A 72,089-nucleotide genomic window follows, 5' to 3' on the forward strand; every position below is an offset into this window, starting at 1 on the left:
TTAGGCCATATCTGCATCGGGTGACAAAGTTGGCCCTAAGGGCTTGGTTTCTTTCTGTCATACACAATAATTCAGCACAAAAACCTCAGGAAAATACAAGTACATGTTAAACTTATACCACTGTTCACTAAATCAGTTCCCATGCCAATACATCATGGTCCACTATTCCTTCATCATTTTTTTAAAATCAAACATCTCAAGTACCTCAAGTGATCTACCCAACACTTTAGGTGGTCAGGAAGGAGATGGGCAGAATTGCTAAGCTCAGCACTTCATGGGAGGCCACATTGCAGGAAGATCTACATCCACCATGCCTGGGAAAATGTTTCCACTGGCTGGGGAGACAAGGATTATGGGTGAAATTCTCAGAATAAGGAGCAGGATAGCTGGGACTGAGATGATGAGAAATTTCTTCTCCCAGAGAGTGATGAATCTTTGGAATTATCCACCTTGGAGTTTTGTGGAGACTAAAGCCATTGTATTAATACAAAGCAGAATTTCAGAGATTGGTGAAAATGAAAGGATATGGGTTATTGACAGAATATGGCATTGGGATGGGTCTTCTATGCATCAGACTGAATGCCAGAGTATGATTGAAGGGTTCCTCATATCTGTTCATGATTCCTCTAATGCCTACAGTCTATTTCGTTGCCATTCAGCAAGAGGAATAATAGGTATAAATAAGCTCTTAATGAAGATCATTTGGAGTGCATATAGGTTGTTGAGGATGCAAGTAAGTCTTGTACATTGTACTCTGTATGACTATAGAGGATCAGCCATTTATTGCACTAACCAACAACAAGCAGACCTGAACAATGAATGAGGATATTGATATAGGGCAGGAAACTGATATTAAGCAGAAAGGTCAGCCATGATCTGATGTCTGGAGGAGCAGATGCAATGGGCTGAATGGCTTACTCCTGCTTTTTTGCTTATATTCTTATATCAAGCAAGGATATTGAAGCTTCCAGCTGAAGTTCTAAGGCATTGAAGTATTAAAATATTATATACTTCTGTATTATTTCATTTTTGTTAGATATAATTCTAAGATCATTAGCCCCTTTCAAAAGTAACACACACAAAATGCTGGAGGAACTCAGCAAGTCAAGCAGCATCTATGGAAATAAACTAACAGTCAATGTTTTGGGCTGAGACCCGTAATTATGTCTGGAAATTAAGGTGGAAGAAGCCAGAATAAGAAGGTGGAGGGAGGGGAGGGAGTACAAGCTAGAAGATGACTGGTGAAGCCAGGTGGATAGGGGATGGGAAATGAAGTAAGAAGCTAAGAGGCGATAGGTCGAAAAGAGCTGCTGAAGAAGGAATCTGATTGGAGGGGAGAGCAGGCCACAGGAGAAATGGAAGGAGGAGGGGCACCAATGGAGATGAGAAGACGAGAAGAGGTAACAGGGGTGCTAGAGTGGGGAATTGAAGAATAAGGAAGGGGAAGTATTACCAGAATTTAGAGAAATTGATGCTCATGCCATCAGATTGGAGGTTACCCAGAAGGAATATGAGGTGTTGCTCCCCCAGCCTGAGAGTGGCCTCATTATGGCAGTAGAGGAGGCCATGGACTGATGTATGGGAATGGAGATTGGAACGGAGATTGGAACTGAAATGGCTGGCCACTTAGAAATTATGATTTTTGCAGATGGAGCAAAGCACCACAATAAAGCAGCCCTCCAATCTATGCCAGGTCTCACCAATGTAGAGGAAACCACATCAGTAGACAACACCAACAGATTCGCAGGTGAAGTGTTATGTCACCCGTTAAGACTGCTAGGGCCCTGAAAGGAAGTGGAGGAGGAGGTGAATGGGCAGGTGCAGCCCCATCAAAATATGCTTTCATAGGGAAAATCACATCCTTCATTGTCAGTAAGGGAAGGATGGAATGGAAGGTAGATATCAGGAAAAGTATTGAAAGGCTAAATCAAAGTAACAGGTAGGACATGTCAGATATTTTGAAGTCTTTATATTTTAATGCTAGGAGTATTATGGGTCAGGGTGAATTTAGAACATGGATCAGTACACAGAACTATGATGCTGTAGCCATTACTGAAACTTGATTGACAGAGGGGCAGGAATGGGTGATTAATGTACCAGGTTTTCAAAGTTTTAGAAAGGATAGAGGAGGAGGTAAAAGAAGGGGTAGAGTTGCACTACTAATCAGAGACAATATCACAGCTGGACTCAGAGGAGACATAATGGAGGGGTCAGACGCTGAGTCCACTTGGGTGAAATTCAGGATTAGGAATGGTGTAATTACACTGATGGGATTGTACCACAGACTCCCAAATAACCACTGAGACATCGAGGAATAGATATGTAATCAGATTAAGGAAATATGTAAAAATAATAGCGTTGTTGTCATGGGGAATTTCAATTTCTCTTATATAAATTGGAACCTTCTTAGTGTAAGGGGTTTAGATGGGGCTGAATTTGTTAAGTGAATCCAGGAAGGTTTCTTAAATCAATATGTGGACAGTCCAATGTGAGGAGGGGCTGTACTGGACCTGGTGTTAATAACAAGCCTAGCCAGGTGTCTGACCTTTCAGTGGGTGAACAGTTAGGGACCAGTGATCACAACTCCTTATCTTTCAGGATAGGTAAGGTACATGTGGGAGAGTTGTAAATTGGAGTAGGGGAAATTACAAGGGCACTAAGCAGGAACTAAGAAGCCTTAATTAGGAATACATTTTCTCTGGCAAGTCCACATCAGACATGTGGAAGGTATTTAAAGAACAATTGCATATAGTACAGGAAAGGTATGCTCCTGTTAGAAGGATGGGGATGGAAAGGTAAGAGAAACTTGGATGCCCAGAGAGAAGATGAATTTGGTCAAGAAGAAAAAGGAAAATTATGTAAAGATTCGGAAGTCAGGATCAAATGAAGCACAAGAGCAGTATAAAGAAGCCAGAAACAAACTAAAGAAGGGAATTAGGAAAGCCGGAGAGCCTATGAAAAGTCCTTAGCAAATAGAATTAAAGCGATTCCCAAGGCATTCTATACATACATCAAGAGTAAAAGGATAACTACAGAGAGGATGGAACCACTTAAGGTAAAAGGGGGTAACATTTCCTTAGATGCAGAGAATGTGAGTGAGGTTTTAACAAGTGCTTCAATATTTACCAAGAAAAAGGATATGGAGGACCAAGAGATCAGTACTGAGTGTATAAATATGTTAGGGCAGTTAGAGCTCATGGAGGAGAAAGTGTTGGGCTTCTTAAGGAATATCAAGGTGGATAAGCCCCCTGAGCCTCATAGGACTTACCCCAGGTTATTGATGGAGGCATGAGGTGAAATTGGTGAGCACTTGACCAGTATCTTTGTTTCCTCTCTAGCTGCAGGCAAGGTCCTGGAGGACTTGCGAGTGGCTAACATTGCACCTCTATTTAAGAAGAGAACAAGGAAAAATCCTGGGAACTATAGACTGGTGAGTCTCATGTCAGTTGTAGGGAAATTGCTGGAGAAAATTCTTAGGGATAGGATATATTAATATTTGGAAACCCATGCCTAATTAGGGAGAGCCAGCATGGCTTTAAGCATAGCAGGTCATGTCTTACCAACTTGATTGAGTTTTTTGACAAGGTGACAAGAAATATTGATGAGGGTAGGGGAGTGGATGTTGCCTACATGGATTTTAGTAAGGCATTTGACAAAGTCCCTCATGGGAAATTAAACTAGAAGATTAAGTTGTATGGGATCAGCTGTGTATTGGCTGTTTGGATTCAGAACTAGAGCTGAAGATCTGTAACTAGTGGAATTCCATAGGGATTTGCTCCGGGACCTCTGCTGTTTGTGACGTATATAAATGATCTGGATGAAAATGAGGATGGGTGGGTTAGTAAATTTGTGGATGATACCAAGATTGGTGGAGTTGTGGATAGCGTAGAAGACTGGCAAAGAATAGAGCATGATATAGACCATCTACGGTTATGGGCAGATGGAGTTTAACCCAGATAAATGTGAGGTGTTGCACCTCATTAGGGCAATGCAAGAGACAGTACACTGCTAAGGGCAAGATGTTGCTGAGCAGAGAGATCTAGGGATCCAAGTTCATAGGTCCTTGAAAGTGACTACACAAGTTGATAAGGTAGTTAAGAAGGCTTATTGAGTGCTTGCTTTTATTTGTCAAAGCGTTGAGTTCAAAAGTCAGAAGATTATGTTGCAACTGTATAAAACTCTGGTTAGGCCACATCTGAATTATTGCATACAGTTTTGGTTACCCCACTATAGGAAGGTTATTGAAGCTTTGGAGGGGGTGCAGAAGTGGTTTACGAGGATGCTGCCTGGTTTAGAGGGCAAGTGCTATCACGAGAGGCTGGATAAATTTGGGTTGTTTTCTCTGGAGCGTCGGAGGCTGAGGGGATATCTGATAGAGGTTTACAAGATTACGAGAGACTTAGATAGAATGAACAGAGAGAATCTGTTTCCAAGGGTTGAAATGTCTAATACCAGAGGCATGCATTGAAGGTGAGAGTGACTAGTTTCAAGAGGGATGTAAGGGGTATATTTTTTATTCTGAGAGTAGTGGATTTCTGGAATGTGCTGCCTACTATGGTGGTAAAGACAACTACTTCGGAGGCTTTTAAGAGATGTTTCAATAAGCAAATGGATAGGCGGATAGAGGGATATGGACATGGTGTAGGTAGGTGGGATTAGTGTTTGGGTGTTTTTGATTTGACGTTTTGCTGCTTTGGCACAACATTGTTGGCCGAATGGCCTGTTACTGTGCAGTACTCTTCTATGGTCTATTGTGCTGAGATAGGTGACACAGATATGGCAGCTGCTGGAGTTGCCTTCAACATTGCCAAGAACACAGCTAGCAAGGTTGCTGATGGAATACAGACAGCAGATGCCACATGAAAGAAGTCAGCCACAAAGTGCTGTTTGATGTCACATGATCTATAGAGTTCTAAAGTATCTGTACAGCTTGATGTGACTGTCACACCATGTCAATGGAATGTACAGCAGCTTTTATTTAAAAAAAAGCAAACCTGAAAACAACCATATATTCCTAGATTTACAGAGAATATTCTACAAAGCTATAAGATAATCCTTTGGGCTCCAACTTATGCCAATGAGTAGAAATGAACTTTCCACAAATTATTTGCTGCACATTTAACACCAGAAAAGCACTCAATTCATTCATATGAACAGTACACAGGAATGCCTCGTCCCATTTTACTAAGGATGTGATTGCGTCAGGGACTGACCAGTAGAACAACCAACTCTGGCATATATCAATATTTGTATGGTTTGTGTGGAAAAAAAACTGGTTTTAATCAATTCAGTTTCCATAAGTTTCCTCAGTTTCCATAACTTTCCTTTGGATGGAGAATCCAAAACAAGTAGCCATAATCTGAACATAACACTAAGGTATTTAGCAGGAAGATAAAGAAAATCCAGGAGTAGTACTAAAGAGTCAAGTCCTTCACCTAATTTGTATGTTTGAAGCAATCTTTCTCATGTGAAGACAATCCCCTCATCAAGTAGCTTGCTTTTCTAGGCTCAATCACAGTCTGCAAGGTTGAGGTGAATTGATTATTTCTTTATAAAAAGTGCTGTGTTGGATCACAAAGATGGGTAAATAGAGTCACAGTATAAGTTAGAGAATGATTTAAACAAACAGGCTTTGCTAGGTATACTTCTCCTTGTTCCTGTGCTAAATGGTCATCTTTTATTTTGCAGCCTGTTTGATGAAATAATCATTAGGATGCCCCTACTTTAAACTACAAAGAGTGATCCTCCCACAACCTTTTCCAGGATAAGAGAGCAACATTATTTTAATATGTTGGATGCTCATTAAATAAAAAGCCTCATTTGTATGTCTGTATGGCTACTCTTGTCAACATTTTAATGTATGGGTCAGAGTAGCTCAGGGTTTTATGGAGAGGCACTCGAACGATCTAATTATATTGTGGCCCATTATGTAGCTTTTAAATGCAATCACTTATTTTTAATGCATGGTCATTCTTTGTTGCCATTCTTTATAAATGAGTATGGACCCTTTGCAGGTGCCAGGGAAAGCATTATCCTGCATCAGCACAGTTAAAGGGCAACTGAAAGAGAAACTGGGCTGAAAGAAAGCACTCCAGAGTATCTGGGCAAAATTGCTGGTCCAAATCCTTGTATCAAGGGGTCAGGAGAGTTGGTCCGTCTCAGGGGATTTCCTGAGAATTGAAACATTACACGTTCATAATAGTTATCTACAGTGGATGAAGCTTGCCGACTTCAAAAATCAAAGTTCAAAATAAATTTATCATCAAGATAAATGCACTTGGTGGCCTCTTTATTAAGTACAGCTGCACAATTGCTCTTTAATGCAAGTATGCAGTCAACCAATCATGTGGCAGCAACTCAATGCATAAAATCATGCTGATCTCACCAACAGGTTCAGTTGGTGTTCAGACCAAACATCAGCATGGGGAGGAAATGTGATCTACGTGACTTTGACTGAGGAATAATTGCTGGTGTCAGTTGGGGAGGTTTGAGTATCACAGAAACTGCTGATCGCCAGGTGTTTTTAAAAATATATATAAATACAACAATCTTAGAGTTTAACAGAATGGTGCAAAAAAAACAAAACAACATCCAGTGAGCCACAGCTCTGTCCATAATGGTGAACTCAGGCTGATGAACCCAGGTGTGGAGAACTGGAGAGTTGAGCAGAGAACACGGATGAGATTATTCACAGATCAATGAAGATCCACAGGTCAGTCAGAATGAAGATCATGCTGGAAAGGGTAGTTCAAGACTGAGTGACAAGTGCTCTGCACAGGTAACTTAAATAGTACAAGGTCACGCGAGAAACCCACAGTTAACAATAAACAGCACAATAAACTTCAGAAAGCAACTACCAGGTTTAAAAACGAACAAGCTGGAATGAGGTAAATTGGCATAATTCAGGTGAAGTGCTGAGGTCTGGGGCCCTCAGGCTCCTCCTGCTGATCCAAAGGTTTCATGTCAGGAATTTCCCCTCCAATGGCCAGCTTCTGACAGCCCAGGGCAATTTGAATGGTGGTTGTGAAAGTCCATTATCAATCCTGGGTCCAAAATGTCCCAAATAGAAACACAGCACCTCTCCTCTGGACCATATCCTTCCCAGTCCACCAAATATTGCATCTTGCCACGTACCATGCAGGAGTCCAACAGTCTCAGAAATGAGGAGCCCTGGGAGGAGTCAATAGAGGTCTGGGTGGAGCCTTTGAATGTGATGTCCAAGAAGACATCAAACAGGCATGAAGGAAAGTCCTTTGGGAAAATTCACCACATCTCTCTCACCTCCTCTCAGATAGTTACTTATCAATCCAGGCTGCCAGGTCTATGAGACTTCAGATATTCATCTGGGTCTCTGGCTGCTATTAAGACCCTGATGAAATGTGGCAGTTAGTAATTCCATGCTCCAATTGCATTCTGCAACCAAAGTGCAGAATCCTATAGAATAGTCCACCACAGACTGGATGTCCTGACATAGATAGAGGAGCCTGTTGACTGCCTCCTGACGACCAGTTGAACACCCTCCTCACTGTTCTAGTAAAGAGATCTACATCAAAGTAGGTGGGTGAATCTCTCCTATAGTGCCATTGCCTAAACAGGGGCTCTGCCCAGAAGGAATGAGGTGATGTGTGTCACTTTACTTCAGTCTGAAGGGACTTAGAAGGCTGAAACTTAAAAGCTAACAGGTATTGTCTCAAATCCCCAGGGCTGGACTTGGGGTTACCAGCAAACTGTTCAGGGGCTGGTAGGTTTAATGAAACTTCACGGGAGTTAAGGAACTCCATGGCAGGATGCACAAGCAAGTGCTCTGAACTAGAACCAGTCTTAGAAGAACATAAATCTCACCCACCAGACTCAGAACTTCTACAGTGACGTAGGTATCTTCTGGAGCATGTATTCATGTTTCCCAATGGCTTCTCCTCGACAGGTCAATGCTGTATGCAGCTGTTCACACACCACTAGTTCCATGATGGCTTAGTGCTGTGCTGAAGATGAACTCAGGTTAGTAACCGAGGCGTGGAGTAGCTGCAGACTTGAGTTTCAAACATCACTGGAAAGGCTAGTTCAAGATTGAGCAATGAGTGATCAGTGCACTTAACTTATATAGTACAAGGTCGCATGAGAATCCCGCATTTACCAAAAAACACCACGACAAAACTTCAGGGAGCAATTAACAGGTAAAAGCCACATTGAGGCAAGTTAATGATATTCAGGTGAAGTAGAGCACCGCAGTCTAGAGCCCTTGGGGGTCTTCCCACTGATCCAAAGGATTCAAAAATAGCTTATTAATGAGAACATTCCTAGGAGAACGAATGGCCAGACTGGTTCAAGCTGACAGGAATGTCACAGTAATACAAACAGCACATGATACACAGGTGTCCAGAGGAGCATCTCTGAATGCACAACACAAACATTGAAGTGAATAGGCTACAGCAGCACAAGATCATGAAGATACACCCAGTAGCCACCTTGTTATGTACAGAAGGGAGCTAATAAAGTAGCCACTGTGGACATATCACACATATGCTACTTCAAAGTTCACTTTCTTGCAAGTATTTACAGGAAAATAAATAAATGCAGTATAATTCATGAAAATAACTGTATATAAAAAAGACTGACAAAAACCTGTCATAAGTCAGGTGTTGAATCAGGACCCAACTGCAGGACACAGACACTGGAGTCCCAGAAACAGGACAAGATGGAACCCAAGGACAGGACAGGATGCAATCTAGGCAGGGAAAGCAGGACCAGGACAAGGGACTAGGAACAAGGAACCTGGAGTGGACTCCAAGCCCAAGACTGGTCAAGGACCCAGAACCTAGGTCTTGGACCCCCAAACATGACAAGGACATGGCAAGGCTTGGCTAGGGATTTGGGGTCTTGCAGCTTGGGTCAAGGCTGCAGGTTTGGAGCTTGGGGAACTCAGAGGCTGGAGCTAGGGGCAGACTAGGAACTGTACATCAACATGGAGCCAGGACTTATCCTCCAACAAGCCAGGACACTGACATGAGACAGGACAGTACAAACATAGAGCCAGGGCTTATCCACCAAGCTAGGACTCATCTATAACTCCACACCAAGGTGGGGCAGGACCATCCAGTGGGTAACAGCAGAACAGTCAGACCTACCCCACAGGGGAAAGGACAGGAAGAGACAAACACCAAGGAACAACAGACAGTTCCACATCTACATCAGGGTAGCTCCAAGTAGTCATTACAGCCAGCAGCCTTGGCTGGCTACAGAAGCAACCAGATCCCTACCTAGCTCAGAGTGGCTGATGGCCACCCAGCCGGCCCGGGAAACAGCTGAATCCATACCACAATGACCACTCCAACTACTACCAGCAAGGCTCCCAGAAGCCAGGGTTCTCAAACACAGCCCCCAAGGACAGCAAGCACCCATTCTGTCCTTCCACCAGCCATAAATCACTTGACAAAACAACCCCCAAACACACTCAATACCAGGGCCACTTATATTCCCAGATCCAATATGATCCTCAGGTGTTTCTAGTCAAGTCCAACTGCAGCAAGGGACCGCCAGAAAACCCAGAGTCTGGAGTATGCAGACTGAACCACCACAAAACCAACCTACAAAAGACAAATAGTACAAATAATAAAAAGGTAAAGAAATAATACTGAATTGTAGAGTCCTTGAAATTGAATCTATAGGTTGTGGAGTCAGTTTACATATTGAGGTGAGTGAAGTTATCCACACTGGTTCAGGCTGTAGGATAATAACTATTTTTTGGACCATTGTTTTTGGTGATGTATACTAATGACTTGGATGTGAATGTAGGACACATGATTGTGGATGACATGAAACCAGTGATGTTGTGGATGGTGAGAGAGGTTATCTAATGCTGCATGATACAATACAGAATATGCAACTTCACAAAAGCCTGGTTAGATTACACTTGGAGTATTGTTTGCAATTCTGATCACAACATTATAGGAAGGACGTGGTTGTGCAGATCAGAATGCAGGGAGATTCAATGGGTTTTCCCTGGACTGGATGACCTCAGTTATCGGGAGAGATTGGATTGGCTAGACTTATTTTCCCTGAAGAGAAGCAGATTGGGGTGATGATAGAAGAATGTTATTAGAGGTATAGATAGAATAAATAGTCAAAATCTTTCTCGCACTATACTGGTATTAAAAGCAAGAGAGCGTAGATTTAAAGTGAGAAGAAGGAATTTCAAAGTGGATATGAGGGGAAAGTTCTTTTTAAGACAGTGAGTGGCTTATATCTATAACTTACTACTAGAGGAGGTAGTGAAGTCAGATCCAATCATTATGTTCTATGAAACATTTAGACATACACTGAAATAGGTAAGGCACAACAGGATTTAGTTCTAATATGGGGCAAATGGAATTAAGGTAGATGGGGAACAAGTTCAGCATGGATGTGATGGGCCCAATTCCTCCAAATTCACTCCAGGCCCCTTCACCCTGATTCCTTTCCTTCTTCATGCACTCCTTTCATTGGGTTCCCACCCCACCTGCTCCCATTTGCCCTCTCCATTTCACTCACTTGACTCCTTGCTCCACCATCCACTTCAGCTATATTCCATCATCCTCAGTTTTTTGTCCCATCCACCTATCACCTCCCAACTTCTGTTTCTATTTCCACTCTCCTGTCCTCCATCTGCCCATCACCCCTCCTCACCTGGATCCACCGCAGGCTTGCCAGCCTTTCCTCCACCTGTCCTTCTATGCTGGTCATTTCCCTTTTATCTCTCAGTCCAGATGAAAAGTCTCAAACTAACACATCCACTGTCAATTTCCCTGCACAGATTCTGCCGAGTTCCTCCAGCATCTTGTGTGAAACTGTCTTGATACATTCGTCTTGCAGCAGTCCAAACTCTCAGATCTCTCAAACCTGAAAGAGTAGTTCAGAAGTGGGTGCTTAGCAATAATTGGTTAATGTTTGATTCTATCATGTCACACAATAATTTGCATGGTAAAATAATTAATTGAACTCAGTCTGTAATCCCTACCTCTTTAATTACAAAGTTCCAGTTGTTGCTGCAAAGTACAGAGTAAGAGACACAAAATGTTCTCTTTCCCAGTGATGTCTTTTGCATTTTGAAATCCATCTACTTAAGTTTATTCGGGGGGGTTGGCCTGCATTGACTTCTGTGGTAGCAAATTATACAGGTTTGCCACTCTCTGGTTAAAAAGCTTTTCTTTATCTCAGTCCTAAATATCCTGTATCCTGAAACAGTAACTTTTTATTCTAGACATTCTATCCAAGGGAAACATCCTCCATACATCCAAACACGAGGAAATCTGCAGATGCTGGAAATTCAAACAACAACACACACAAAATGCTGGTGGAACACAGCAGGCCAGGAAGCACCTACAGGGAGAAGCGCTGTCGACGTTTCGGGCCGAGACCCCTCATAAGGACTAACCAAAAGGAAAGACAGTAAGCGATTTGAAAGTAGTGGGGGGAGGGGGAAATGCGAAATGATAGGAGAAGACCGGAGGGGGTGGGATGAAGCTAAGAGCTGGAAAGGTGATTGGCAAAAGGGATACAGAGCTGGAGAAGGGAAAGGATCATGGGACGGGAGGCCTCAGGAGAAAGAAAGGGGGGGCGGAGCACCAGAGGGAGATGGAGAACAGGCAAACAACTAACTATGTCAGGGATGGGGTAAGAAGGGGAGGAGGGGCATTAACGGAAGTTAGAGAAGTCAATGTTCATGCCATCAGGTTGGAGGCTACCCAGGTGTTGTTCCTCCAACCTGAGTTTAGATTCATTTTGACAATAGAGGAGGCCATGGATAGACATATCAGAATGGGAATGGGATGTGGAATTAAAATGTGTGGCCACTGGGAGATCCTGCTTTTTCTGGCAGACCGAGTGTAGGTGTTCAGTGAAACGGTCTCCCAGTCTGCATCGGGTCTCACCAATATATAAAAGGCCACACCGGGAGCACCGGACTCAGTATACCACACCAGCCGACTCACAGGTGAAGTGTCGCCTCACCTGGAAGGACTGTCTGAGGCCCTGAATGGTGGTGAGGTAGGAAGTGTAAAGGCAGGTGTAGCACTTGTTCTGTTTACAAGGGTAAGTGCCAGGAGGGAGAACGGTGGGAAGGGATGGGAGGGACGAGTGGACAAGGGAGTCGCGTAGGGAGCGATTCCTGCGAAAAGCAGAAAGAGGGGGGGAGGGAAAAGTGTGTTTGGTAGTGGGATCCCATTGGAGGTGGTGGAAGTTACGGAGAATTATACGTTGGACATGGAGGCTGGTGGGGTGGTAGGTAAGGACAAGGGGAACCCTATCTCGAGTGAGGTGGCGGGTGGATGGGGTGAGGACAGATGTGCGGGAAATGGGAGAGATGTGTTTGAGAGCAGAGTTGATGGTGGACGAAGGGAAGCCCCTTTGTTTAAAAAAGGAAGACATCTCCTTCGTCCTGAAATGAAAAGCCTCATCCTGATAGCAGATGCAGCGGAGACAGAGGAATTGTGAGAAGGGGATAGCCTTTTTGCAAGAGACAGGTGGGAAGAGGAATAGTCCAGGTAGCTGTGAGAGTTTGTAGGCTTATAGTAGATATCAGTAAACAGGCCGTCTCCAGAGATGGAGACAGAAAGATCAAGAAAGGGGAGGGAGGTGTCGGAAATGGACCAGGTAAATTTGAGGGCAGGGTGAAAGTTGGAGGCAAAGTTAATGAAGTCAACGAGCTCAGCATGCGTGCAGGAGGCAGCGCCAATGCAGTCGTCGATGTAGCGAAGGAAAAGAGGGGGATGGATACCGGTATAGACTTAGAACATGGACTGTTCCACAAAGCCAACAAAAAGGCAATCATAACTGGGACCCATGCGGGTGCCCATGGCTACACCCTTGGTTTGGAGGAAGTGGGAGGAGCCAAAGGAGAAATTATTGAGAGTAAGAACTAATTCCACTATACGGAGGAGAGTGGTGGTAGAGAGGAATTGGTTAGGTCTGGAATCCAAAAAAAAGCGGAGAGCTTCGAGACCATCTCGGTGGGGGATGGAGGTATATAGGGACTGGACGTCCATGGTGAAAATAAGACGGTGGGGGCCAGGGAACTTAAGAGCATTGAAAAACTTCAAAGCATGAGAACTGTCACGAACATAGGTGGGAAGAGATTGAACAAGGGGGCATAAGACAGTGTCGAGGTATGCAGAAATGAGTTCAGTGGGGCAGGAGCAAGCTGAGACAATAGGTCTACCTGGACAGGCAGGTTTGTGGATCTTGGGTAGGAGGTAGAAACGGGAAGTGCGGGGTGTGGGAACTATGAGGTTGGTGGCAGTGGATGGGAGACCCCAGAGCTGATAAGGTTGGTGATGGTATAGGAGACAATGGCCTGGTGCTCCTTAGTGGGGTCATGATCAAGGGGTAAATAAGAGGAGGTATCAGAGAGTTGTCGCTGTGCCTCGGCCAGGTAGAGGTCAGTACGCCAGACAACAACAGCTCCCCCCTTATCAGCAGGTTTTATAGTGAGGTTGGGATTGGTGCGGAGGGAGCGGAGAGCAGAGCGTTCGGAAGGAGTGAGGTTGGAATTGGAACAGGGTGTGATGAAGTCGAGACGGTTGATGTCCCGTCGGCAATTAGCAATAAAGAGATCCAGAGCAGGCAGAAGACCAGAGCGGGGTATCCATGAAGAGGAGGAGGGTTGAAGACGGGAGAAGGGGTCATCAGTGGGGGTAGGAGAGTCCTTGTCAAAGAAGTAAGCTCAGAGACGGAGCCGGCGGAAGAAGAGTTCAGCGTCATGGCGTATGCGGAACTCACTGAGGTTTGGGCGAAGGGGGACAAAGGTGAGGCCCTTAATGAGGACAGAGCGTTCTGCCTCCGAGAGTTGAAGGTCGGAGGGGATGGAAAAGACCTGGCACTGATGAGAGCTGGGATCAGAGGGGGGAGGGAGGCTGGTAGTGTCAGTGGAGAGGGGAGGGTTGGGGTGAGAGGAAGATGGAGCCTCTGAGGGCCCAGGAGCTGACGATGGGATCTGAGGGAGAGGGGATTGCATAGTGGTGGTGGGGGAAGGGGAGACGGAGTCACAATCGCAGCATGTGAAGACCCGGCCTGGAGTTCAAGGCTGGAGTCGCAGTCGGTGGTTGCGCAATTGCTTTGAAGCTGTCCATGGTCGTTGGAACCCGCATTGATGGCGCTGGAGTCCAGGTTTTCAATATGCCCTGGGTTGCTGGGGCAGCCGAGATCAACAGCCGGGGCGAATCCATGGCCATTGGAACACGCGGTGATGGTGCTGGAGTCCGGGTTTTGAATATGCCCTGGGTCGCTGGGGCAGCCGAGATTGACTACCGGGGCCAGGGACGCGATACGAAGACATACATCCATACATCCAGTCTGTTTACTGCTATCTAGATTCAATTGGATCCTTCCTCATCTTAACCACTCCTCATGTCTCATTGGGTGGGATACTATAGAAACCCGAGAACATCTGCAAATGCTGGAAATCAAAGGAAATAGGTCCTTCAGCCCATTGAGTTTGCGCCAGCAGCTATTCATTAACCCTAATCCTACTCTAAACTCAGAAGTGGCTAAGTCAAAATGTTAGAAGTGTGAAGTTTGCTAATCAAGGCTTAATTAAATGAAGATGGTGGTCAGATACTTATTACAGGAAGATCTCATAATCTTATTTCTCTGACAGTATGTGAATGGGCAACTTCTGTTTAGATCTAGTGGGAAACAGAAATAGACTGTGTCATTAAAAAGCACTTATTTCTGAGATGATGGCCATCCAAGGACATATTGGTAATCCAATACAACACTAGAGGAGTGCTCCATAATTCTAGACACCATATTTTAGACAGAACATAAAGCAATGAAAAAATGCTCAGGTCATTAAAGACCCCAATGGTTAAATTTGAATGAATGTCTGCATTATTTTTTATGCTATACTCAAAAAAATCTTGCATTTCTTTCAAAAATCTCCCTTCTTGTTCAAAGGATCTTCAATCTTTCCTGAGTGTCCATTCAAACAGATCACTGCCTAATTAACTTTTCTTTGCACTTTTCTCCAGTGACTTAATTTATTCTTTCTTCTTTGTGTTGTAACTAAACTCAGCATTCCAAGTAGTCTCTGACCAGAGCACTAGAAACTTTGGTTGCCATTCTTCTTGATTCATGGTATATTACTTTCAATGGTCCAATAGCTTTATTTGATTGTTGCTCTATAGTGGTTATACATGTTTTAATCTCCTATAAGTTCCAGATCTCTTCCAACATCCTCTTTAATTAATTTAACTTAATAAAAAAAAACAGTGGGCCATGCAATCCTTTGAGCCTGCTTCACTTTTTACTAAGATTATGCTGGTTTGATCTTTTGATCCATCACAACTTTCAAGCTCAGTTATTTTACCCTGTAATCCATCTGTCTCAGCTGTAGTATGCAAAATGGCTTTCCAACCACAGCTTTTTGAAATGGAGGTATCAAAGGATTCTTCCTCATTTAATTCAGTGGTTAACTCTTTGGTTCCTGCTCCTCCCATGAGGAGAAAGCTTCCCACAACACCCTTGTTGTATAGCCACTACAGAATCTCGTGCATTGCATTGACATCATTATTTAATTTCCTGGACCCATCCTGTTAATAAACCAAATTCTTCTTCCCAGAAATGAGCCTAGCTGTCCTCTGAACTTCTTCCAAGAAAAGTAGATCCTTCCTTAAAATATGGAAGCCATAACTCAATGTATATTCTCTACAAAGACCCATTTAATAGTTTTAGCACAACTTCTTTATAATTGTAGTCTATTGCCTTGCAATTAAGATCAATATTCCATTCGTCTGCAACAGCAAAACCCCCAAAGAGAGATCATGGTCTACAGTACATCAAAAGCTAACTGTTCACTCAAACATTTTCAAAATCCTACAGACACTCTCACAAACAAGGGAGAGACAGATATTGCTCCTTCCACAGTGAGAGGGGAATCAACAGTTGCTATTTCAATGTTACAGTCAGTTTGAATTGATGCTTTTTATTTCAAGCTCCCAGACTCGAGAATTGACAGCAAACTCTCCTTCACCCCGTTACACTTCAGTATGCGACACCGTTGAGAGTTCGTGTCCACAGGGCCATGCAAGGCACTGAATGTGCCCAGCTTCAGGCCTAACCTGGATATATCAAAATGCAGCCAATCATTTTGTTCCAAGAATGGGAATGCGCCACCATGCAGAATGGCAGTTTGTGTACCGCCGTAGATCGAAGATTCCGACAGGACCCAGCCACCCTGAAAAGGAATATGGAGACATTAGAACAGGAAGAATTTAACTGTTGAGCTCATCACTGATGAGCTGGGAGAACTCACCCTCTGGCGCTATCTTTAGCTCCACCTCTACCAATATCTATTTTTTCACACAATTTCAATACCGCATTTGCTTTCTATTCTTTTTTGCAAGATAGACAACCTCCTAATTCCTCTCATTACTCTCCATTTGACAACTTTTTTGTGCTGAAGTGAGGCAACTCATTGCCAGCTGCTTTCCACAAATGTACTTGTCACTTCTATTGTAATTGTTCTACTCAGTTAAATCTAAATTTTATGATGCTAACAATAATCAAGAATGTTCTTTTAAATCTGAATACAGGTGCGGTGATCTTCCGACCTCTAGGAGTGAACAAACTACCGACCTGACACCCAGAACCTCACAATCCACCTCACTGTCTGCCTGAACTGCAATTTCTCCATAACTGTAACACATTATTCTACATTCTGTTATTGCTTTCCTTGTACCACCTCAATGCACGGTGAGATGAAATAATCTGTATGAGACAACATTTTTCACTCTACATGTCACAATAATAAACTAATTTACCAATTTACCAGTTTTACCTTTTTATATCCCTTTGCAATAGTCAGTAGTTTGCTTCTTCCTCACAACTTTCTTTTCTATCAACCATTTATCATTAAAAGTTTGGATACTTCCAAATAATTCCCATCACCCGTTATCAATATGGATGAAAATGATCCTTCTTTCCATATCCTATTTCTTAGAGTGATAGGGCAAAAATCAGGCCCCTTGGTGCATCAACTCATTGTAATTGCACAAAACTCAGGTTAGGCCGCAACTGAAATATTGTGTGCCGTTCTGGTTGCTCCGCTGCAGGAAGAATGTGGAAGTTTAGGAGAAGCTACAGGAAAGGTTTGCCAGGATCCTGCTAGATTTGAAAGAATTAGGTATTAGAAGAGGTTGGACAAACTTGGATTGTTTTCTCTGGAGCATTGGAAGCTGATGGGAGAACTGATAGAAATATATAGAATTACGAGAGGCATTATGAATCTTTTTCCTCGGATAAAAATGTCAAGTACAAAAGGACATAGTTTAAGGTGAGAAGATTCAAGTTTAAAGGAGATGTGCAGGGTAAGATGATTTTATATGCATGCATGCAACTTCAGGAGTGGTGGAAGCAAGCCAGATAGTGGTGCTTAAGAGACATTTAGACAGGCACATAAACATGCAGGGGATAGAGGGATATTGATCATGTGAATGTGCAAGCAGATAGGCTTAATTTAACTTGTCATTGCAGTCAGTACAGACTGAAGATGTTGAAGGACCTGCTCCTGTGCTGCATAGCTCCATGGTCTAAACATTGTGCCAACCATCCAGCACCCACTTTTACTCTAATCCTAACTGAACACTATTTATTCTCCCTACATCAAATACATCAACTTTCTCCAGGATTTCGTTGCTCATCTATATGCTATGCGCAGTTTACAGTGGCCAATCAGTCCAACTACCTGCCAGTATTCAGTATGTGGGAAGAATTTGGAGTGGCTGGGGAAAACCCATGGGATCACAAGGAGAAGGGACAAACTCCACATACACAGGTCGGGTTTGAATCCCGTCCCTGAAGTTGTGAGGCCACAGCCCTACTAACTGTGCAGAACACATTTTCTGACTGTTAATTGATCCTTTTCAGAATAACATGTTGTCCTTAATGCTACAAGGTCTCATCTTGTACATTAAACTTTTACATGGCACTTCATCGAGTACTTTCTGGGAAACTAAACACACTATTTCCACTGGTTTCCCCTTTATGTATTTTCCAAGTTATATTCTCAAGGAACTATTGTATTTATTTAATGTATTGATTCTTCCTCATTGTGTTTGCTTTTTAATGTACTCCATTATCACTTTTTTAAATTAAGGATTCCATATTTTCTGACAGTTAATACAAGGTTCCTTAGCCTGTAACTACCTGTTTCCAGAATTATCTCTGTCACCTATTTGTTCTTCCTGTGCTTAGTGTCTTCCACAGTGTCCTTTTTTTCTCCAAATGCCAACATTGAAATTAAAGCAAATTAGGATCATTTGTGGGATTTTGTTATGTGTAATGTGGTCTCCATAATTGACTGCACAATCTTTTGGAATAGCTCATGTTTTTTTTAAATTTTCTTTCTGTATTCTATGAAGTTAGTGCCTTATGTGTGCTGATTTATATTCTGTAATCTCAGAGGCCAGGTAGTATATTGAGGGAAGTATTGTTTATGAAGTCAGTTCAATAAACAGTAAATGTTCTCCCTAAACTTTTGCTGCTGGCACATATTTTGATTAGCTATGCTGTCAGGTGGGCTGACATTCGACAGAAAGACACACTTAACAAGCTGTGAAATGTTCTATCTAATCGAATGCACATTAAATCGTGCCATCAATTTTGCCACTTATTCATTCATCGAAATTGATCAATAGGAGACTGAAATGTGGATATACCAGCAAGCAGCAGAATTTACACTAAGAGTAAAGCTTGTTTCATGCACCTAAAGCAGTATCAATTTTAACAGTGATTCATTCATAGAAGATGATTCATGGACGTTGATCAGTAACAGTCACATTACTGAGGCCTATGTACATCTGGTTAATCTCTTATGGTTTTTCAATACACAAAAGCTCCTGCTGACAAATATACACTAGTATAGAAGCACCACCCTCCTAAGTATAAACTGGTAACCAAGAAGATACAGCCACAGGACTGCATGTGTGCTATTTAGTGAAAGAAATATGCAGAAGAAAAAAGCTATTTGATTCAATGCCAGCAGATCAGATCAAAGTTCTGCAATCCTAACACAGGTCACTGTCAAAAGCAGTGGAGAATTAACTGGCTCCAACAAAATCCCCATTTATAGCAATGATAAGGCCCACTGTGTAAATGATAAACCCCAAGACTTCTTTTTCCTAACCACGGTCAGTTACAAATAGCCTATGCAGAATCCATCTCCACTTCTCCTGAGATACTCACCCTGCCAGTCTTCAACTACTTTCATTCACACTCAGGTGAATTCAAGAAACAGCTGAAAGCTCTGGATACAACAAAGTCAATGGAACCAAGAAACGATCCATGGACGATTTGCACATCTTCGGAACTAGCCATAGTTCTAACCAAGCTTTTGCAGTATAGTCACAATAGCAACATCCACCAGGTAAAGTGAGTTGTTTCCCAGGTATATCCCAAGCATGACATAACTAATCTAGTTAAATACCACACAACCAGTCAATCTCTGTACCAACAGAGCAATGGAAGATGCCATTGGCAGAATTATCAAGTCGAACTCACTCAACAATAATCCATGATTGCATTTCAAATGGACCACTCCAGATCGGTCTTTATCACATTTGGTTCAAATGTGAACCAAGGAACTGACTTTCGTGGTGTGGTGTGAGTGGCTTCGCCTGACATTCAGGCTGTAATTCTGATTTCTGGTAAAGCTGAAGTCAATTTCCATCAAACCCTTCAATGTTTGGATCTGTATATTGCACAAAGATGATGGTTGTAGCCTTTGGAGATCCCAATCTTAGAACATTACTACATGAATTATTTAGGCCAATGCCCTGGACATAGCCATCTTCAATTGCCTTCAACATATTACGTGGTCAGAATAAGAGACTTTTTCTAATTATTACACAATATTCAATACTTTTCACAACCCTTCTAAAAATGCAGCAGTTCATGTTCATGTTTGCATGTCTGCATTGTGTAGACATTAATTCTGTTAATAAGTGGCAAGTGAATTCATGCCACACAAATGCCAGGCAAAGGCTAGGTTAAACAAGTGGAAGTCTATATACCTACCCTTGACATTCTAGTCATCATTGTCACTATCACCAAGAACCCATCAACATTAAACTGACTAAATACCCAAATGGATAAACCCGTAGATACCATGGCCACAAGAGCAGTGTAGCATGGGCAAGTGTCTTACCTTCACATACTGTAAAGCCATCTACAAACCACACGTCAGGAGTGCAGTGGCATACTTGCCATATTACTTGACAAGGACAGCTCCACACACACAAGCTTGGCACCATCCAAAGCCCATTTAATCTCATTCCATTCACCATCACAAACAGTTACAGTGGCATTATGGCCACCATGGCGATCATCTGCAAAATGCACTGTAGATGCTCACCTAGGCTACTCTGAAAACACCTCCCAACACCAAAAGATGCTGTATCCCAGAAGGATATGATCAACAAACACAAGCTGCAGGTTCCCTCAGAATTATGCACCATCTTGACATGGAACAAAAATGTATTCCAGTATTAAAATTCAGAGACCCCCTACCCACCTGAACTGCAAGAACGCCTTCATAAGAGTGGATTGAAGGAGCTAGTGTACTTCCTTTTCAAGGTTAGTCTCAAAAAATTAGTTGTGAACAAAAGGTAAGTTCCTTGTAAATTTGGGGAACAAGCAAGAATAAGGTTCAATGTAAAATTACACTGCAAAAGTGTTATGGCAAAATTTTAATTAATTATGCTTTTGCCACTGAATCAGAATACTATTGCTTCAAAATTCACCAAAGGATATAAAGAATTAATGTAGCATGGGACTTTTCATTGTGCTATCTTTCGAATTACCCATTAAGCTAGCTATAAAATTATCTGCATATTTTAATACTACAAGTCCAGGACAGAATAATTGTTAGTTCTCCTGCCAATTATACTTTCCTGAAGAAATAATCCTGCTCTTATTGGGAGATGTTCATCTAGTTTCTCATCTTGTTTTCCACTTACTATTGTTCATTAAAAATCTAGTGTGCTCAAAGACAAGTAATATCATGCCTTTAACTATCTTGGCAAGCTTTTCAATATTGACAGTATGAAATAATAAATTTCATATGTGTGGTAATGATACTGTTGCCTAATTGTTTGACACTGAAGACCTCAAAGTTCTCACTTCAGATCCTAGATTAAACTAATTACAAAAATGGCCCTAATTCATGTCTTACTTAGATATACCATACAAAGTGCAATCGACTTCTGGTAAAACGGCAGCACGTTTGTGTGCATCGGCCTCTCTGGATCCAACTAAAGATGTGATTGTTCATCCTTTACATCTTCTTCTTGATTGCAAGACATTGCTTGTTATCAAGGACATCATCTACTGCAGGCCTACTGCACACTGAGTTGCTGGATAGTGATGGAACTGGACTTGCTGCACACCGTACTGCAGCCTGCTTCAGCTACCAGGGAAGAAGGCATCAGTGGCGGTGTATGATGCGCAGTTCAGTGGGGGGTGGAGGATTGTAATGGCCATTTCTGTTGTGATTGCAGGACCCTGTTCGACATTGGTAATGTAGAGTATTGTGAGTCCAATTCAGTGCTTCATTGGTGAGACCAGCCATGGGGGAGCTGCATGGCCTCGGTTGTGGCATGGACCAGGCCTCATTCATGCTTCAGGGTCAACTGTCACGGCTGCCGAAGAAGGAGATGCCAGAGCTTACTGGGTGCTGCTGGATTCTATGGTGGGTTGGAGGCTGGCCCCTCCCATTGGTTCTGCCCTCCAGTGTTCACTCAGTAGGTGACAGGCTGGATTGAATTTGACTGTATCTGCACCGTGTGACATGAGGAACTGCTGTGGGCTTTTCCTGCAGCAACGTGGCTTTGGGACACCATCCATGTGGCATCAATCTACAGGCCATGACACTCCTGGATTTGGGCTCTGTCATGTTTTTTTTTTAATTTTTTTTGTTCTGTAACTATTGGTCTTTCTGCTATCTTAATTATATATGCTATGTGTTGTGTGCTGTGTGTGACTGTGGTTCTGTGTTTTGGTGGAACACTGTTTCATTTGGCTGTATTCATGTGTATGGTTGAATGACAATTAAACGCGAAATTGAGCTAATAATGTAGAAAAAAAACAGTGCTGGCTCATTTAGAGAGAATTTCATTTTCTTGCACAGAAATCACACATTGGGATGTGCAATTTATAAAAATAAATAGCTATGAATACAGTCTGTCCATTTTTAAACTCTTTTAATGAGCAATATCCTGTTGATTTTATAATAAGTAAGAATTCTAACCATTGCCAATGTCTTGAATGCCTTGTAACCAGATTTCCAAATGAGCTCGCAATTACCATTAATGGAGCAATACTGAATGTTTACAATGAAAAGGTTTGAAACTTGGCCCTCAGTGGACTATTCTGACAAAAAGCAAGTACTAGTGATGTCAATAGTAACCCAATAATGAAACCTAATAACAGACCTGAAGACACTGTATTTTGTGATAAAATACTACTTTTATTATTTTTTGTACTGGAGTCAATAAATTGTGTTTTTAGACTCAAGTAAATCTTTAGAAACCTACACCCTAAGGAAAAAGAATACTACTTAAAGTCAGATCAAAGTAAAAGTTTCAATTAGAAATACAGGGCATTCCAGTAATTGGGCCATTGATGAGTCAGGGCAGCCACTTATATGGGACAACTCTTAAGAAAAGAAAAACAAATCAAGAAAATAGCCGGGATTCCTTTAGTTTATCTGGAAAACTATGCTGCTTAATTGGGGCAGGTGAATGTTACCAAGCATTTTCTGACTAATGTTGGTCACATGCACGTTGTGTGGCCGTTAGATATTACACCTTGCTTAGAACAAACCGTTTTTAAATAGCAACACACACAAAATGCTGGTGGAACACAGCAGGCCAGGCAGCATCTACAGGGAGAAGCAATGTCGATGTTTCGGGCCGAGACACTTCGTCAGGACCGAAAAATCGACATTGCTTCTCCCTATAGATGCTGCCTGGTCTGCTGTGTTCCACCAGCATTTTGTGTGCGTTGCTTGAATTTCCAGCATCTGCAAATTTCCTCGTGCTTGAGTTTTTAAATAGCGTCACTTCAGATGTTTTTTTGTTTAAATATCAGTGATTTTTGCAGTGATAGTTGATGAGTAAAGAACAGCAAGACAATTCAGAACCGTTTTGCTCACTGCGGTTTCAAGCTTGGAAATAGCTGGAAGTGAAAATCAAATGATTTTGCTACTTCAACAATTTAGGAACTATGAAGATGTGAAGGTATTACCTGTCATTTTTAGCATTATAATGAAAATGAAGATTTGGAGGATGTAGTCATCGGAAGTATTGTATGAAGGTAATTTATTATCTGCATAAGGTGTCTGCACTGATTTTATTCATTTACAGTCAAAAGAACGTCAGAATACATGGAATGAATTCCTACATTGATAACTATTAGGAACTAATACAGTTTTATGGTTCTGTAGTAGCTTTGGTAGTGTTATAATTTATTCTGTATTTCATTTTAATACATAGTTTGTTACACTTTGTCTTTTTTTAAAACAATTTTAACAATTTCCATGAAACTTTGGCTAATAGGGCTAAAATGTATTGGTGTCCATGTATCCCAATAAACCAGGATCCACTGTATTTCTTTTTATTCTGGCAGAAACTCTTACGTGAAGTACCACATTACCCAAATGTTTATAATTCAGTTTTGACTAACAGGAAACGTAGAGGAGGCCTGACCCAAAGGCAGAGCAATGGAGATTATTTTAGCAGTGAAAGTTATGTTACTAATGAACTGCAATTATTATTACGTTATGTTACTAATAAGCCACAAGGGGCCACAAAACAAGTGAGAATAGATACTTAACATGACAAGGCAACAGGTAACTGAAGTCTTGGAGCAACTGTTTCAATGAGTAATCAAGGACTGTGGACACGAGCTGGGTTTAAATGACAGGCAGGTGATATTGGAAACAAGTGACTCCTGTTAGCTGGGTGGAGATTGGGAAGTGCCTGCCCAAGCAGGCCTGACAGGACCACCCACCCACCACAGCCAGACCCCGACAGCCCAGGACGATGTAGATGTGCCTGGTGGAAATCCTCAATGAGCAATGGATCTAGAATGAAACTGAAAAGCACCCAAGACCTCTCCTCCAGGATGTGCTCCCAGCCAGCCAGGTACTGCATACCCCATCCACAACACCTGAATCTATCAACTGGCCAACCATGTACATTGGATCACCATCCCAGGTTCCAGAGGTGCAGGCTCAGGTGGACTGTGGTCCAAAATGGGCTTCAGGCAGGAACAATGTAGAAGGTAAGTGTAATCTTGAAGGATGGTGTCATGAGCCCTGATGCTTGTCATACAGCATTGAACTTCCAAGGTTTCTGAGCACTTGTACATACTAATCAATATCTTAACTAAAGTTGTTAAGCACATGTGTTTTTGGTTTAAACTTGTCAAGTGAATTGTGGCTGACACATGTTTCCCACATTCTATGATTATTTAAGGAGGACTTCAGTCAGTGCCTGAGTGGGGTCATTGTGTTGGAGAGGTTGAATTACATCATAGTGTCACTCATCCCCCCCTCTGAGGCTCTGATTCTGATGGTTAACCTCTTATTTTGTCTCTACCTGGGGGTTCCTGCTGTTCCTATGCACCTTTGTCCAGACCTTTGTGAGTGCACCATTACCAATGGTGGCAGCTGGAGACAGTAAGTGTGATGGCTGATGGGATGGGTAATCTTGAAAGGACCAATGAACTAGGACAAGTGTTTGCAGAAGTTGATGCACAGGGGCAGATCTCATATGAAGAGTGTTGTAGCTGTTTGAGGAAGTGTGGTCGGGGCAATTCAACAAAAGTGCACACTTTCCCTGGGTTCATGGTTATGCCTTGGAGTAAAAGGACATAAGCCAGGAAGGAAATGACTAGGGTGTGGAATAGGCATTTCTCTAAGTTGCTGTACAGTTGGTTTTCAAGGAGACACTGAAGGACTGAATGGATGTGACTGGCATGGTCTTGAGGGACCTTGGAGAAGATGAGAACGTCGTTGAGATAGACGAACACATACCAATTTAGCAGTTTCAGGATCTTGCTGAGGAAAGCCTGGAAAACAGCTGGACTGTCGGAAAATCTGAAAGGCATCACAAAGTATTCATAGTGGCCATTTGGTGTAACGAACACCCTCTTCCACTCATCCCCTTGGTGGATTCAGATCGGTTTATACACACTCCATAGATCCAGTTTGCTGAAGATCTTGGCCCAACTGAGTAGTGAACTGGATGACCAAGTGAAGTGAATGTTGTGAGTGGAGAGCCCAGGAAAACACAAGATGAGAGGAGTGTTGGGTGAGTTGATATGGAGGAATAGGATGGACTTGTGGTGCTCTCTGATGCTCATATGCAGAGGACTTGTGTGTGTTCTGCCCATCCTAGGCTCCAAAGGACATCGATCAATGGCTGTGATGCAGAATGGGTGAGAGATAGCCTCAGCAGAGAGTTCAAGCTGCACACAGAAAGTTGTCTGTGGCACTGGAATCCTCCAGCATGCAGAGCTATTGGGTTGTAAAGGAGGACAGAAAAAAATGAGTCGGGTGGTGGCACTGGAATGAGAGGCTGGGGAGCTTAACCGATAGAGCTCCTCACCTCTAAATGGTGGTGCCATTCTCCCAGTCGCAGTGGTTGTGAGTGATTGGTGGCTCCTCAGTAAGTGCACAAGTTGCTTCTCCACCAACGTTCATGCTCTTGGTGGGGGGGGGGGGGGGTGGCAAGGGGTTAAAGGAACTCTCCTGAACTGCTTGGGTCCAGGAGACAGTGATGAAGAGGGTGCTGCAGCCTGAAATAGTTCTGTGATATATAGCTAGGCTTCTGCCTGATGATTTCGAGGGTTGTTCCATGAGATGCCTGTCAATTCAGAGGGCCAGAGTGATGAGGCTTTTGAGGTAGGTGGGTATCTCCCAGGTAGACAGATCATCTTTCAAATGTTCCAAGGGTCCTTGATGATAACCTCTCCAGCAGTACTTCTGCCTTCCACCAGCACTCTAATGCAAGGGTTCTGAATTCCACAGTGTAATCTAGCGTCGAGCGTGAGCCTGGATGTAAACGAAGAATCTGATCCGCTGACCCTCCTTCTGCTTCCTGGATGGTCGAAAGTCTGGTGCATCTCAGCAGTGAATTCCTCATGTTTATTGTCTATGGTGGTTCTACCGTCGCAAGCAGTCCAGGTCAGAGCTTGTCCAGTCAGAACAGAGATAATGAAGGCAACCCTGGCTCTGCCCATAACATACAGAGATGGCTAGGGCTCGAATTGTGATACACACTGCACAGAAAGTTACGGCACCAGGTTGGGGATCCATTGAAGTGTTCAGCCACTGGAATCCTGATCTCCAAGGGAGGAGGTTGACTGGCACAGGGTTTCTGTATTGAGATAGAAAATTGGTGGACAGTGGCAAACAGAGGGTCAATGGCTTCCTGCTGCTTTTGGATTGTGGACTTCTGTCAGCAGATGACTTCCTTTGGACGAGTATACTCTGCTGGATCAATCATTGGTTTATCCATCTGGTCAGGAAAAATAGAGGAGACTTGACCCAAAAGCAGAGCAGCAGAGACAACTTGGCAATAAACACTAATTTACTAATAAACTACAAAATAATAAAGCCACAAGGGGCCAAATAACAAAAGAGAACAGATACTTAACACCACAGCCAACAAGGTTACTGAAGACTATGAGCTACTGGTTGAGGCTGACTGGTTCGATTGGTGAACAAAGGACTGCAGCTGAGAGCTAGGTTTGAATAGGCTGCAGGTGATGACTTGGAAATGAGTGGCAGGTGAGTCCTGTTAGCTGGACGGAGAGTGAGAGGTGCCTGCCTGTACAATTTCAGTTTTCTACTTCTGATATTTTCTGTGTATGTTTTGCAGAGTCTGGCAACTGAATGGTTTGCTAATGAGTTAATGAGAGCCAGTAACTGTTTTGCTTGAGGGTGTTCTGGCAGGAAGAAATTGGGCTACTAGGTATAGAAAAAAAGCCAGTTTGAGGTTTGTCTACTGGGGTTCTGTGGGGGGTAATTAGTCAAATTGTTTGCCAATGGGATAGAATTGCCATTTATATGTGGGCTTAGTAGTAGGTGGGAATGCACTTGAGAATGTAGGGTGGTCTGTCATTTCGGAGAATTGAATGTGATTGGGGAAATGGAATGGCCAAATCCATAAATTATTTTAATGAGATTCACCTGGGTTGGATTCCCTGATGAGATGTGGGATCAGATTAAAGGAATTAACTTTTAAATTACACTCAAGCAAACTATGAAAGACTGCTTCTGTATGCGTGACCAAAAATTACAGAAGATCTGCTCTGACTATGTTAAGTGTAATTGAAAGTCACTATTCATGACTAGGTTCTCAATTCATTTATACAACAAATACATGGCGAGCCTATGATAAAAATATGTATCCCACATTCCGTTCCATTGGTACCCAATCTTCAATGCCGTTTCATAGATTGTAAAACACTGGCTCTGAGAAATGTAAGACTTGTGTAACTGTTGCTTGATCAGTTTACCTCTGCTTCATTTTATGAAGCTGTTGGGTCAGCATCCAAGTTCTGCTGTTTTTCATGCAGCAGAAATTCTTGGCAGGAATCTATTCCTCAGGTATGCCTCATCCCTCAGGTAATAAGAGAATGAGCTGGTCATTTTCATTCCTGCTGTGGTTCATAAAATTGGACTACCACTACTGCCTCATTCATATAAGGAACTGTCATTAAAAGGTAGTTCTTTTGCCACATCCTATGAAAGTGAAATGTGCCTTAGAAATTGAATTTTTTTAGTTACACAGAAAAATATTGGGAGGAGTAACAATAATTTTCTTGATCGAGACAAAAGGCAGCTGAGGCAGTCTCTGAGGAAATCTTTTCCTGTTATTTCAGCCTTTGACTCAGTGAAGTCAGTGCTCAGCATCTCTGGTGCCTTTGCTATATTTCCATTTTCTTATCACATAGAGGGAAGCCATATCAGTTCACTGGGGGATTGAGGGCCGTGAGGATCTGGATCAAAGGGTAAATTCGCCATGATCGTATTGAAGGATGGGGCAGACATGAGGGGCCAGGTGGCTCCTATTTTCTTGTGTTGCTGAGCTCATGCAAATTCACAGAGCAAGGCTGTTCCTAAGGTAATTCCATTGGGCCAGTACTCTGATCAAACACCTCCCGCCACTCCCCAGATTCTACCACTCACCTACACAACAGGGATATTATACAGTAGCCAACTAAGATTCCAACCAGAGCACCCAGGGGAAATCCATGAGGACACAAGGAGAACATGTGAACACAGCACATGTAGCATCAGAAGTCACGATCAGACCTGGAGCAGGGTGTAGCAACTCTGCTAGCCATGCCACTGTGGGGCCCTTATACTAAAAAGAACATTTGGGACAGATTTCTGACCAAGAAAGCAGAGAAAAGGATTGAAGACATGCAAGTCTCTAGCATTTTAACTTTTAGTTCATTTTAATGGATAATCTTTTTAATGTTGTTATGTGCTCCAGTGCACAGCAAAAAGACATCACAATATATGTATTGAATAGTTCTCCTTATCCATATGTTTACAGCCCCTAAGAAACATATCAGTTCCACCAAATTAACGCCAAAATTGCACAACAGTGCTTGGAAGAATAAAAACTGGAAAATTAAAAGCAGTTAAGCCTGCAGGCAAAAATACATTATAATTTTATTCTTTACTTAATGTAGACAAGTACCTTTTTAATCCCAAAACAATCCCATTTTTTATATTCAATTTATTGGGTCCTTCTCGTAATTAGAAGCTTTAGCCATAAACCTTGGCTTTTTGAAAGCAGACCAGGAAGAGCTGGGAGCAGGAAAAATACTGTGACTATAAACAATGACAAGTTCTGTGTGTAGAGGTGAACTAGTCCATATTTTTGGAATCGATTTAGAGGAATATAATATTATCACTCCAAAAACACATGCTTATAATGAGGAAAGCCGGAAAGGTATGGATAATTTCTGCCTTCCTTAATTGGAATCATGTTATTTGGGTCATTGTGTGCTGGGCTTTCTGGAGTGCCCAGTTACAATTATTGTTCGGATTCCGTTTTCTCAGCATTTCCTCAGCTGTGTTGCAAGCAGCATCTCAGCTGCTCGCAATACCGCTTAGCAATTGATTGACACTGTCCTTGCCCATTGTCTTTGATGTGACTCAGTTATGTAGGTTTCCATGGTGATCCGTGCTCCTTTTGTATCGACAGAAGACGTGATTCTGTAATTCCTGCAGACATTTCTATTAACTGCAGTCAACCCTGCACTAATCCAATTTTCGCTTTTTATATGAAGACTTCCCGATTTTATTATTTAAGTATGTGTTTGGCGGTATACACGGCGCAAATAACTTCGCTGCAGCCTAAAGAGAGCTTATTTGTTGGCTATAAGTGATTCAGGGCATAAGAACGATAATCATTTGCATCTAAGTAGAGCCTTTAACAAAGAAAGCTGTACCAAGATTATGCAAAGCTTCATAACTAAACTGAGCTGACAGTGTATTTGAATATACCATGAAGCTCTGTCAAACACAGTTCATTCTAACATATGGTAACAATGCAAACAACTGAACTCCAATTTATTCATGCATTCCCTGGAACAGCAGAGAAAAGGGTGAAAATTCATGAAGTTCTAGTTCGTTCTAATCTTTTTAATTTAAGGAACTTTGCAGCAAGCCGGAAGTACCACAGCACTCTTTACTATCCCACTCACTAACTAACTTCTTATAACTAGAAATCTCCTCAGCATTGTTGGTTCAGAATTCCAGCACCAACCATGTTTGATTTTTGTCTTTTTCTTTCAAGAACCAGTCAAGTCATTATTTAAGTTATTTCATTGAGACCTACTGCACACTTTGCCAAACTATATCAAAGCGAGACTAGCGACCATGGGAATGGTGTGGTGGGGTTAGTGTCACTGGATTAGGCTGGGTTCGATGGACAGTGTAAAATCTCAGACTAGAATCCAAGTGGTTGCAAAAGTAATTGCAATGGGTTTAATGAGGCAGTTGTATTATTTAAATGTTATACTGGCCCTCAATGATCTGTTTTAACATTAAACATTTAAAATATAACATAAAAGCAGCAAACACAGTATTGTGAAAACAGTAGATGATAACGTCTAGATGGTTCTTCAGAAGTCCAGAACGAGGCACAAATCTTGTGGTTGCAGCTGTTTTATTAGATGTTCATAACAAAGAAATAATAGTAAAACATTATAGCCAGGAACTAACTATAACTAGAACTAACTCACTCCAACAAAAAACCTGCCTTGTAGTCTTTATTTATACTGACAGAGAAGGGAAACTTCACTGATAAGGACAACCTGTGAGACAACAAGGACATTCTTTATTTACTCTCCCATGACATCTCAGGCTTACAGATAAAAAAAACCTACAGAAGTATAGAGCCGACCATGCCACAAGGGTTATTATAGCTGATATCTGCCGTGATATTTGTTGCTTTTGTGGCAGCAATGTAATGCATAACATAAAAAAACGCTATTTGTTATAATTTTAAAAATAATGCAGAAGAGGAATAGTGAGGTAGTGTTCATGGGTTCATGGACCATTCAGAAATCTGGTGGCAGAGAGGAAGAAGCTATGCCTAAAATGTTGAGTGTGAGTCTTTAGGTTCCTGCACCTCCTCCCTGATGGTAGTAATGAGAAGAGTGAACTTAATGTACATCCACTGTACATTTGAATTTTAATTGAATTCATTTTATTACTCACATCCTTCACATATATGAGTAAAAATCTTTATGTTACACCTCTCTCTAAATGTGCAATGTGCAATTTATAGTAATTTATAATAAACAGTATGTACAACAGGTCAATATAACATAGAAATACAATTGTATCAGCATGAATCAGTCGGATAACCTGGTGGAAGAGGCAGTCCCAGAGCCTGTTGTCCTGGCTTTTATGCTGCAGTACCATTTCCCGGATGGTAACAGCTGGAACAGTTTGTGGTTGGGGTGACTCAGGTCTCCAATGATCCTTCAGACCCTTTTTACACACCTGTTTTTGTAAATGTCCTGAATAGTGGGAAGTTCACATCTACAGACGCGTTGGGCTGTCCACACCACTCCCTGCAGAGACCTGCGATTAAGGGAGGTACAGTTCCCATACCAGGCAGTGATGCAGCCAGTCAGGATGCTCTCAGTTGTGCCCCTGGAAAAAGTTGTTAGGATTTGGGGGCCTATACCAAACTTCTTCAACTGCCTAAGGTGAAAGAGGTGCTGTTGTGCTTTTTATCACCACACAGCCGGTGTGTACAGACCACGTGAGGTCCTCGATGATGTTTATGCTGAGGAACTTAACACCCTCTCAACCCCAGATCCATTGATGTCAATAGAGGCTAGCCTGTCTCCATTCCTCCTGTCGTCCACAACCAGCTCCTTTGTTTTTGCGACATTGAGGGAGAGGTTGTTTTCTTGACATCACTGTGTCAGGGTGATTATTATTTGAGATTAGACCAGTCAGTGTAGTGTCATCAGCAACTTTCATTAGCTGATTGGAGCTGTGGGTGGAAACATAGTCATGGGTATACAGAGAGTAAAGGAGGGAGCTTAGGACACAGCTGTGTTGAGGGTCAGAGGGCCAGAGGTGCCGGCGATCTGACAGGAAGTCCAGGATCCCGCTACACAAGACAGGGTGTAGGCTGAGGTTTCCGAGCTTCTTGTTGAGCCTGGAGGGAATTATGGTGTTGAATGCTGAACTGCAGTCCAAGAACAGTATTCTCACATAAGCATCCCTCTTCTCCAGATGTGTAAGGACAATGTGTGGAGCTGTGGCTTTTGTGTCATCTGTCGATGGGTTGTATTAATAGGTGAATTGTAGGGGTCCAGTGTGGGTAGCAGCATGCTGTAGTTGTAGTTCTAGACCAGCCTCTCAAAGCATTACAGACAAACAGGTGATAATACACATATATAAGCAAGCATAAAGGAAGTTAAGTTGCAAGAAGAGTAACAATTTAAATTCAAATCCAACAATACTTAGCAAATCAGGCAGTAACTATTGGGTGGAAAACAGGATCAATACTTCAGGCCAATGATCATTTGTCAGAACTCTGAAGATTGAGTTGCATTGATAAATGTAATTATGCACCATTACAAACCCTGCAAATAGCACTATAATTGGTGGCCATTCTGTTTCCATATCTTAGATTTGGCACAACTAATGTAACATAAATTTTGCAATGATTTCAAAATACCAGGAACCTTATAAGTTGTGAACAGTTGTAAATCAGGAAGAAATTGCGTGATAAAATTTAAAATGTACATAAATGAAATTGAAGATTTTTCATTGATAGCACAGAGACACTATGATTGTTGTTGCCTGCTGAAGAAGCAACAAGGCCTATTGTGAGATTCACAATGATATTTATCATTTTTCATTGCTGGCATTCAATTAATAAATTGTAGTTAAATTGCAATTTGCAAATTAATGTTATACTATTAAGATAACCCAAGTGTGAAGGGATACTAATTATCTCTGCAAGTTTCAAACCATGTATATATCATGAATGGATTGATTGCCAACCCACTTGGAGGTTCTTCAAGTACTGTAGGGCAATTTGACACCAATGATGTTGTGCATATATCAGAGAATATTTGAAGTACTCAGCAGATCAGGCAGCATCCTTGGAGGGAAAGAAACAGTCAATGTTTTGGCCAAGATCCTTCATCAGGCCTGGAAAGGAAGGAGGCAGAGCGAGGCAGAGATTTATTCTAGCTACTGCACCATTCCGTTCCAGTCATTATGAAGTGTCTTGACCCGAAATCTTGAATGTTTATTTCCATCCATGAAAATAATAGTAGTAGTTCTGTATCTTTATAAACCTTTTATAGAATCTCTGACCTGGAACATTGACTCTTGTTTTTCTCGTTTCAGTAGCTGACACGAGTGCTTCTAACATTATAGGTTCACTTCATGTTTTGAGTCTTGCCTGTCTCTTGCTGATGTAAGTAGACTGCTGTGAGATTACTTTCCCCTCTTTAAGACTCATCACTCCATTTGATCCCAATTAATTCTTATTTGATATAAAAAGGAAAGGCTGGAAATACTCAGAAAGTCTGTCGGAGTCTGGAGAGAGAGAGAAATCAATAGCCTCAGCAAGAAAACGCCAGACAGGTTTTAAACAAGTACAAAGGCAGTGAAAGAGGGGAATGGGAGAGTAGGTAAGAGAGAGGTTCAGAAATATGAAGGAAATTAAGAGAGATGAAATTACAAAAATGTTGATGGTATAAAGGCAAAGCAAGTAGCAATATGACAAGGTGGGGGGGGTGGAGGTCAAGAAGAGGAAACGAAAGCTCAGTCTGGAGATGGTGTAAAAAGTAGAAGCCAAATAACTTTCTGAAATAGTTTATAAAACTGTTGTGCATGAAGGAATTTTAAAATAAAATTTAATGAATAGAACATACTGTGAACAGTAGAAATGTTTCAGCCCATGATTATCTAAACAGTGATGATCCAAACTGTCGAGCCTCTTCACTGATCCCAGGAAGTGGTGATGTCCTGATTCAGAAAATGAGAGTCTGTTCCCGCATTGATATAGAATTCGTCCCTACATCCATCAAAAGTGAGAAGCAAACAACACAGATGCAGAAAATCTGAATTTAAATCAGATCAGGCAGCTTCCGTGGAGAGAGAAGCTAAGCTAATATTTTAGATGAATGAACTTTTATCAGTAATTCATGGAAATGAGTAGCTTCAGACCTAAATAAAAGGCATGGGCATTATTGCATCTCAACTCCACAAAGCTGCTTGAAATTATTTTATTACTCAATGCCAAAATGCCAAACACTTCAATACATATACCAATGTTCAGCTGACTGTCCTTTAGTTGCCTAGCAAGTAAGTAGTTCAGTGTAGTTTTTGTATTGTTCATGTAGCACCATGGTCCTGCAGAACGTTGTCTTGTTTTTACTGTGTACTGTGCCAGCAATTATGGTCGAAATGACAATAAAAGCAACTTGACTTGACTTGACTTGACGTCCTTTCAGTCAATTTTCAACAAGCATGCACTGTATGGCATTTGCCAGCCTTGTGGTACTTGTCCTGTGATAAAGGAGGACTGGAGGATTTCTAAACTCCTTCTTGCAACCTCCTGTCCCAGTTCCTTCAATAACCTAGGATGCATTTTTGGAACAGATGACATACCCTGTAAGCATAGCTTGCCCTTCTAGCACATTTCCTCATATCATTCCCTTTACCTCACATTCTGTGGCTATTATGGTAGAATTATTAGTGTGTGCATGTGAGTGCATACTGTGAGGAATAAGTATTGGAGCCATTGATGGGACATAGCATTTGAAGATGCATTCATGAATTAATTTTCACGACAATCTTGTTACTCGTCCAGTGACCATACAAATGGCATCTTTGATGGAGCATCAGTTTCCTACATTCAGTGGCTTCCCACACTGCATCAGAAAATCAGAGAGCCTGTGCTCTCCCACGTTATGCAAATTGTGCTGAACTCAACCATCAATGGATATATAGACCAAAGAATATATCCATTGAGGAACAGGTGCTAGTCACTCATGAAATTGGTCCTTGGGGTGAGAATCTGTTGCTGACCACTTAAAACATACACAGTGAAACTCCATTATCCAACTATTCAGAAGCCCCAAGGATTTTGTACCTGCCTCACCAGCTGATGGTCTCCACCCTCCTTTCAAAATGAATGGAAAATTACTCACACTACTGTGTGTAGAGTAAAAAGAGTAAATTAAAAGTGTGTTGAGATATTTATAGGAAAAGTATCTAATAGTATTGAAAATCTGGCATCTCAGAATCAGCATGATGGTAAAAACTTAGTTAATTAAGTTTGGTTCATGTTCTGTACCAGATCTAATGGGCAAGGGTTTATCACACATGTTATACCCATGGAGAGATATGGAGCCTTTTGCCCATCGAGGTTTCAGGTTCTTGGATCTTTGGGATCTCTTCTGGGGGAGATATGACCTGTACAAAAGAGATGGGTTGTATCTGAACTGGAGGGGGATGAATATTTTCATGGGCAGGTTTATTAGAGCTGTTGAGAAGGGTTTAAATTAATTTTTCAGGTGGATGGGAACTGGAGTGAAGGGATTCAGGATAGGACCATTGGTAAAAAAAGCCAAGATCACGTGCAGTCAGCCTATCAGGAAGGGCAGGCAGATGACAGGTCAAAACTGCAGCCGGCAGGATGAGTATCAGTGAATTAGGGATGCAGAAACAAAAAGGGAGCAAATACAAATATATTGTTATATCTGAATACACGGGGCATAAGAAATATGATCTTGTTGCACTATTTCAGATTGTCAGGTATGATGTGGCCATAACTGAATCGTGGCTGAAGGATGGTTGTAGTTGGGAGCTGAATGTCCAAAGTTACATGTTGTATCAGAGGGATAGGAAGGGAGGCAGAGGGGTTTGTGTGGCTCTACTGGTAAACAATGGCATCAAATCATTAGAAAGATGTTACATAGGATTATAAGATGTTGAATCCTTGTGTGTTGAGTTAAGAAATTGCAAAGGTAAAGGGACTCAGATGGCAGTTGTATACAGGCCTCCAAACAGCAGCTGGTACATGGACTACAGATTACAACGGGAAATACAAAAGGCGTGTCAAAGTGAAAATGGGAAATTTTAGCATACAGGTAGATTAGGAAAATCTGATTGGTAATAGAACTCAAGAGAGTGAATTTTTTGAATGCCAATGAGATGGCTTCTTAGAGAAGCTTGTCATTGAGCTATACTGGATTGAGTGGTGTGTAATGAACTGGAGGCAATTAGTGAGCTTAAGTAAAGGAACCATTAGGAGACAGTGAGCACAATATGATTGAGTTTAACTTGAAATCTGATAGGGGGAAAGTGAGGTCTGACATAGCAGTATTTCAGTGGAGTAAAGGAGAGAAGAGTTGACCAGAGTAAATTGGAAGGAGATGCTGGCAGGGATAACAGCAGAACAGCAATGGCTTGAGTTTATGGGAAGAATGAGTAAGGTTCAGGACAGATGGATTCCAAAAACAAAGAAATACTCAAATGGCAAAATAGTACAGCCTATCCTCATTGTATGCGTCTTCAGACAATGTGGATTCACAGTTATGCATTGAACCTATTTCTACCAACTCCTCCTTATATGCGTCCAAAACTCACAGTTATGCGAGGCTGTTGGGACGAGAAGCACTGCTTTCCCGCCAATACAAATCACGTGCGCACACCTCACAGTCTCACTCCCACCAGTCTCACATTAGTTTTGGCAGCATGTGGATGTGCAATCTTGTGCTCTTAAACTTTTGTTGTTATTATCTATGGTGCACTGATTCGGTGCTTGAAATATTTAACTATGCCTCCTAAGTGTCCTATATCAAGTCCTGGGCCATCGGCCAAGCGGCAAAGAATCGCTTTAACACTTGAATAAAAGTTGGAAATTATAAACAGGGCCGTGTCAGGTGAAGGTAACACAGCTCTGGGAAGTTTGTTAATCGTCACAGGCTTCACAACTTAGCTGTGCATGGTGAGCAAGCTAGTGCTGACCACAAAGCTGCTGAACTCTACCCTTTGCAGTTGCGGGCAATGATAGCTGAGCTGGGCATCACAACAAAGCAGGTGTTTAATGCAGACAAGACCCAGCTTTTTTGGAAGCCTATGCCAAAATGCATTTACATAAGTAAGGATGAGAAGACTGCGTCAGGTTTCAAGGCAGCAACGGATAGGTTGACTCTGCTTATGTGTTCCAATGCCGAAGGAGACTGTAACCATTGACACCACTGCACAACCACTCATCTCCCAGAGCCAACACGCCTGCCACTGTTGGTGAGTACTGTACACCCTAGTATGTTAACTTTCTATGATTTACTATGTTGACTATTACTTTAAATTGATATTATGAAAGTTGCCTTGTGGTACTGCTTTTGTGTCATATTGGTATGAAAATATGAATAAGTTACAGATAAAACGTATTTAGGAAGCCCTCCAGAACACATCCCTATTTTCTCCATTTAAATAATTATTCACATTATGAGTTTTCCATACTATGCGTCAACTGTGAGGAACATATCTCCTGCATATAACGAGGATATGGTGTACAATCATGGCTGACAAGGGAAGTCAAAGCTAAAGTAAAAGCAAAAGTGAGAGCATACAGCAAAACAAATGTTAGCAGGAATGAGAAGTTTTTAAAAGCCTACAGAAAGCAAATAAAAGGATCATTAGGAGGGAGAAGATGAAATATGAAACCAAGCTATCAAACATTATCAAGGTGGATAGAAAAAGCTTTTTCTTTTATGGTCCGGTCCAGAGCCCGCATTCCGGGTCTTGATCCAGTCCGCGGACTCCGGGTCTTACAGCCGTCTCTCCTGTCACCCTTAAGCCAAATAGGATCATCTTGGCTTAAGAAGGTGCACCTGTTGTCTATCAGCTGGCAGGTGGATATAAGGGACTCTGGGACTGAACCTAGTTGGGGGTTGTCCTGCTTGTCTTGTATGAGCTGGTTTGCCATATTTTGAGGTGTTTTGTCTGATTGGCTCTGTTTGTTCTGGTTGTCCTGGCCTGGAGGGCCCACAGCTTCATCCTCAAGTTCTGTGAGTCAGCCTTGGAGTTACCCTGGACCAAGTTCCCTTCTGATCCCTTGCCTCTGTTGGGTAGCAGGCTGGACTGCTGTTGCCTGGTGGGGGCACTCTGTCCCCTTCCTACCCCTCACCTTTGATGGGTTGTGCCTGCTACTTCCCCAGGTGTCCTGTGTCTTGCCTGGGCCTCCGTGTTCCTGCCTGGGAGGTGGCCCTGCCCAAGAGTTATGCGGCTGCCCAGGGAGCTCTCCTGCCTAGCCATGGACTCTCACTGAACCCCAGGATTACCTAACATACCCTTTCTCTTTTTCATGTCCTGTTCTCCCCATCTTGTTCTATCCTTTAGTTATTCCTGTCCTGCCCCTAGTACTTCAGTACCTGTGTCCTGCACTTGGGTCCAGCCTCCTGTCCCCCTGTGACATTTTCCAAGTATGTAAAAAATAAAAGAGAGATGAGTGGATATAGGACTGCTGAAAAATGAGGCTGGAAAAATATTAACTGGGGCAAGGAGGTGACAAATAAACAATGAGTATTTTGCATCAGTCTTCACTGTGGAAGACACTAACAGTATGCCAGGTGTTGAAGGGTGTGAGAGAAGAGAAATGAGTGCAGTTACTATTACAAAGGAGAAGGTTGCTCAAAAAGCCTAAAGATGCATTAGTCACCCAGACCAAACAAATTGTCCCCTAGGGTTCTGAAAAAGGTAGCGGTAGAGATGGTGGAGGCATTAGCAATGATCTTTCAAGAATCATTGGACTCTGGCATGGTTCTGGAGGACTGGAAAATTGCAAATGTCACTCCACTCTTTAAGAAAGGAGGGAGGTAACAGAAGGAAATTATAGACCAATTAGCCTAACCTCAGTGGCTGGGACGATGTTGGAGTCATTTGTTAAGGATGAGGTTATTGAGTACTTGGTGACACAGGACAAGGTAGAAAAAAGTCAGCATAGCTCCCTTCAGGGAAAATCTTTCCTGATGAAACTGCTGGAATCCTTTGAGGAAGTTACAAGTAGGCTGGATAAAGGGGATGTAGTGGATGTTGTATATTTGAACTTTCAGGAGACCTTTGACAAGGTGCCACACTGCTTACCAAGTTTAAGAGCCAATGGTATTACAGGAAAGTTACTGGCATGGTTAGAGTATTGGCTGATTGGTAGGAAACAGCGAGTGGGACTAAAAGGATCCTTTTCTGGTTGGTAGCCAGTGACTAGTGGTGTTCCACATGGGTTAGTGTTGGGACTGCTTCTTTTTATGCTGTATATCATGATTTAGATGATGGAATAGATGGTTTTGTTGCCAAGTTTGCAGATGATACAAAGATTGGTGGAGGAGCAGGTGGTTCTGAGGAAACAGGTAGCCTACAGAAGGACTTGGACAGATTAGTAGAATAGGCACAGAAGGGACAAATGAAATACAATGTTGGAAAGTGCATAGTCACACACTTTGGTAGAAGAAATAAATGTTCAGACTATATTCTAAATGGGGAGAAAATCCAAAAATCTGAGATGCAAAGAGACTTGGGATACTTGTGCAGAACACCCTAAAGATTAACTTGCAGTTTGAGTCAGTGGTGAGGAAGGCAACGCCATGTTAGCATTTACAGTCGGCCCTCCTTATCCGCGGGGGATTGGTTCCGAGACCCCCTGCGAATACCAAATATCGTGGATGCTCAAGTCCCTTATTTAACCCGAATCAGTGCGGTGTTCTTTAGGACCCAGCGGAATCCCGGACTTTAACATATTTGGAGCGGTGGGCATTAGGACCCGGCGTAGCTCTGAATCCACGGTGTTTCTGTTCACAAAAATAATCACGATCGCGATTGAAAATAAGGTGGAAGTAATAAAGCGATCGGAAAGAGGTGAAATGCCATAGGTCTTTGGAAGAGCGTTAGGCTACAGTTGATCAACGATTGGAATAATTTTAATGGAGCATGTGAAAGGCCCTGCCCTGATGAAAGCTACAATTATTACTAAAAAACGCAGTGGTTTAATTATTGGGTTTTGGGGTTTTGATCCTCCACATCAATCCGGCACGGTGGAGAGCGCACTCGACAGCGATCTGTCACTAGATCGAACTCAGGAACTTCCCGAGCCTGGCGCTGAAACATACGTTCTTAAGTGTTTTATATGTATAGAAAGGTAAAATATATACTATATACGAATGCAAACGTTTGACTAACTGACGCTAAATAATACTGGATGTACCTGTTCCGACTTACTTAGTAAGAGAACTTCTGATTTTTTTCGATCCCGATCCACGATAACCCACGCACATCCTCCCGTATACTTTAAATCATCTCTAGATTACTTATAACAGCTAATACAATGTAAATGCTGTGTAAAATAGTTGTTATACTGCATTGTTTAGGGAATAATGACAAGAAAAAAAGTCTGTACATGCTCGAACAAGTGCTGGAAGAGCACTTCCGGGTTTTCGCGATTCGCGGTTGGTTGAATTCGCGGATAAGGACAGCCGACTGTATTTCAAGATGTCTAGAATATAACAGCAGGGATGTGATGCTGAGGCCTCACTTTGGGTAGTTATGAACAGTTTTGAGCTCCTTATCTATGAAAAGATGTGCAGGCATTGGAGAGGATTCAGAGGAGATTAGCAAGGATGATTCCAAGAATGAAAGGGCTATTATGTGAGGAACATTTGATGGCTCTGGGACTGTGCTTGCTGCAATTTAGAAGGATGAGGTGGGACCTTATTTAAACATTTCAAATGTTGTAAGGCCTAGACAGAGTACACGTGGAAAGGACGTTTCCCACAGTGTCTAGGACAAGAGGGTGCAAGCTCAGAATAGGTGGGTGTCCATTTCAAACAGACAGGCAGAGAAATTTCTTTAGCTAGAAGGGTGAATTTGTGGAATTTGTTACCACTGGCAGCTGTGGAGGCCAGGTCATTAGGTCTATTTAATGCAGAGATTGATAGGTTCTTGATTGGCCACAGCATCAAAGGTTTGATGGAGAAATCCAGGGAGTTGTTTGAGGAGAGGAAAAAATAATCAGCCATGATTGAATGGTGGAGCGGACTTGATGGGCCAAATGGCATAAATCTGCTCCTGTGTCTTATAAGAACATAAGAAGCAGGAGCAGGAGTCGGCCATCAGGCCTGTCGAGCCTGCTCCACCATTCAATAAGATCATGGCTGATCTGGCCATGGATTCATCTCCACCTACCTGCTTTTTCTCCATACCCTTTAATTCCCCTGATATGCAAAAATCTATCCAACCTTGACTTAAATCTATTTACTAAGATCACCTCCACTGCTTCATTGGGCAGAGAATTCCACAGATTCACCTCTCTCTGGGAAAAGCAGTTCCTCCTCATCTCCATCCTAAATCTACACCTCCAAACCTTGAGGCTATGTACGCTAGTTCCAGTCTCACCTACCAGTGGAAACAACTTTCCTGCCTCTACCTTAATCTATCCCTTTCATAATTTTATGATCTATGGAATCCACACTGACTGTGTTAATGGGGCTCATTTTCCATTGCTCTCCAGTTAAGCTCTCATTATCACAAACTGGCATAAAACGGTATACTACATGAATTAAAAATAGAGAACAGATTTAACTGAGTTGGAACACATGATGCGCAGTGAATTGGAGGTTGGCCCACATTAAGAGACTTAGGGAAGGCCAGCAATAGTGGAAGATGAGGATCATTCTGATCCATCATTGTGCAGTTCTTGCTTCGCACATTCAGAGATATTTTACTTGAGTATTACAACACATTCACCCTGCTGGGTCTATGTTGGTTCATAGCAAAGCAATCACATCATTTCTGTCATCCTTATTTCCTTGGTCCCCTGCTACTTACCATCTACATCCTTCTCAATATTTTTGCCTCTTACTTGTACAGAGGGGCAACTTACAGTGGCCAGTTAACATCGTTGGGAAAAGAAAACCCAGGGAAAGTATGCAAGCTCAATATACACAGCATCAGAGGTCAGTATTGAACTTGGCTTGCTATAGCTGTGAGACAGCCACAGTAACATCTCCATCAAGGATGTTAAAACATAGAATAACACATCACAAGAACAGGCCCTTCAATCCACAATGTTGAACCAAACTGGTTAAATTTGTCATCAACTCAGCAGGTTGGGCAGCATCCGTTGAAAGGAGCAGTCAACGTTTCGGGCCGAGACCCTTCCTCAGGATTGAAGAAAGGGGGGGAGGGTGGAATGTGCCAGGTGAAAAACCAATCAGAGGAAAGATCAAGGGGTGGGGGAGGGGATAGGCAGGAGAGGTGAAGAAGGAATCTAAGGGGAAAGCACTATGGGTAGTAGAAGAAGGCAGAATCATCAGAGAGGTGATAGGCAGCTAGAAGAGGAGACAGAGTGAAAGTGGGATTGGGGAAGGGAGAGGGAGGGAATTACCGGAAGTTGGAGAATTCAATGTTCATGCCAAGGGGCTGGAGACTACTCAGACGGTATATGACGGCACCTCCGCTCCATCCGCCACAACAGACAGGATCTCCCGGTTGCCACTCACTTCAACTCTGCTTCACATTCCCATTTGGATATGTCCATACAAGGCCTCCTCTACTGCCATGATGAGGCCAAACTCCAGTTGGAGGAGCAACACCTCATATGCTATCTGGTTAGTCTCCAGCCCCTTGGTATGAACATCGAATTCTCCAGCTTCCGGTAATTCCCTCCCTCTCCCTTCCCCAATCCCACTTTCACTCTGTCTCCTCTTCTAGCTGCCTATCACCTCTCTCATGATTCTGCCGCCTTCTACTACCCATAGTGCTTTCCCCTTAGATTCCTTCTTCACCTCTCCTGCCTATCCCCTCCCTGCTTCCCCTCCCCCACCCCTTGATCTTTCCTCTGATTGGTTTTTCACCTGGCACATTCCACCTTCCCACCACCTTCTTTATAGGGCCCCTGCCCCCTTCTCCTTTAGTCCTGACGAAGGGTCTCAGCCTGAAATTTTGACTGCTCCTTTCTCCTTTCAATGCTGCCAAACCTGCTGAGTTCATCCAGCTTGTTTATATGTGTTATTTGACCACAGCATCTGCAGTATACTTTGTGTTTAAATTTGTCATCAGATGCCTAATCCCTTGTGCTTACACAATGTCCATATCCCTGCACATTCACATGCCATCTAAGAGCCTCTTGAATGCCTTTATTATATCTGTGTCCACCACCATCCCAGGCAGAGAATTCCAGGCACCTTCCACTACCCTGTAAAATCTCCTTTGAACTCATCCCCTCTCAAATTTTAAGGATGTATAATTACATTTATTAATGCAGCTCAGTAGTCTTGCTGAACAATTGGGCAAATAGCTCTTTGTTCAAAATGGCAGTGAATTAAAGTGATCTATGAAAGTCTTTGATCTTGAAGTGATGACTGACTTTTCACTTTACTTGCACGTGTTGGCCCTCAACACATCTTCCTGATTTTGTTTTGTGCATCTAGCTTCTGCAGAATTTTATTTTTGATTCAGACAAAGAAGCCAGCTAATTTTGTTACGGAGGAAGTCTATGAAGCAATTTGGAATTTCAGGACCTAATCAAGAACTAACAATGGCCCAAGGCCAATAAGCTGTCAGCTCTATGTACAATCAATGGCCACTTTATTAGGTACACCTACACATTAATGCAAATATCTAATCAGACAATTATTGGACAGTAACTCAATGCTAAAAAGCATACAGACATGATCAATTGGTTTGGTTATCATTCAGGCCAAATATCAGTATGGGGAAGAAATGTGACTATGACCATGGAATTGTTTGTGCCAGACATGGTGGCTTGAGTATCTCAGGATTTTCATGCACAACAGTTTCTAGAATTTACAGAGAATGGCGTGAAAAATAAAGAAATAACATCTAGTGAGCAGCAGCTCTGTGGGCAAAAGCACCTTGTTAATGAGAGAGGTCAGAGATAAATGGCCAGACTGGTTCAAGCTGACAGAAAGGCAACTTAAATAACCACACAATACAAAAGTGGTGTGAAGAAGAGTACATCGATCCTTGAAGTGAATGGGCTGTAGGAGCAAAATACCATGAACATACATTCAGAGGGCATTTTATTTGATACAGGAGGTACCTAATAAAGTGGCTACTGAGTGTACTGTATGCTTTTCAGTGTAATCTGAAGTCCGTAGGTACTTCAACTATAACTAGGAACAATTTTAAGTTGATTGCTGGTACTCAAAAGCTTTGGAGAAATGCTCCTTTCCATTAAAATTATGTCTATGTACATTCCATTGGGTAATGAATGCTCCAACAGGAAGAATATTGATTCCCATATTAAAATAGCACATGCTGAAATGTAATGTTGTTTCCTTTGATGTCCCATGCTTCATCTACTATCATCTAGTCTCCTCTCAATGAAACTGGATCAGTATGTTTCTATATATGAATGCTTTGTTTCTTTTAAGCCAAGTCTTATTTAACTTTTTCCAATTTGTAAGTGGATCTGAAACAGATGTAAGTGACTTGGGAACAATTGCTCAATCTGCACCATTTTGACATTTCAGTAAATGTTATTACTGGTTCAATCCCAGAAAGCCTACCTGTTCTGGATAAAGTGTACCTTTACAAACAGGTGTCACCTATCTCTCTGGGTTGATTAAGAATGATGCATTGATACCATTTTATTACAAGTCACATGACCTGCTAGTGCAAATAAACCCACAACTCAACCAAGCATCTACCTCTTGTTAGCTCAACTGCAAACCCAGAGAATCTCTCTATTTTAAATTAATTGATACAACTTTTGGTATGAAAAAATAAACAGGTAATTGCATGACATGAAATCTCAGGGGAGATAGGAGTAGTGTAGGATGGAGATATACAGTACTGTACAAAAGTCTTAGGCACAAATATATAGTTAGCGTGTCTAAGACGTTTGCACAGTACTGCACTTGTTATGGTGGAACGGAGAGCAAGTTTTTAATTCTGGCAGGAGAAAAGCTGTTCAAAATGGTGAGGGTGGAGAAAGACGAGAGGACTGTGGGTCAGATGGCAGAGGAGCACCAGAGGTGGTGGGTGGAGTGTGGTGTCATGGGTGCAAATACATCGGCCCTGAGGCACTGGGCAAGGTTCTTTGATTCCAAATAATTGGTTTATTGATCATTATGGAATCTGGTGCTTCCTGCGCCCTCCTTCCCTGTCCCCTTTCCCAACCATGATTCGCCTCTCTCTGCTCCCTTCCCACTCTCAGTCCACAACAGAGACTCATATCAGAATCAGGTTTATCGTCACTCCTGTATATCATGAAATTTGTTTGTGTTTTTGCAGCAGCAGTACAGTGAAATATATTAAATTGTTACAGTACTGTGCAGAAGTCTCATATAAAACTAGGGTATCTAAGACTTTTGCACAGTATTTTATGTTATAATTATAAATTAGTTATTCTAATTCCAAGGCTAGTAGACCATGAAGCTATTGAGAAGATAAACGTGATGAGATGAGAAGAGGTCTCCATTGATCAGGGATGACCATTGATGTTGCATCCTAGCTGTCTAGATACACAGTCCAAGGCAGTACAACATGGAAGATAAGCTGTTGCCCCTGCAGCAAGCTCCCCCTCTCCATGCATCTGATGAATCCAAAGGAACAGCAGGGACCAACGCAGTTTGGCACCAGCAGCATTACAGGAGTTGCCAGTCAGCATTGCACTCAGCTGCCTTGGGGACTCCAGCTCCAGATTTTTCCCTCGGGGTTTACACCCGAAGCCTTCCCCATGAGTGGGCAGAGCCACAAGGCATTAGAGGCTTGAGATCAGAGCTTTCTTTCTCCTAGATGAGCTGCCAACCTTGGCTGACAAGCTCCATCTGCTGAAGTGACTGGTTTTAAGGCGCCAGTAACCCACCTTTGCCCCTTCTCCTGCCAGTAAAAAACGGTTCCGCCGGGCTTAGTAGCTAAGCCACACATGAATGCAAGGAGCTGGACTTGGTTGTCAGAGGCTATTTGAGAAGCACACCATTGGGAACATTTAATAGGTCATGGGTCCTTGTCCCCACTACCCCTCTCGGGTATAACAACCTCAAGGAACCCAAGATAAACAGAGGTAATTGCAATCCTTCTAAAGGTCTATTTGAATTCATGTTTTTATCAAGGTCAAAGTTAAGTCTAAATTAAGCAGCGTGACATATAGACACTAATTAGATGAATGTTCTGTTTGACTATTTTTGTCTAAGTCATCTCTAACTATTGTGATGGTACTAGGTTTGCTGACCGTGAAGTTCTAAATTTAAATGAAGACCATAAGCTCTACCTGATATAGATGGCTATGAGTAAGTACACTCATTAAAGGAAAGTTGTACTGTTACTACACACTCCTCAAAAACATGTTCACTTCCCTGTTCACCTCCACAGTGAGTTTAGCTGCCAATAACTACTAATTGAATGGTGCCCCCCCCCACCACCACCAAGGAGGAGGTACTTCCTTCTAATAAAGTAGTTTAAACACAGTTCATTTATATTTAGTGATATTCATTTAAATCCAGACAAAACTCTTAAAATGCATTTAAAATCCATAGAGGATTTTTATCTCAAAAAACATTTTCCTAATTACAAACAATTCCAAAAACACAGATACAATTCCTATAAGCTAAAAAAAATATATATCAATTGTGCAGACAAATGAATTATCCATTGCAGAAATCACAGACAGGGGAATAGATTCTAGTCACCCCATTTTCCGTCATTCTTCTTGATGTTCTTTATCCATTCCTAAGAGGCACTCCACATATGTACGGTTTCTTTGGCAGTTAGTGTCTTCACACATACATGATATTTTTTAAAAAGCCCTTTTAACACAAACAGTCTCAAAGCTTCTGAAGACAGAGTTCCCCCAGAATCCATAACTAATGCTGTGAAGCTAACATTGAGCATACAAACTTTCAGCTCTTTACAGATCATCTATTTGATATGCTGAATTTTAAGCTTCCTTGAACTACAGGTAAATAACTTAGCCACCTTGTCTGGTTTGAAAGAGGCACAATTAAATAACCCATTGTCTTACACTGCAACTCCTAACTCTGGAGACGTCAGTCCAGGTGAAGTCAACATCCTGCATTCTACAAGTGTGTCTGTTTACAAAGCTCTCCTTTTAACTCCAAACTGATTATTGCTTATGATTGACATTAAAAACTGAAGACTGGCTCCTGCTTACAACAAGAAGCTAAACAAGAATATTGTTTGGAAAATTAACTTATTCAAAAAAAGAATCCTTTGATCTCCATAAGTTTCATCTGCTGTGTTAGAAATCTTTTGGCAAAACAGCAAGCAAGCAAGAAAGAAAAGCCTCCTGGTCCTAGACATTAGATACCAATAGCATTATTTGTTTGTTGTTTGAATGCCATTGAAATAAAATAAAAAAATAAGTACAAATATACTCCAACAGAAAGACCTGGCCAATTCTGCAGTGTCTATAATGAAGATCCCAAATTCTCTGATTACCTCCTGAACAACATAGCAAACTACAAGGCTACATGACTTGAAGGGCTGAAAGACCTTCTTCTCAGTTGCAAAAGTCCCAGTGAAAGCAAACAGCATAAATATTAATAGCAATACTCTGGAAGTATTTGTCAGGTTCAAAGGGGCAAATTTCTAAGAAATAGTTTTGAGGAAGGAGACACAGTAGTATTGCAATTTAATAGATGAACAATTTTAGTGCATGGGGTACAATTTCATGTGTTGCACAAGGGAAATTAAAATTAATTTTTAAAGGTGTTCAAAAAAGAACAGAAAGACATGAAGGCAATAAGTGATCCCAAGTTTGCCTGTTATAAAAGACAATAGGTAATTATAAAGAATCCCTCAAAAGCCCATGACAAATTAAAGCTGTAGTCAGATGTAGTCAAGGAATTCCTATTGCAACGTCTAAAAGACTACAGGAATCATTCACCACAAGTGCTGACTGGCCCCAAACAAGGTAAAATTAATTTGTTCACTTTCAGATGGTATTGAGAATGTACACTCCCAATGATATAATTTTAATTTCAAGATCCAAATAGCAGTAATTATTTCTATGTAACCACATAAACACTGAACTGAGCATTTTAGTTTATTTGTTCATGGGTGTAGCCACCTCAAATTGCCCTGGAACTAAATGGGCAAAACATTTCTGGGGGCAGTTAAGAGTTAACCACCCTATTATGTATTTGGGGTCATAGAAAGGACAGATAGGATGGCAGATTAGCCAACCAGATGGATTTTTACAACAATGAAGTAATTTCATGGTCACCATTACAGATTCTGGCTTTTTAATTACTGTAATTTTAATTCCCGAGCTACCATGGTACAATTTGATTTCTTATCTTCAGATATCACTGGTGTTCATTAGTCTGGTAACTTATCCATTATGCTGAAGTGACCCATTACAATACAGACCTACCTTTCAATTTTCTGCAAAATGTAAAAAAACATGCAATTACACAAACATAGAATGAAACACAAGTGTTTCTATGATATAAAAAATTCAGTTGGAAGTATCATTCAATGTATATTTTTTTATGGGCTATTAATTTAAAATGCATGACTGATGAATATTAAAAATTCAACAGCAATTTGAAGAAGAGGAGAGGTTCTCACAGTTTCTTGACTAATATTTCCCCTTTCATTAATTCCATCAAAATTGGTTAATTAGTTGCATGGTCTGTCATTGTTTTGTGGTCTTGTCAGTTTGGATTGGCAACAACATTTCCTCCATGATCTCCATCAGCATAGGTGCACTATAAGGCTGTATGCTTAGCTCCCTGCTCTATCCATTTTGACTTATGGTTGCATAGCTAAGTAGAGCTCCAATACCTTATTCAAGTTTGCTGATGACAATGCTGTCATAGGCCAAACTAGAGGTGTTGATGAATCAGTATATAGGAAGGACATTAAAAATCTAGCTGAGTGGTGCCGCAACTCAATGTCAGCAAGACCAAGGAACAGATTATAGACTTCAGGAGAAGACCAGAGGTCCATGAGCCAGTCCTCATCGGAGGATCAAAAATGAAAAGGGTTAGCAGCTACAAATTCTTGGATGTTATTTTCTTAGAGGAGCTTTCTTGGGCCCAGCTCATAAGTGCATTTACAAAGAAAGCTAGCAGTGCCTCCACTTCCTTATGTTTTTGCGGAGATTTGGTATAACAGATAAAACTTTAACCAACTTCTCTAGATGTGTGATGGAGAATATATTGACTGGCTGCATCACAGACTGGTATGGAAACACCAATGCACTTGAATAAAAAAATCCTACAAAAAGTAGTGGATACCATCCAGTCTATCACAGGTAAAGCCTTCCCATCCATTGAGCACATCTACATGAAATGCTATCGCAGGAAAGCAGTGTCCATCATCAGGGATCCACCACCACCTAGGACATGCTCTTTTCTCGCTGCTGTTGTCAGGAAGAAGATACAAGAATATCAGGATTCACACCGCTAGGTTCAGGAACAATTACAACACTTCAACCAAAGGGGACAATTTCACTCAACTTCACTTGCCCTATCACTGAAATATTCCAACAACCAATGGATTCACTTTCAAGGACTATTTCATGTTCTCAATATTTATTGCTTATTTATTTATTATATTAATTCTTTTCCTTTTTGTATTTGCACAGTTGTTATCTTTAGCACTTTGGTTGAACATCCCTGTTGGGTGGTATTTCATTGATTCTGTTATGATATTAATCTATAGAATTATTGCATAAGTCCACAAGAAAATGAATCGCAAGGTTGCATGTGGTGACATATATGTACGTTGATAATAACATTTACTTTGAACTTTGCTGTATATTTACGATGCTAGTACATTTATCTGTCAAGAGTTCTGTTGCATTTCAAAAGGATTAATTATATGTATGGAGCCCTTGAGACAATTTTGACTGATGTGATTTGTGCTAAATATACACATAAGTACTTTTGTGCCTTTAGTCAGGTGAGTGACTTTTCAGACTTCAAGCAAAGTGCAAAATTGGCATGAACTTAATGTTTTATATGTGATAACTTGGAAATGTTTCCACTGACCAAATTCATTAAGTTCTTGATATCCTGAGACAGTGAGATATCTTTTATCTGCTCCAATTAGATTTGAGTACATATTCTGGAAGGGAAAAATTAATGCTGAATACAGCACTGTTACAGTAATTTTATGTCCTTCAGTCCTGCTGGTTATCAGCAATGACTTTGTTTCTGATGAAAGGGCATTGACATTAACTCTGCTTTTCTCTCCACAGATGCTGCTTGACGTGTATTTCTACTGTTTAATTTCAGATTTCAATGTTTAAGAGAAGTTTGGATCGATACATGGGTAGTAGGGGTATGGAGGGCTATGGTCCTGAAGAATTCAATGGGGCTTGGCAGTTTAAATGGTTCAACATAGACTAGATGGGCCAATGGCCTGTTTCTGTGCTGTAATTTTCTATGACTTTAATACTTTATTTCTTGTCTCTGCAGTGTTTGATTTTGCTTTTTGATTGATTTCTGATGTCTGTTTGCACTATTCTCCTTGTATGTTGTATTCTGTTAGGGCACTTTAAGGTTATTGAGGTCTGTTAGCAGTGATGTGATGTGTACTGAAGGACTTCATCTAAACTCTAATTCTGCTGCATAAACAGGTTGCTCTCCACCACACAAGCATTGGTAGGTATTTCTGTGTCACTGTAATTTGAGTGAGAGAGAGCAACAGGCATGTAGAGCAGAGCAAGCTTCTCCAATGCCAAACTCAGTAAGGGTCAGTGTGTCAGACCATTCTCACTGTCTCATGTCTCAAATACAATCTTTGAATAGACAATGACTTCATTTTCAGTGGCTGTGCCAATTTTGCCTACAGTGCCAGCCTCATTGCCAAAGGGTAATGGCTGCTCACAGCCATTAACTTTCATAAATCAGGCTCATTCCTGGCCTTATCTTGGGAAGTTATGTTACCACATAGCTCTTGCTGAATTGCTGAAGAAGTTCACCAACACTATGAGAAATGATTGCATCTCATCCTCACCTGCTAGGGAACAGCCAGAGCAGGAGCTAGCCTTTGTGAGGATTCTAAGTTTTCACCCAGGGCTCATTTTTATTAGCTGCAAACTCGCCAAGTAGTTGCAATTCATGCCAGCTCTGAGATATTGTGCAATCTAACATCACTTTGAGAAGTGATAAACTTGGATCCACTTCCTCATTTTCTGTGTAACCTTTGGAAATGAAATTGGGAACCAGTTTATTTTTGGCATGTGTAATGTTGTACAATGAAGACCTGTCTTCCATACTCCTATACAGATGAAAGAAATTAGTGCATCAACGAAGTACACAAAGTAAAGAGTAACAGGTGTACAGGAAGTGCAGTGCAAATATGCAATAAAGTGTAAGATCTTAATGGGTAGATTGTGAGGTCTAGAGTTTATCTATCATTCTAGGAAACATTTCAATACTCTTATAACAATGGGGTAGAAGCTGAACTTGAACCTGATAGTCCATGCTTTCAGATTTTTGTATCTTCTGCTCGATGGGAGGGAGGAGGAGAGAGACGATCTGAGGTGGGTGGAGTCCTTGATTATGCTGGCTGCTTTACCGAGGCAGTGAGAAGTACAAACAGAGTCCTTACGGCAGAGATGGAGATATTTCTGTGATGTTCTGGGCTATATCCACAACTCTCTGTAGCTCCTTGTGGTCTTGGGTAGTGCAGTTGCAATTCCAAGCTGCAATGCTTCCATATAGGATGCTTTCTATGATGTAGCTATAAACATTGATAATGGTCAATAGAGACATGCCATATTTATTTAGCCTCCTAGGTAAGTAAAGATGTTAGTGAGTTTTCTTGGCTGTGGCACGTACGTGGTTGGACCAGGACATCAGGTCAGAGTCCATCACCCCAGCAGTCAAAATGATCCACTACACCATTTTATCTAAGTCTTTGCAGCAATGCAAAATGGGATGGATGTCTGATGGTTCTGGGGTGCAAACCAGCACACGTAAGTAGCATTCTGCACAAAAATGAAATGTATCAGATTATACCTAGACAAGGCTCTTGCTGTCCTACTAAAGGTAATACAGCCTGCACGATGTGATTTTTCCTCTAATTCTAACGTATATAGTATGTCAAGGTAAAGTGAAACCAAGTGTCAAGATGCTGAAGCAGGAACCCAATCGCAAATCAAGTACTGTGTGCACTGTTATATTTACTGAGTAGCAAATCCAGAGGGGCAACAAAGTTGGCGTCAAAGTTCAGGCAGAAATCAAAAATTCCAGAGAAATCCTAAAACCAGAATTGGGAAACAGGCAAAGTCAATATTCGGATGGCCAAAGTTCAGATATGAACTCTGGAAAGGCTTAGGAAAACTCACTGGCACAATCTGGCAGCAAACAGGTGAAAACACAGGACTGAAATACACTGAGCAATAAACAGAGAGGCAGATGATAGGTGGAGCACAATGAGACAGAAGTGGCAGCAAAACAGGTATTAATGAGAAGCAGGTGAGAGATGGAGCACTCAGTAATACAGGGGCCGGAGTAGAGCAGGAGTGGGGATAGGAGCACATGGGGCATGAAAACAAACAAGAGCACATGGTGATACAAAACCACAGACTGTAGGCTAGGCGGAAAACACACAAAAAGACAAAGTTCAACTGGAGGTACTGACACCAAGATTGTTAACTGCAATATTTGCTCATGCATGAGGTCATGAGGTGCTTGCTGCACTTCATCCAGGACTTCAAAACTCAACTCCTGGCATCAGCCTTCACTGCTATCAGTTCCTATCGCCATCAAAAAGTATGTCTGGTCCCTGTGCAATTGCATCTCTCATCCTGTGCAGGAGCTCAGTATCGGTAAATCGTTTCTTACTTTCGATGTCCGAATGAATTTTGTAGGAATTTCTCCCACCTTTTGTCAGCACATGTCACCTCTCCTTTAAGCAGTGCAGGCTGTGTTAATTAATGCTTGCCACTGACAAGGGACAGCCAATCACCAATGCAGTTAGTGCTGACTGAATGCAACATCAATGTAAAATAGAAAGCAATATAATGTTAGAATTCTCCCGGCATCCAGAGAAGTCAACCTTTCTCTTCTCTGTTTTCTTACCATTGTAGTGTAAACATGTACAGATCCCAGTGTTAGATGTGAGAGATTGCTCTGAGCTCATGTTCAAACCTTTTTGCTGCATGAAGTGCTGCAACTTCACTCAGTTGGTAAATTTGTTTCTGAAAGCTTGATTTCTCACATCATCAGGGATTATGCCACCAGCCACGTAAACTTTTCTACCTGATTTCCTGATGTCAGTTTCAATACAGGAACAATCTTTTGGATTGGAAGCAATACTTCTGTAATGCAGCCAGAAGGTAGAGTTTTCAAGTTCTTCACCAGAAATGCCTGGCTCATGGATCGCCAATTCTGAGCCCTGGACAGCCATCCAATGTAATGTCTGTGGGTGTGGTTGTAAGTCATGGAGCCCATGAATCTTACTGGAGAAGAGCCCATACCTCATCATCTAGGATATGGAGTGTTAATCAATTTGTGAGATCATGACTACTTCACAAGGGGAAAATGGGAAGAGTGCTGTATTTACACAAATGGGCATACTCGAGTGGCCAGCCCATAGAAAATGCCAATGAGAATAAGATGTAGCTAGTGTTAAGTTTTAATAAGCCATTATTATGTTTTGATTGTGATCACTTGTTACCACTGAAGTGCCATAAAGAAGGCACTGAATGTCAGCGATAAGGATGGAATAAAATACAAAGAGAAAGAGGAAGTTTATTTCATGGTGTACCTGTGCATTTGACATAAGACCAACACCGGAGGAAGTGAAGCAGTGGTTTGCTAGTCTTTATGCTCTTAATTGCAGCGGTGATGGCTGTCAATTGATTAGGAGTGAGCAAGGTGGCAGTGAAGGAGCTGTAAAGGGTAACATACCTGTCAGCCTACATGTATCATGTAGGAACAGAACTGTGTTGTTAGGCAGTCATGGTTCTCAGCAATAAAGCAGTTTCCTAATAATTTCTGTAATGTGGGAATAATGATCAACATGTCAGAGGCTCAATAGACCAAATGGTCTGACCATTGAACCAACAGTCCCAGAACCAATGGAAAACTTTGTGCAAATTTCCAATGTCATCCTTCAAGCACTAAACAAAATCTGCAGAAGTCAATGGCTACATGTTCTTTTGATTAGGAAGTTAGAGTCTTTCTATAAGGAATCCTTCACTTCATTTTTAAGCCTCTGCAATGGTTCAATTATTCAATTTAATATCAGAGAATGTATACAGTATACAGCCTGAAATCCTTACTCTTCACAGACTTTCACAAAACAGAGAGAAAAAACCCACAGAATCAATGACAGGAGGGAGAGAGAGATATCACTCCTGCCACAGCAATAGGGGAGACCAACAGCTCGGTGTTTCGATGTTCTAATCTACCATATTATTTGCCGAAGCCCCCAACAGACTCTCACTCTCTATTGAGAGAGAGTGAGAGAGATCATGTACAAGGGTCTCTGACGGCTGTGCATACTGCCCACTGTCTTGATGCATTTGTATTCTTGAGAAAATTATATTTTAGAAGCAAATGAAAGTAAATAAAACTCAGGAAGGCAATTTATGAGAAGAAGAAAGTGATTCCCTTAACTGAATTTGGACAAGAAACTTACAACACCTTGATGAATTCATTCTTACCACGAAAAAACAATAAAAGCCTTTGGCAGATGCAGAAAAGAAATTCAAACTCCTCTAGAGATAACTGAAAACTACATGTCTGGAACACAAAATCAAAAGTATGATATCTTTATCAGTAACTGTATAGTGAGTTTGAAGAACCTCTCATTACATCACCCCTTTGGTGAGTTTGAAGAGAAAGGCTGCTTTATGGGTTGACTGAAGAAAGCATTCAATTACACCATTTCTTTCTCTAGAGAAAGTCAACCAGACAGCAAACTCAATGGAGATGGCAACAATAAATGCAAAAGTGGTTTGTCTCCTCCCCAACGTAACATCCACACCTTGTCACAGAGCAATAAAACAGACTACTCGATCTAACTAGAGAGAAGGAGCTGTCCAGAGGGTCCAGTTGTGGGAGATATATTGGCACTCTCACAAAAAATCAATACAAATTTGAAGCTGCCATCTGTTATAGAAGCTAGCATAAGAACAGCTTGCAGTTTGCAGCTGAATTTTTAAGGCAAGGTTAGATGATCGTGCTAAACTGCATGACATACAAGCTGAGGAATATGGTGAGCTTGTAATGTTTAGAGAATGCTGGAAGCAATCAGCAGGCCAGGCAGCATCTGTGGGGAGAAAAACAGAGTTAATGACCTTTCTTCAGAACTGCGGACATTTGAAGAGAGTGCTGGAAGTGTGGAGAGACAGAAAGCAAGGTCTCTTAATGGTTTAGTCCAGGAGAGACTGAATCACACAAGTGGTGGGAATAATGGCTGAACAAGGGTTGGTAAAGCTGTGCTTACTTTTGGAACTAGAATCATCTTGACATTGTGATGTGGACTGAAATACAGTGAAAAGCTTTTGTCTGTGTTCCATCCTGTCAGGTCATTCCATTATATGAATACACTGAGGTAGTAAAAAGATAAAGACACGCACGCAGAATGCAGAATACAGAGGAAGTCCAGTACAGGTAGATAAATAAAGGCAAGGGTTATTGTGATGATTTTCAGCATCTGCAGTACATTATTTTTAAAAAATAGATGTTGCTTCTATTCTGTAAGCAGACAAAATAAAAGACTTTCTCTGCAAGGAAAATCACAGTCTGACTGAAGATGACTTTTGAAGAAATTCTCCATATACCAGGAGTATTACAAGCATTAGGTGAAATATAATGACCCATGCATTAAACCATCTATTTTAGTAGCAAGATATTATAAGAGGCAGAATCAGAATGCACAAGACAGACAAACAATTGAAATTAAATACATATTCCACTCTGAGACTGCAAAAAATCTTGTATTGAATAAGTATGAGGTCCTGTTTAATGATTCTTACAATAGTATGTCTCACATCAGCATTAAACCAGGTTTGAAACCTGCCTGCTGCAAATCCTTATACATTGGAAGACCAGATTGAACAGGGATCCATTAAAATGGAGAAGTACAGGTTCACAGGTTATGAAGGATTCAAAAACAGATAGAACAGTTAGGCTTTATGGTGACTACAAGGTCACATGTAATCAAGGGATGGATGATAAATAGTATTTCTACCAGCATCCATGATGTACTTTATGCATTGAGCTGGTTGGAACAAATGTATTTACAAAATTAGATTTGTCTCCTGTGTAGTATTTGGAACTAAACGTCAATCATCATAGCCAAAAAAATTAAGCTATCAATATGCATAAGGGATTCCATTCTTATGCCAAGCTCCTCGAGCTCCTATGTGGTGTTAAATTGTCCTCTAAACTCTCCGAGCTTCTATTAACAATATTTTTCAAAAACTAAATCACTGCTTGTGTAATCAGGATGATGGTCTGACTTCTGTGTGCACTGCAGATATTTTTTTTCAGATTCTATTAGAGGTACTGCAGCAATAACGCTGGTGGAATATGAAATTAATGGGCAACCGGAGTACTTTGGTGCAACATGAAGTGGTTTATCTTAGCGCGTGAGTGAATTCATGTGGTCTGCCATCTATACAAGAGAAGAAATATGCCATTATGAAGGATCAAAAACCTGAACATGTACTTGAACCAAGGTCTTTCTTGGGAACATTGCAGTGTTATGCACTTTTCCCACTGGATTTGGCAACAGTACTGTTGCTGCTTCATCATTCATTGAAGAAGGATGTCCCACAAATCTTGGGCAATGATCAACAGCATGCTTATAATACATTTATGGGAGTTATGTAGCAGTAACTCTTACAGAGAGCAACTCTAAGCGCACAGAAGTTAATAAGTTCACGAGAACTTCTACCACAAAATGTACCTCAGGTGAGTTAAGTATAGTTTTGCTATTGTTCTGCTATACTGGAGGATATAAACTCAGACAACATGCCACAATTTGCACATGGCTCTTTAATAATTTTGTGAAAAACAATGATATTGAACACCTCAAACTGCGGTACAGAAATACAGTGGCATAATGGTTAGCATAATGCTTTACAGTACACTCATTTTTAAATCTTTTTAATCGATTATTATTGAAGATAAAAAAAGATACATTAAGTCAATATGTCATTATATACAATAAGGAATTAAATTAGTAAATAACTGATTAACAAAGCTAAGCAATATATCAATAATAATAAGAGAAAGTAACATGTTAAGAATATTTTTTTGAAAGAAAAAGGGAAAAAAAACCCTACTAACTGAAAAACAACAAAAAATAAAAACCCATTGGAAGCACAACCCGGAGCTATACATCATACAAGCTTCCATAAGCTTTACAGTACACTCAATCCAGGTTCAATTCCTGCCACTGCCTGAAAAGAGTTTGTACATTCTCCCTGTGAGCACATAGGTTTCCTCCGGGAGCTCCAGTTTCCTCCTACAGTCCAAAGACATACCCGTTGGTAGCATAGTTGGTCATTGTAAATTACCTCATGATTAGGCTCGGATTAAATCAGGAGGTTGCTGGGCAGCTTGGCTCAAAGGGACCGAAGGGCCTTCTGCACTGTATCTCAATAAATTAATTAATTAGTTAAGCTCATCCCAGTATCCAAAGGAGTGGTTAATCAATTAATTAAAGACGCTATAAAGGAACAGGTGGAACAAGGGTCTTCTTCCTTCAATATAAAACTTGAACTTCAATGGCAAATTACCCATTCAGATAGTGATGCTTATCACCAGGAGAACTGTTCATAAAAAGATTAATGACATGTATGTTCTTCCAATAGAATTTTACTAACAGAGTGGAATGGATTGGCAGAGATTCGAATTAAATTTAGGTTCCAAAGAGAAAAGATTTTGGGTCAGTGATCATGTCTGAGTTTTGGATCCTTCTAACAAAATGGATGCAGGATCGACGAGAGTTAAAGAATACTGTTGGTGGATCCACAGTATCTGGTTCCACACCATTATGACCTTGGATCACATGTTTGCAATGAGGGACAAGCACATCTAAGTTTTTCAACATAGGAGATTGAAGGGTGACCTGATAAAGGTACAGAAGATCATGAGCAGTATAGATAGTACAAGGAAGGGATGCTAAAAGCAAAGGAGAATTGGTTTAAGATCAGTGGTGAGAAATTCAATAGAGACATCAGCAGCAGCCTTTTTGCACAAAGGGTGGATACTTAGAATGACCTGCTAGAAATATTGGTCGAGGCAGGTACACTCACTATAATTAAAAGCCATCTAGATAAATACATAGATAGGAGAGTTTTAGAAGGCTATTGGCCAAATGCAGGTAGATGTAACTGGCTCGCTGAAAAACAGAGCTGGCATGAATGAGTTGGATCAAGGGGCCTTTTTCCCTGTTGTATGACTCTGAGTCGAAGTCAACAAAAGGCCTTGTTTAAATTATGCCAGATTATATTGAACTCCATACAGCATTGTTTTCAGTACTGTCAGGTTCATTAGAGTAACAACAACAGCAGAGTCAGGCCACTCCACACAGCACCCACGCAAGTTGTAGAGAGTGATGTCTGCACAGACAGTAAATCTGCTGATGTCGGATGTTCAAGCAATTGCTAAAAGTGGAGGTGGAGAAGACACTGGACCTATGGGAAGATCCACTAGAGATTATAAACTTATGGTGAGACTGAATCAGTAATTGTAACTGGTGATTGCTAATAATTACACCCTATCCTCGTTATATGCAGGGAATACGTTCCTCACAGTCGACGCATAATGTGAATAATTATTTAAATGGAGAAAATAGGGATGCGTTCCAGAGGACTTCCTAAATATGTTTTATCTGTAATTTATTCACATTTTCATACCAATACAACACAAAAGCAGTACCACAAGGCAACATTTGTGTTATATTTCATCAATTTAGTGTTATATTGAACATAATAAATCATAGAAAGGTAACATACTAGGGTATACAGAACTCACCAACAGTGGCAGGTGTATTCGCTCCAGGAGATGAGTGGCTATTGTGGTGTCGGGCAGCTTTATATAGATGAGGTGGATGGTTGTGGGTTGTCAGGATCATATCAAGCACAGCAAGGGGTGAAGGAAGACTCACGGAACTGCCAGCAGCAGGAGATGACACCACTTTGAAAAAAGTGCTGAGGGTTGTTTGCTTGGCAGGATTTTATTTTTCAGCATAAATTTGCTTGTAGGGAAGAAGGGTTGACTGCAGGGAACAACTGAAATGCTGACTCTGTTCTAAACTTGGGTCCATGTCCATCGCCATGTGCACCAAGTGTTCCAACTTCCACCATTTCCTCACTGCTGGTAAAGTCCCAGGATTTTCAAAATCATCTTTTTTTTTGTAGCATCTGAGAGATAGTTCGCCATAAAAAATACACCTTGAATGTAGATCACACCTTGGTCGAGTGGGTGAATCAGCGATGTTGAGGCAGGAAACGCACTATTATGTTAAAATAAATGCTGTCCAAATGTTTAGGATGGGCTGGTGCATCGTCAAGCAACAAGAGAACTTTAAAGGCAAGATTCTGTTCCCGGCAGTAGCATCCCAGAGCTGTGTTACCTTCACCTAAAACCGCCCTGTTTATAATTTCCAACTTTTTTTTGTATTAAAGTGGTTCTCTGCTGCTTGCCTGATGGCCCAGGAATTGACATCAGATGCTTAGGAGGCATAGTTAAATATTTCAAGCACAAAATCACTGCACTGTAGGTAAAAACTCAAAAGTTTAAGAGCGCAAGATCACACATCCACACCTTGCCAAAATCAATGCAAGACAGGCGGGAGTAAGAATGTGAGGCACGTGCAGCTGACTTGTATTGGAGGAAAAGCAGTGCTCCTCGCATAACTGTGAGTTTTGGATGCATATAAGGAGACGTTGGTAGAAATAGGTTCCTCGCATAACTATGAATCCGCATTGTCTGAAGACGCATATAACGAGGATATGGTGTATATAATAGCAGTCCCGTACTGTTGCTGAGTGAGGTAACTTACTTACTGAAAACAACTTCTGGTAAGTTGATAGTGTGCTCAGTTACAGCAGCCACTCCAGGCCAATCAAAGATTCATTTGTTCATCCTTTTCATCTTTTTAATGATCGCAAGACACCTAAACGAGTTGCTCAATAGCAAGGGAACTGGACTTAATGCATACCATAGTTGTATTCTCGCAACACACACAAAATGCTGGTGGAACGCAGCAGGCAAGGCAGCATCTATAGGAAGAGGTACGGTGTGATGTTTCGGGCCAGGACCCTTCGTCAGGGCTAACTGAAAGAAGAGATAGTAAGAGATTTGAAAGTGGGAGGGGGAGGGAGAGATCCAAAATGATAGGAGAAGACAGGAGGAGGAGGGATTAAGCTAAGAGTTGGAAAATTGATTGGCATAAGGGAAAGAATCATGGGACAGGAGGCCTAGGGAGAAAGAAAAGGGGAGGGGAGCATCAGAGGGAGATGGAGAGCAGGCAAGGAGTTATTGTGAGAGGGACAGAGAGAGAAAAGAGAAAAAAGGAATGAATGAATGAATAAATAAATAGATAATAAATAAATAAATACATAAATAAATCAGGGATGGGGTAAGAAGGGGAGGGGGGCATTAATGGAAGTTAGAGAAATCAATGTTCATGCCATCAGGTTGGAGGCTACCTAGATGGAATATAAGGTGTTGTTCCTCCAGCCTGAGTGTGGCTTCATCTTGACAGTAGAGGAGGCCATGGATACACATATCAGAATGGGAATTGGATGTGGAATTAAAATGTGTGGCCACTGGGAGATCCTGTTTTCACTGGCAGACAGAGCATAGGTGTTCAGCGAAACAGTCTCCCAGTCTGCGTTGGGTCTCACCAATATATAGAAGGCCGCACTGGGAGCACCGGATGCAGTATACCTCACCATGAAGTGTCGCCTCACCTGGAAGGACTGTCTGGGGCCCTGAATGGTGGTGAGGGAGGAAATGTAAGAGCAGGTGCAGCACTTGATCCGCTTACAAGGATAAGTGCCGGGAGGGAGATCGGTGGGAAGGGATGGGGGGACGAATGGGCAAGGGAGTCATGTAGGGAGTGATCCCTGTGGAAAGCAGAAAGGGAGGGAGGGAAAGATGTGCTTGGTAGTGGGATCCCGTTGGAGGTGGCGGATGTTACGGAGAATTATATGTTGGACTCAGAGGCTGGTGGGGTGGTAGGTGAGGTCATGGTGAACCCTTTCCCTAGTGGGGTGGCGGGAGGATGGGATGAGAGCAGGTGTGTGTGAAATGGGAGAGATGTGTTTGAGAGCAGAGTTGATGGTGGAGGAAGGGAAGCCCCTTTCTTTAAAAAAGGAAGACATCTCCTCCGTCCTGGAATGAAAAGGCTCATCCTGAGAGCAGATGCGGCGGAGATGGAGGAATTGCGAGAAGGGGATGGCATTTTTGCAAGAGACAGGGTGGGAAGAGAATAGTCCAGGTAGTTGTGAGAGTCTGTAGGCTTATAGTAGATAGCAGTAGTTAAGCTGTCTCCAGAGATAGAGACAGAAAGATCAAGAAAGAGGAGAGAGGTGTCGGAAATAGACCAGGTAAATTTGAGGGCTGGGTGAATGTTGGAGGCAAAGTTAATGAAGTTAACGAGCTCAGCATGCATGCAGGAAGTGTCATCAATGCAGTTGTTGATGTAGCAAAGGAAAAGTGGGGGATGGATACTTGTGTAGTCTTGGAACATGGACTGTTCCACAAAGCCAACAAAAAGGCAGGCATAGCTGGGACCCATATGGGTGCCAATGGCTACACCTTTGGTTTGGAGGAAGTGAGAGGAGCCAAAGGAGAAATTATTGAGAGTAAGAACTAATTCTGCTAGACGGAGGAGAGTGGTGGTAGAGGGGATCTGGTTAGGTCTGGAATCCAAAAAGAAGTGGACAGCTTTAAGACCATTCCTGGTGGGGGATGGAGGTATATAGAGACTGGACATCCATGGTGAAAATAAGGCAGTGGGGGCCAGGGAACTTAAAATCATTGAAAAAATTCAAAGCGTGAGAAGTGTCATGAACGTAGGTGGGAAGGGATTGAATGAGGGAGGGATAAACGGTGTTGAGGTATGAAGAAATGAGTTTGGTGAGGCAGGAGCAAGCTGAGACAATAGATCCTGACGAAGGGTCTCAGCCAGAAACGTTGACTGTACCATTTCCTGTAGATGCTGCCTGGCCTGCTGCATTCTACCAGCATTTTGTGTGTGTTTCTTGAATTTCCAGCATCTGCAGATTTCCTCGTATTATAATTGTATTGTCGTCTGGACTTGTTGTATACTGTTGTGTCAAGATTGTGCACAGTGCGAGTGATTGTTTTGGATGCATCTGCTGGAGCCTGTTGGGCATTGGTAACATAAAATACTGGAAGTCTGGTTTACTGGTTCATTAATGCGACCAATGGCGAGAGCTGAGTTGCCTCAGTTGTGGTGAGAGCTAGGCCCTCAATGTGGTGTCGCGCGTTACAGTCGCCTAGGGGAGACTCATTGATTACATCAAGAATTTATTGGCAAAACATATTCATTGTGTTAGATTTCTGTCTGAAAATAAGCCATTACTATTGACTGACACCAGCTGCATTCACTAATCTGTGCAAGCAAAGCACACAAAAGATATTACAGAAAGATATGTAAACTACATCAGTCCTGAGTTAGGAGATGAAATGTCAGCCATGATTTTAGTCAATTACCTTTGCTGGAAGAACACATTTTGTTTAAGGGATGAAAACTTTAAAACAAAGTTTGCAGGTTAATTGCCAAGGGTGAATTGCGATGTACATGGTAGAGTTTGAGGAGTCAAGGGGAATGCAAGGAAAATAAATTGGAATTAGAATAGTGTTAGTACAAATTCATGCTTGATAGTCAGCACAGATTGAATGACCTTAGGACATGATTCTATACAAAATTTCAAACTTTCAAAGTGCATTTATTACCAAAGAATGAATAAATTATACAACTTTAAGATTTGTTTGCTTCCAGGCAGTCACAAAGCTAGGAACCCAAAAGAACTCAGTTAAAAAAAAAGACCTACCCTCAGTGCCCACAGAGAAAGAGAAAAAAACCACAAAACTAATCATATAAACAATAGAAGCAAGTAACAACAACAACAGAATTCTGAACAAAATTGAGTCCTTAGTTCCAAATCCCCGGAGTAGGCCCAAAGCCTCTGTATTCAGTTCACCATATTAGCAGCAAAATCACTGTAAAGTTCATAGACACAAAGCACAGCAGCTGGGGGCAGTCTCACAGCCTTAGTGTCGTGGGGAGAGAAGCCCCAGACTATATAAGTAGGTATTTAATTTGTCCAATCCTTGCAATAGGACCCAGCTCTGCTGCCAGCAAATTGCTCCAGGCCTAGAGTTTGCTGTCGGAGAAGCCATCCTCAACTTCTCCAAATCTGCTCACTGCTTAGAGCAATCCAACCTCACCCAACTCTCAACACCCTGCCTTTCCAGTCCATAAGGGCAACATTTAGATGGTCCAAGCAGCAGATTGTACCCTACATTAGGACCCAGGCCTTGCAGCGGTGAGTTGCTCCAGGCCTTGACTATGAGAAAAGCTGTCATCTGTCAAATAACCTTTCATTATTCAAGGTTTCCATCAAGAGTGGCTGAGTGTAGTGGTGTAGCTTAATCCCACCCTAAGCTAATGTTCTCAGTGCAAGACAGGGCAGCAGCCAGGATGAAGATCTCTGATGATTTAGTCTCTGCTGTTATTTATTGTAGTGTTACTGTAACCACAGCTGAGATCAATCAATCCAGCAGGTGCCTTCTGTTTTGTATAACTCAGTGCCAGAATATAAACATAACCAGGAGAACTGTAGTAATCTTTTGTTATAAGTGCCTTTCACAAACTCATTTCATGCTTATGGATGTTACTGCCAAAGAAGATACAATCTAGAAGATACCAAGGAGATATCTCGTACCTTGTAAACACTGATGCTGGAATATGGAGCAAAAGCAAACAGCTGAAGAAACTCAGTGGGCTGAGCAGCATCTGTAGAGCTCAAGGTTTTAGGCCATGATCCTGCCTCAGGACTGGGTCATGCAGCCAGTGATGTTCTAATAATATGTAATTGTTGATTTGTTTGAAAAATGCAGCTGCTGGGCTTCCACAGATAATGATGTTGTCTGAAGGATAGCATTGGGCTGTGGAGAATCGCTCTTGTCATCTGTGCTCTCTGTAGAATCATTTAGGTTTAGTTGAGAGAAAGATAGGCCTCAGTTTACTAGGTCATGCAAAAGACGTCTAATTGACCTGCGCTACTTTGGCCTTGGTTATAACTTAACAGATTTGGACCTGCTTTAATTCAAAAATACCTCATGTGTCTTTTAAGGTTGCCCATCAGGAATCTACACGAGGAAATCTGCAGATGCTGGAAATTCAAACAACACACACAAAATGCTGGTGGAACACAGCAGGCCAGGCAGCATCCATAGGGAGAAGCACTGTCAACATTTCGAGCCGAGAACCTTCGTCAGGACTAACTGAAAGGAAGGATACTAAGAGATTTGAAAGTAGGAGGGGGAGGGGAAATGCGAAATGATAGGAGAAGACCGGAGGGGGTGGGATGACACTAAGAGTCGGAAAGGTGATTGGCAAAAGTGATACAGAGCTGGAGAAGGGAAAGGATCATGGGACGGGAGGCCTAGGGAGAAAGAAAGGGGGAGGGGAGCACCAGAGGGAGATGGAGAACAGGCAGAGTGATGGGCAGAGAGAGAGAAAAAAACAAACAACGAAATATGTCAGGGATGGGGGTGAGACGGGGAGGAGGGGCATTAACGGAAGTCCTCCCTGTCTTACCCCATCCCTGACATATTTAGTTGTTTGTTTTTTTCTCTCTCTCTGCCTGTTCTCCATCTCCCTCTGGTGCTCCCCTCCCCCTTTCTTTCTCCCGAGGCCTCCCGTCCCATGATCCTTTCCCTTCTCCAGCTCTGTATCACTTTTGCCAATCACCTTTCCAGCTCTTAGCTTCATCCCACCCCCTCCGGTCTTCTCCTATCATTTTGCATTTCCCCCTTCCCCCTCCTAGTTTCAAATATCTTAGTATCTTTCCTTTCAATTAGTCCTGACGAAGGGCCTTGGCCCGAAACGTCGACAGTGCTTCTCCCTATAGATGCTGCCTGGCCTGCTGTGGTCCATTAGGAATCTACTAGTATTAGTGGCCTTTCAGCACTCTCTTGTTGGGAAGGAGTTTGGAAGGGTTGGTCTGATCTGCCTAGGAAAGGTAGGAAGGATGTGGGCTGATATTTGATTTGGAGAGTCAGGATGCAAGGCAGTGCATTTGGAATGGGAATCACGGAGAGTGGCACGGAGAACAGGAAAAGGTTCTGGTGACCCTCTCACCCCTTCCCTTCTCCTCTCCCATTCTCATGAACTGCCCATCATCTCCTTCCGGTCCCTCACCTCCTTCCCTTTATTCTATTGTCACTGTCCTCTCCTACCAGATTCCTTTCACTTCAGCCGTTTAACTCTTCCACATACCATCTCCCGGCATCTCACATCATCTCCCCTCCCCCACCCACCCACTTTCCCCTCACCTGTTACTTGCCGGTTTGCACTCTCCCCCCACACCCCTCCCCACCTTTTTGTTCTAGCTTTTGCTCCCTTCCTTTCTTGTTATGTTATGTAATTCCAAAACATAAAACTAATTGAAAGAAAACATGGACCTGGCGGATAATTCATGTCTGCATAAGTTTTCATTCTGCTTTAGTGAGATGCTCCTATGACATGTAGTGTAATGACGTAATGGTGTATGCCATTCATGTACTTCTTATGTATAACACATAAATGATTATTTAAACAAATTAAACAAACTAATGCTTAATTAAATAATATATTTACAATATTATTCAAATATTGCTAAAATATTAAATATGTAGTGCCCCTCCCTGCTTAGCTATAAATGCCAACTCAATATAGAATGCATCTCAGTACTATACTCTGTAAACTGTATAATACAATTATATAGATATCCACAGCATAGTAAATTTTAAATTGTCCCATTGAAGCCAAAAGATTTAATGGCTGTGCAGAATTTCATACTCTAGTGGGAGACATCTTTCCTGACCATGGAGGTCACTCTTGTTGGCTGTGAAACAATCTCACGTTGTAGGGCCTCCTCTGAGAGTTGACGCTAAGACTGCAGAAAGTGGTTCTGACAGCTGTGGACAACTTTCATCTCGAACAACTGAATCTGCTCCCCTCACCTGATCGATGTGTCATCTCCACTGTGCAGGAGAATGGTTGAGTTATGTTCTTAATCTTGCCAAATGCACACTTTTGATCATCTCTGTAGTCCCTCACCAGGACTGCTTATCCAGGAGTGAAACATCAAACCTCCTTGTTTGAGGAGCCCTCAATATGCCTCAGCTGTTTGCCTTGCATACTTCTTCTGAGTTTGGACTTGAGGAGATCCAAGCATTAATGCAAGGGACGAGCCAGGAACAATGTAGCTGGTGAGTTGTTGGTGGTAGACTGTGATATGCAGTAAGGAAATTGGTGAGCTCCTGATTCAATGTCAGTGTATTGCTTACTGCTGAGATTGCTCACGTTGCATGCTTTAGACTCTGAACAAACCTTCCTGCTAAGCCATTTGTAGCTGGGTGGCATGGTGCAGATGGAATATGTCTTATTCTCTTTATTTTCAAAAATGACTGAAACTGTTCTGCAACAAATTGTGGTCCATTGTCACTGACTGAGACACTGGTCTTTTCTGGTTTCATTTTGGATCATTTATTCCATAGCAGGAAGACTTGCAATTTTCATTAGGAAGAATACATTTAGAGGAGTGTAAACACGAGGATATCTGCAGATGTTGGAAATTCAAGCAACACTCACAAAATGCTGGTGGAACGCAGCAGGCCAGGCAGCATCTATAGGGAGAAGCGCTGTCGACGTTTTGGGCCGAGACCCTTCGTCAGGACTAACGGAAAGGAAAGATAGTAAGAAATTTGAAAGTAGGAGGGGGAGGGGAAAATGGGAAATAATAGTAGAAGACTGAAGGGGGTGGGGTGAAGCTGAGAGCCAGACAGGTGATTGGCAAAAGGGATACAGAGCTAGAGAAGGGAAAGGATCATGGGACGGGAGGCCTAGGGAGAAAGAAAGGGGGAGGGGAGCACCAGAGGGAGATGGAGAACAAGCAGAATGATGGGCAGAGAGAGAAAGAAAAAAAAGACAGGGTAAAAAAACTAAGTATATCAGGAATGCGGTAAGGAGGGGAGGATAGGCATTAACGGAAGTTAGAGAAGTCAATGTTCATGCCATCAGGTTGGAGGCTACCCAGCCGGTATATAAGGTGTTGTTCCTCCAACCTGAGTGTGGCTTCATCTTGACAGTAGAGGAGGCCATGGATAGACATATCAGAATGGGAATGGGACGTGGAATTAAAATGTGTGGCCACTGGGAGATCCTGCTTTCACTGGCAGACAGAGCGTAGGTGTTCAGTGAAATGGTCTCCCAGTCTGCGTCGGGTCTCACCATTATATAAAAGGCCACACCGGGAGCACCGGACGCAGTATACCACACCAGCCGACTCACAGGTGAAGTGTCGCCTCACCTGGAAGGACTGTCTGGGGCCCTGAATGGTGGTGAGGGAGGAAGTTGTAAGGGCAGGTGTAGCACTTGTTCCACTTACAAGGTTAAGTGCCAGAAGGGAGAACGGTGGGAAGGGATGGGGGGGATGAATGGACAAGGGAATCGCGTAGGGAGCGATCCCTGTGGAAAGCAAAAAGGAGGGGGAGGGAAAGATGTGCTTGGTAGTGGGATCCCGTTGGAGGTGGCGGAAGTTACGGAGAATAATATGTTGGATCCAAAGGTTGGTGGGGTGGTAGGTGAGGACAAGGAGGACCCTATTCCGAGTGGGGTGGTGGGCGGATGTGGGGGAAATGGGAGAGATGCATTTGAGAGCAGAGCTGATGGTGGAAGAAGGGAAGCCCCTTTGTTTAAAAAAGGAAGACATCTCCTTCGTCCTGGAATGAAAAGCTTCATCCTGAGAGCAGATGCAGCAGAGACGGAGGAATTGTGAGAAGGGGATAGCATTTTTGCAAGAGACAGGGTTGGAAGAGGAATAGCCCAGGTAGCAGTGAGAATGTCTAGGCTTATAGTAGATAGGCTGTCTCCAGAGATGGAGACAGAAAGATTAAGAAAGGGGAGGGAGGTGTCGGAAATGGACCAGGTAAATTTGAGGGCAGGGTGAAAGTTGGAGGCAAAGTTAATGAAGTCAACAAGCTCAGCATGTTTGCAGGAGGCAGTGCCAATGCAGTCGTCGATGTAGTGAAGGAAAAGAGTGGGACGGATACCCGTTTAGGCTTGGAAGCGAAGGAAAAGAGGGGGATGGATACCCGTTTAGGCTTGGAAGCGAAGGAAAAGAGAGGGACGGATACCCGTATAGGCTGGGAGCAAAGGAAAAGAGTGTCCTCCTTTGTAAATTTTTCAGGTATTTCGTTTTCCAAGGGTAAACAGGACAATCCATCAGCATTTCCGTGATTAGCTGTCCTCTTCAATTTGATCTTATAATTGTGTCCTCTAAGAAACAGACCCCATTTCTGCACCTGTGCTGCTGCTGTTAGTGGAAAACCCTTCTGTGGATTGAAAATGGACACTAGTGGTTGATGATCAGTAATAAGGTTAACCTCTCTCCAAACAGGTACTATTTGAAATGTTTTACACCCCAAGCCAGACTCAAGGGCTCTCTGTCAATCCGTGCATAATTTTTCTCTGCCACAGTAAGGGAGCGTGATGCAAAAGCTACGGGGCATTCACTTCCACCACTCATGACATGTGACATGACTACACCTACACCATAAGGTGATGCATCATCGGCAAACTTCACTGGACGACATGGATCATAATGTGTGAGTACTGTGTCTGACGTCACCATTTCCTTTACCTTTTTAAAAGCTGCTCACACTGCTTAGCACATTACAATTTTTTCCTAATCTTTAGTAATGAGTTCCAAGAGTTCGGCACAGTAGCCAGCTTTGGCAGGAACCTGTTATTGTAACTGACAAACCCTAAAAGGACTGCAATGGTGACATGTCCCTTGGCCTTGAGGCATCCACCGCTGCTTGAACATTCTCAGCACACTTTTAAATCTTAAGACTACCCAGTTCTGTGTCACTCTCATCATTATCAGATTTTTCATCAACAGTGTGCTGATTAGTGCTGTTTTGAAACTGAAACGTGAACTTTTATCTTTTTCTCTTCCCTGTGCAGTCCATTTACTTTTTGTCTGCTCAGCATGTTCTTTGTATGTGTCCTACTTTGATGCATTTTATGTAAGTTTCGGCTTTAAACCTGCACTGACCTGGTGTATGTGAGCTCCTGCCACAGTAGTAACATAATTTGTTTGGCCAGGCCGTTTTCTGTTTAAACATTACAAATTTGTTCATGCTCACTTTTGTTCCTGATTGCAACTCAATTGCATCTCTGTCTGCTGTCTCCATTGATACAGCTATTTCAAGTGTTCTTTTAAATGTATGTTCTGCTTCATTTAGGGACTGTTTTTGAATGCTTTCTTGTAAGATTCCACAAACTAAATGATCTCTCATTTCATCATTAAGCCCATCAATGAAATGACAATGTTCAGACAATCTTTTCAATTAAGCCACATAAGCTGAAATGGATTCCCCATCCGTTTGATTCTGCTGATGAAACCTAAAGTGTTCTGCAATCAACAATGGTTTTGGTTTTAAATGTTCCTGCATTATTTTCATAATAGCAGCAAAGCTCATTTCAGCTGTTTTGATTGGAGCATTTAAACTTCTAAGAAAACTATATGCCTTTCCATGCAGAAAAACTGGCACTCACTTTTCATTGGCTATTTCATTTGCTTCAAAGTATAGCTGAATTCGTTCTGTATACATATTCCAGTCATCTTTTATGCAATCGAGTGTGTTTATCTTTCTAATGTAGCCAGCCATTTCTGCATTTTTTATTTATTATTATTATCACTCAGTATTCACTGTTTGTGAACACATGAATTTTGTCCATTTTCTGCCTTTTTTTCTTAACTCGACTGTCTCTGTCCCTTCCGAAGAAGCACATGTTGCACTTATTTTCTAACTCAAACATCTCGCTGTGCTTCAGCACGTAGGTAGTCGTTTTGGTTCATTTAAAACTTCTTCATCATCAATTACATTTTGTAACTCCAAAACATAAAACTAATTGAAAGAAAACACGGAGGCAGGAGATAGTGCGTGTCTACTTGGGGTTTGTTTTTACTTTAGTGAGGTTTGTATTTAAGACATAGTGGCAAAATGATATATGCAATTCATGTACTTTTTACATATGATCCATAGTGAATTATTTAAACATACAAAGAATGCTTAATAAAACAATGTATTTACCATATTACACAAATATTACTGATATGTAAAATGCACAACAGGTCTTGGCCCCAAGCGTTGATTGTTCATTTTCTTCCACCGATGCTGCTCGGCCTGCTGAGCTCCTCTAGCATTTTGCGTGTTTAAGTAGAATGAAAAGCTACGAAAGCGAATGGGGATTAGAGACTGTGATGGTGCAGGGTATGAGGAGTGTGGCAGGAATATTGCAAATGTTCACAAGAATTGGCAGGTACTGCGGGTGTTGTTTAAGCATGAGGAAAAACCAATAGCACACAGACTACAGATAGCTTGAAAATATTCTTCTGCAGTGTTCCAAAAGGATTCTCACAGATGAATGTTCCAACTGGTACAATTCATCACAACAATTTTTGTAAGTGCAACTTAGACATATTTCATCATTTTGATCCACGGGGAAGAATCATTCCTTTAATTTTGTCATCCTTTGAGGATTTTTTCATTGGAGTCACTATGGGACAATAATTGGGACAAAAAGTTTCTGGAAAGAAAACTGTGATAAAGCTGCTTGTTCAGTATTAACTGATCCATAAATAAATTACATTTATTGATTATTAGATCACCAATTATTTTCATTATCCTGGAGAAAAAATAAGGAGAATACTGAAAAGGAAATGCAATGCAATACTTTTTTTTGGAAGTCTGCTCTAACAGAGCTGTGTGGACTAGAATATCAGTTTCAACTATGCACAAAAATATCTGGGGTGCAAACTGAATTCACAACGTTCTGCCTCACATACGAGTCAATGCTCATTTGTCAGTGATTTGTGGAAGATCTCAAGCAGCTGCTGGGCTGAGACATATGGCATTTATTTTTGCATACATCTGGCCTCCTTTGAAGAGTGGGCTGCTCTAGTAGAGAGCTTTACTTATTGACTGCAATAAGCTGAAGACCAGGAGCAATATATCAGTTGCAGAGGTGACAAATCAAAGTTCCCAGTATTAATATCAACTTGCAAAGCCTTTCCCAGTTCAGTCTGCTTCTAACGTGACCTCAGGTACAAAGCAGATACAATGACCTGGAGTGCAACCATGCGATCGTGTGTCTTTTCAATTCATTCCCTCTTGGAGAATTAACCTTTTTCTGTTGGGTCAATTTGAAAATTGAAATCGGCATTGCTAAAACAGAAGGATTTATTTCTCTTCTGCGACTAAAGGCTTTCAAAACCCTAGAAATATGTTTCTACTCTTATTAATGCAATAACAGTCAGAAAGGATTAACTGTACAAGCCAATAAATGTTAAGTGCTATGGAAATATTTCCTCATCAGCAACTCAATTATTGCGAGCTAAACATCCAGTTGCTGATTATTCCAAGCCTAGGGGAAGTAAAACAAGGTCGGAGCACTTCCATCTAAGATTATTGTAGCTTCCTGCTCCTTTTAGATATGATACTAAAATACTGAGTATGTACTGTATAGTCTTAATCCCAGTGGCATGTCACTTCCAAATAATTTGTATTTGGTCTATTATTATTGTCTTATGTACCAAGATACAGTGAAAATCTTTCATTTTTTGTGCCATCCAGACTGATCAAGCCACACGTAAATACATCAGATGTAGATCAACTCTTGCAATTGCGGATGAAGAGCAATGCGTGTAGATGAGTGAAGTGCAAGGGCCATGACAAGGCAGACTAGGAAAACAAGCTTTCTTCTTTTAGCATATAAAGGATCCATTCAAAAGTCTGATGATAGCAAGATAGAAGTTGTCCTTGAGATTGGTGGTTCGTACTCACAGACATTTTCGGTATTTGATTTTAAAGAAAATGATTAGGACACTATTACGCGCGTGGGGGAAAAAAACTATTTAATCTCATCTGATCTCATCTGATATTGCTCAAGTTAGCCTGGGGCCTGGACTAGTTTCAACCACCCCACTTGTTAAAACCTGCTCCTTGATACATGGAGCTGCCCAAAACAGTACCACCCTGAGCATAAGTGGAAGCTGTTCAGATGACTTCTCTTTTTTTCAATCTGCCTGGAATGGCAGTTGATACAAGATGTCAGTTCTTCCTGTGTTGAAACAATCAAGAAAAATGAGGTGCCCTCAAACTTTAGTTCGAGTACAAATAAATATTTTTAATAACACTTTTTTCTGTGGAGAATTGTGGTCAATGATCACTACAAACAATGAAGAGGCAAGCGAAGACAAGGC

Source organism: Hemitrygon akajei, chromosome 16 (assembly GCF_048418815.1).
Source record: "Hemitrygon akajei chromosome 16, sHemAka1.3, whole genome shotgun sequence".
NCBI lineage: Eukaryota > Metazoa > Chordata > Chondrichthyes > Myliobatiformes > Dasyatidae > Hemitrygon > Hemitrygon akajei.